The 72,089-nt window shown below is 41.8% G+C and overlaps 2 protein-coding genes across 2 annotated transcripts; one reads left to right on the top strand and one right to left on the bottom strand.

Moving 5' to 3' along the window:
- Positions 1-46,735: 46,735 nt before the first annotated feature.
- Positions 46,736-48,103, top strand: LOC127330352 (uncharacterized). The gene has a single exon (XM_051356598.1). It carries the CDS (start codon positions 46,787-46,789, stop codon positions 47,948-47,950), a length of 1,164 nt encoding a protein of 387 aa, XP_051212558.1. The 5' UTR covers positions 46,736-46,786; the 3' UTR covers positions 47,951-48,103.
- Positions 48,104-53,450: 5,347 nt separating this feature from the next.
- On the bottom strand, positions 53,451-54,707 carry LOC127330351 (uncharacterized). The gene has a single exon (XM_051356597.2). It carries the CDS (start codon positions 54,611-54,613, stop codon positions 53,492-53,494), a length of 1,122 nt encoding a protein of 373 aa, XP_051212557.1. The 5' UTR covers positions 54,614-54,707; the 3' UTR covers positions 53,451-53,491.
- Between the last annotated feature and the right edge of the window lie 17,382 nt (positions 54,708-72,089).

Here is a 72,089-nt window from a genome sequence, read left to right as displayed (position 1 = left end):
TTATTATAAGGATATGGCCAATAGTTATTACTAGAATTGTTCCGATAAGCATTGTTGTTGAAATTATTATTTTTAATGAAGTTTACATCAACATGTTCTTCTTGTGCAACCAATGAAGCTAACGGAACATTATTAGGATCAATATTAGTCCTATCATTCACAAGCATAGACATAATAGCATCAATCTTATCACTCAAGGAAGAGGTTTCTTCGACAGAATTTACCTTCTTACCTTGTGGAGCTCTTTCCGTGTGCCATTCAGAGTAGTTGATCATCATATTATCAAGAAGCTTTGTTGCTTCACCAAGAGTGATGGACATAAAGGTACCTCCAGCAGATGAATCCAATAAATTCCACGAAGAAAAATTTAGTCCTGCATAAAAGGTTTGGATGATCATCCAAGTAGTCAGTCCATGTGTTGGGCAATTTTTAACCAAAGATTTCATTCTTTCCCATGCTTGTGCAACATGTTCAGTATCTAATTGTTTAAAATTCATTATGCTACTCCTCAAAGATATAATTTTAGCAGGGGGATAATATCTACCAATAAAAGCATCCTTGCATTTAGTCCATGAATCAATACTATTCTTAGGCAGAGATAGCAACCAATCTTTAGCTCTTCCTCTTAATGAGAAAGGGAACAATTTTAATTTTATAATGTCACCATCTACATCCTTATACTTTTGCATCTCACACAATTCAACAAAATTATTAAGATGGGCAGCAGCATCATCAGAACTAACACCAGAAAATTGCTCTCGCATAACAAGATTCAGTAAAGCAGGCTTAATTTCAAAGAATTCTGCTGTAGTAGCAGGTGGAGCAATAGGTGTGCATAAGAAATCATTATTATTTGTGGTTGTGAAGTCACACAACTTAGTATTTTCAGGGGTAGCCATTTTAGCAACAGTAAATAAAGCAAACTAGATAAAGTAAATGCAAGTAACTAATTTTTTTGTGTTTTTGATATAGCAAACAAGATAGCAAGTAAAGTAAAACTAGCAACTAATTTTTTTGTATTTTGATTTAGTGCAGCAAACAAAGTAGTAAATAAAACTAAGCAAGACAAAAACAAAGTAAAGAGATTGGGATGTGGAGACTCCCCTTGCAGCGTGTCTTGATCTCCCCGGCAACGGCGCCAGAAATTTGCTTGATGCGTGTGGTTGACACGTCCGTTGGGAACCCCAAGAGGAAGGTGTGATGCGCACAGTGGCAAGTTTCCCTCAGTAAGAAACCAAGGTTTAATCGGACCAGCAGGAGTCAAGAAGCACGTTGAAGGTTGATGGCGGAGGGATGTAGTGCGGCGCAACACCAGAGATTCCGGCGCCAACGTGGAACCTGCACAACACAACCAAAGTACTTTGCCCCAACGAAACAGTGAGGTTGTCAATCTCACCGGCTTGCTGTAACAAAGGATTAACCGTATTGTGTGGAAGATGATTGTTTGCAGAAAACAGTAGAACAAGTATTGCAGTAGATTGTATTTCAATATAGAGAATTGGACCGGGATCCACAGTTCACTAGAGGTGTCTCTCCCATAAGATAAACAGCATGTTGGGTGAACAAATTACAGTTGGGCAATTGACAAATAAAGAGGGCATGACCATGCACATATATATTATGATGAGTATAGTGAGATTTAATTGGGCATTACGACAAAGTACATAGACCGCTATCCAGCATGCATCTATGCCTAAAAAGTCCACCTTCAGGTTATCATCCGAACCCCCTCCAGTATTAAGTTGCTAACAACAGACAATTGCATTAAGTATTGCGCGTAATGTAATCAGTGACTACATCCTTGAACATAGCACCAATGTTTTATCCCTAGTGGCAACAGCACATCCATAATCTTAGAGGTTTCTGTCACTCCCCCAGATTCACGGAGACATGAACCCACTATCGAGCATAAATACTCCCTCTTGGAGTTACAAGCATCTACTTGGCCAGAGCATCTACTAGTAACGGAGAGCATGCAAGATCATAAACAACACATAGACATAACTTTGATAATCAACATAACAAGTATTCTCTATTCATCGGATCCCAACAAACGCAACATATAGAATTACAGATAGATGATCTTGATCATGTTAGGCAGCTCACAAGATCCGACAATTAAGCACAATGGGGAGAAGACAACCATCTAGCTACTGCTATGGACCCATAGTCCAGGGGTAGACTACTCACTCATCACTCCGGAGGCGACCATGGCGGCGTAGAGTCCTCCGGGAGATGAATCCCCTCTCCGGCAGGGTGCCGGAGGCGATCTCCTGAATCCCCTGAGATGGGATTGGCGGCGGCGGCATCTCTGGAAGGTTTTCCGTATCGTGGCTCTCGGTACTGGGGGTTTCGCGACGGAGGCTTTAAGTAGGCGGAAGGGCAAGTCAAGAGGCGGCACGAGGGGCCCACACCACAGGGCCGCGCGGCCAAGGGGTGGGCCGCGCCGCCCTAGGGTGTGGCCACCTCGTGGCCCCACTTCGTCTCCTCTTCGGTCTTCTGGAAGCTTCGTGGCAAAATAGGACCCTGGGCGTTGATTTCGTCCAATTCCGAGAATATTTCGTTACTAGGATTTCTGAAACCAAAAACAGCAGAAAACAGCAACTGGCACTTCGGCATCTTGTTAATAAGTTAGTTCCAGAAAATGCACGAATATGACATAAAGTGTGCATAAAACATGTAGATAACATCAATAATGTGGCATGGAACATAAGAAATTATCGATACGTTGGAGACGTATCAAACAACAATGCACAAAACTAAGATAAGGAGAGGTTGCTACAGTAGTAACAACTTCCAAGACTCAAATATAAAATAAAAGTACTGTAGTAAAAACATGGGTTGTCTCCCATAAGCGCTTTTCTTTAACGCCTTTCAGCTAGGCGCAGAAAGTGTATATCAAGTGTTATCAAGAGACGAAGCATCAACATCATAATTTGTTCTAATAATAGAATCAAAAGGTAACTTCATTCTCTTTCTAGGGAAGTGTTCCATACCTTTTTTGAGAGGAAATTGATATTTAATATTACCTTCCTTCATATCAATGATAGCACCAACAGTTCGAAGAAAAGGTCTTCCCAATATAATGGGACAAGATGCATTGCATTCAATATCCAAGACAACAAAATCAACGGGGACAAGTTTATTGTTAACGGTAATGTGAACATTATCAACTCTCCCCAAAGGTTTCTTTGTAGAATTATCAGCAAGATTAACATCCAAATAACAATTTTTCAATGGTGGCAAGTCAAGCATATTATAGATTTTCTTAGGCATAACGGAAATACTTGCACCAAGATCACATAAAGCATTACAATCAAAGTCATTGACCTTCATCTTAATGATGGGCTCCCAACCATCCTCTAGCTTCCTAGGAATAGAAGTTTCCCGTTCTAGTTTCTCTTCTCTAGCTTTTATGAGAGCATTTGTAATATGTTTTGTGAAAGCCAAATTTATAGCACTAGCATTAGGACTCTTAGCAAGTTTTTGTAAGAACTTTATAACTTCAGAGATGTGGCAATCATCAAAATCCAAACCATTATAATCTAAAGTAATGGGATCATTATCCCCAATGTTGGAAAAAATTTCAGCAGTTTTATCACAAGCAGTTTCAGCAGTTTTAGCAGTTTCAGGCAGTTTTTCGCGCTTTGCATTAGAAGTGGAAACATTGCCAACACCAATTCTTTTACCATTATTAGTAGGAGGTGCAGCAACATGTGTAGCATTAGCATTGCTAGTGATGTTAATACTCCAAACTTTAGCTATATTATCTTCTTTTTCATTTTCTTCTCTTTCCCACCTAGCACGCAATTCGGCCATCAATCTTATATTCTCATTAATTCTAACTTGGATGGCATTTGCTGTAGTAACAATCTTATTATTATGATTCTCATTAGGCATAACTTTTGATTTCAAGAGATCAACATCAGCAACAAGACTATCAACTTTAGAAGCAAGTATATCAATTTTCCCAAGCTTTTCTTCAACAGATTTGTTAAAAGCAGTTTGTGTACTAATAAATTCTTTAAGCATAGCTTCAAGTCCAGGGGGTGTGTTCCTATTATTGTTGTAAGAATTCCCATAAGAATTACCATAGCCGTTGCCATTATTATAAGGATATGGCCTATAGTTGTTACTAGAATTGTTCCGATAAGCATTGTTGTTGAAATTGTTATTTTTAATGAAGTTTACATCAACATGTTCTTATTGAGCAACCAATGAAGCTAACGGAACATTATTAGGATCAATATTTGTCCTATCATTCACAAGCATAGACATAATAGCATCAATCTTATCACTCAAGGAAGAGGTTTCTTCGACAGAATTTACCTTCTTACCTTGTGGAGCTCTTTCCGTGTGCCATTCTGAGTAATTAATCATCATATTATCAAGAAGCTTTGTTGCTTCACCAAGAGTGATGGACATAAAGGTACCTCCAGCAGCTGAATCCAATAGGTTCCGTGAAGAAAAATTCAGTCCTGCATAAAAGGTTTGGATGATCATCCAAGTAGTCAGTCCATGGGTTGGGCAATTTTTAACCAAAGATTTCATTCTTTCCCATGCTTGTGCAACATGCTCAGTATCCAATTGTTTAAAATTCATTATGCTACTCCTCAAAGATATAATTTTAGCAGGGGGATAATATCTACCAATAAAAGCATCCTTGCATTTAGTCCATGAATCAATACTATTCTTAGGCAAAGATAGCAACCAATCTTTAGCTCTTTCTCTTAGCGAGAAAGGAAACAATTTTAATTTTATAATGTCACCATCTACATCCTTATATTTTTGCATTTCACAAAGTTCGAAAAAATTATTGAGATGGGCAGCAGCATCATCAGAACTAACACCAGAAAATTGCTCTCGCATAACAAGATTTTGTAAAGCAGGTTTATTTTCAAAGAATTCCGCTGTAGTAGCAGGTGGAGCAATAGGTGTGCATAAGAAATCATTATTATTTGTGGTTGTGAAGTCACACAACTTAGTATTTTCAAGAGTACCAATTTTAGCAATAGTAAATAAAGCAAACTAGATAAAGTAAATGCAAGTAACTAATTTTTTTATGTTTTCAATATAGCAAACAAGATAGCAAATAAAGTAAAGCTAGCAACTAATTTTTTTGTATTTTGATTTAGTGCAGCAAACAAAGTAGTAAATAAAACTAAGCAAGACAAAAAACAAAGTAAAGAGATTGGGATGTGGAGACTCCCCTTGCAGCGTGTCTTGATCTCCCCGGCAACGGCGCCAGAAATTTAGCTTGACACGCGTACAGCACGCGACCGTTGGGAACCCCAAGTGGAAGGTGTGATGCGTACAACAGTAAGTTTCCCTCAGTTAGAAACCAAGGTTTATCGAACCAGTAGGAGTCAAGAAGCACGTTGAAGGTTGATGGCAGCGAGATGTAGTGTGGCGCAACACCAGGGATTCCGGCGCCAACGTGGAACCTGCACAACACAACCAAAGTACTTTGCCCCAACGAAACAGTGAGGTTGTCAATCTCACCGGCTTGTTGTAACAAAGGATTAGATGTATAGTGTGGATGATGATTGTTTGCAGAAAACAGTAGAACATGTATTGCAGTAGATTGTATTCGATGTAAAAGAATGGACCGGGGTCCACAGTTCACTAGAGGTGTCTCTCCCATAAGATAAATAGCATGTTGGGTGAACAAATTACTGTTGGGCAATTGACAAATAGAGAGGGCATGACAATGCACATACATGATATGATGAGTATTGTGAGATTTAATTGGGCATTACGACAAAGTACATAGACCGCTATCCAGCATGCATCTATGCCTAAAAAGTCCACCTTCAGGTTATCATCCGAACCCCTTCCAGTATTAAGTTGAAAACAACAGACAATTGCATTAAGTATGGTGCGTAATGTAATCAATAACTACATCCTCGGACATAGCATCAATGTTTTATCCCTAGTGGCAACAGCACATCCACAACCTTAGGGGTTTCTGTCACTCCCCCAGATTCAATAGAGGCATGAACCCACTATCGAGCATAAATACTCCCTCTTGGAGTTACAAGCATCAACTTGGCCAAAGCCTCTACTAGTAATGGAGAGCATGCAAGATCATAAACAACACATAGATAATAGATTGATAATCAACATAACATAGTATTCTCTATCCATCGGATCCCAACAAACACAACATATAGCATTACAGATAGATGATCTTGATCATGTTAGGCAGCTCACAAGACCCGACAATGAAGCATAATGAGGAGAAGACAACCATCTAGCTACTGCTATGGACCCATAGTCCAGGGGTGAACTACTCACTCATCACTCCGGAGGCGACCATGGCGGTGTAGAGTCCTCCGCGAGATGATTCCCCTCTCCGGCAGGGTGCCGGAGGCGATCTCCTGAATCCCCCGAGATGGGATTGGCGGCGGCGGCGTCTCTGGAAGGTTTTCCGTATCGTGGCTCTCGGTACTGGGGGTTTCGCGACGAAGACTATATGTAGGCGGAAGGGCAGGTCAGGGGGCCACACGGGGGCCCCACACGCTAGGGCCGCGCGGGCACCCCCTGGGCCGCGCCGCCCTAGTGTGGCGGCGCCCCGTGGTACCACTTCGTCTTCCCTTCGGTCTTCTGGAAGCTTCGTGTGAAAATAGGCCCCTGGGCGTTGATTTCGTCCAATTCCGAGAATATTTCCTTACTAGGATTTCTGAAACCAAAAACAGCAGAAAACAGCAACTGGCTCTTCGGCATCTCGTTAATAGGTTAGTGCCGGAAAATGCATAAATATGACATAAAGTATGCATAAAACATGTAGATATCATCAATAATGTGGCATGGAACATAAGAAATTATCGATACGTCGGAGACGTATCAATCCACAACCGCTTCACAATGCGTCTTCAAAGTCTTCCACAAATAGGCACCATTGCACCAACCGTAAAGCCAACCAGGAGGTCACCCTCCAAGATTAACAAGCTCACGGTCTCTCACTTCAACAAATCGCAATGGAGAGCTCAATACTATGCAAAGATGCAAACCAAGAACACCTAGAAAATTGCTCAAATCATTCTCTCTCAAATCCCACCAAAGCACCAACTTCCATGGAGGAGCTAGAGAGGAAGAACAATGGTAGATGTCAACCAATGACTCCAATATCCATATACAAACGGTTCCCCTCACTTAGAGGAAGAATTGATTGGTGGAGTTGTGGATCCAGATCTCCTCTTCTAGTCCCCTAAAAAGATGCTATAATCATAGGAGGTATGTGAGAGGAAGCAAGTGTTTGAAGATCAACAATGGTGGGAGAAAACAAGCTCAAAAACCCTAGAAAATATTGGGGAAGAAGGACCCATTTATAGGGATCCCCAAATATGACCATTTGGGTAATTTCCAATTAAACTAGACCATAAAACGACCACTCGCAATAATAAACAATGTCTCGTTCGGCCTTCCAGCCGATCCTTGATATTCCCGCATAGTCACAGAGGGAGTGGCATTGATGCGAGTGATGATGCGCCCGATGCAAACTTGAGTTGTCGCCGATGTTTCGTCGTAGACATAGCCTGATGTTGACGTTGAGGTAGCCAATGATGTAGTTGTGGTCGAGATTGTCATGGTTGATGTAGTAATCATCGTAGTTGGTGTATCCATAATCGTCGAAGGCACAAAAAGTTGCGTATTTTTTTTGGGTGGAGATGGAGCTATGGAAGAGGCACATTGCGGATGTTAGAGGGTGTATTCCGGATGCGTCTTGCAGATGTCAAAGGACACGGCCGTAGGTGAGGCCCGCAGTTTTGTCAGGACTAGAGGAAACCACTGATCCCACAACGGTCTTGCCAGAACCATGTGCGCAGTTGTAGTGCAGATGCAGTTGCTCTACATCGGACGCGGTCGACGTTGTCATCCATGTCATGTTGCCTTGCAGTAGTACTGTCGGAGGGCATGTGTCCATCCTAGTGGACTATGTAGTGGTGGAGGCGTGTTAATGGGGTGGTTTTGTTGATGAAGACCATGATGATGTAGACCTTGGCGATGACGTGACGATGATGTTCAGAGCAAAAATCACATCGACGGTGATCTGTCGCTTGAAGGCGTCCCTCCTTTCAACAATGGTGTCCACATTGTGCTTCCCGTGAGAAACTGACAAAGTCATGTTCCACACAAGCATGCATGTTGATAATGTTGACGTCGCTTATCTGTAGATGCTCGATGAAAATTTGTACTCGATCCACTGTAGATCGGTGACGGTGAGCTCTTGGTGTTGGTGCTAGGTGCGAGAGTTTCTCTCCGGTGGTCGATGTTGGCCAATTATAAAGCTTGTGACAAATATCAACGCGTTAGAAACATTGGTAAGAGAAATGAAATGACTATGAACTATGAACTATTCACTGCCTCTTGGAGCTTTTGATGTATGGGGATTTGACTATGTGGGATTTTTCGCTCCATCAACAACAAAACACACTCACATTTTGGTTGCAGTGGACTATGTTACAAAGTGGGTGGAAGTAATTCCAACAAAAAGTGCAGATCATGCTACAACAATGAAGATGCTTAAGGATATCATCTTTCCTAGGTTTGGAGTACCTAGATTTTTAATTACTAATGGTGGTTCTCACTTTATGCATGGAGTCTTTAGGAAAACTTTAGCTAAGTATTGCGCCAATCATAGGATAGCATCCCCATATCACCTTGAAACTAGTAGTCAAGTTGAATTAAGTAATAGGGAAATCAAACTCATTTTAGAAAAGACAATCAATAGAGCTAGGTCTGATTAGCCAACCAAAATCAATGATGTTTGTGGGCTTATAGAACTACTTTTAAAAATCATATGGGTATGTCTCCTTATAAATGGTTTATGGTAAAGCACGTCACCTCACCGTAGAATTAGAACATAAAGCTAGATGGATTGTTAAACAACTCAACTTTGATTTCAAAACTGCTGGAGAGAAAAGAATTCTAGACCTAAACCTATTAGATGAATGGACGGATGAAGCTTATGAAAGTGCTAGGTTATATAAACAAACGTGAAGATTTGGAATGATACAAAAATAAATAGCAAGAAATTTAAAGTACGAGATCAAGTAACAGTGTTCAATTTCCATTTCAAGTTCTATGCATGGAAGTTAGCATCAAAGTGGCAAGGTCCATTAGTTTTGCAGGAGGTGTATCGCTCTGGAGCTATTCGTCTTCGTGGAGACTACAAAGGTAAACCTCGTGTTGTTAATGGACAACATCTTAAACATTATATTGCAGACCAAAAATTCGTTGGAAAGGTAGAAGAATTAGATCTGTAGAGTCCTGAGGCCATAATCGCAATGAAATATCCCATACCGGATATCAAAAGTCAATAAAAGTTAAGTTTTAGGTGTGTAACGATCTCTAAATATCCTCTTATGTTACTAAAGTCATTTTTTGGAAATGAAAGCGTGCAACAAAAGATTTAGATGAAACAAAGTCTCGAAAGGGGGAAGAGCCTAGGTGCCCCCCCTCAACTAGGCGCGCCACCCTGACTCTTTCGCCCCTCCGAAGTCCGATTCACCTATGTTTTGACTCCAACGTTTCATCTTACCCTAAAAAGCATCAATATAATCTTGCATCGAGTCTATTCAAGAGAACATTGTTTTATGTCCCTGTCTTTCAGATCTCTCTCCACCAAAAACCTCCGTCATGTCCTCAGTAGACTCCTACCAATTCTCCTCCATGCAACATGATGATGAGCTTGAAGGTCTCAGCCCCATGTGTCAGCTCCTGTGATCTTCAGTACAACTGTCGCCAGCGACACTCCTTGTCCTTTAGTTAAGTCTCATCAAGCTACAGGCAACACCAACGGGTCAGATCCATCAATAACAAGGAACGGTCAAGATGAAGACGCAAGACATCAGTGTTTACTTTCTGAGAACACTGCTTGTAACCTTGTTTAATTATGTTGATCACGTTGTAATCCCTATTTATTGAACCTGGCTATTAATAGCCTCCCGTGTCGGGACGACAGGGCTATCAAAATATATCTAAACTAAACCCTAGTTTTCCTGTCTCTGTTTACTTGTCTTAGATGTATCTTAGCTAGCAAATCCCCTGTTCATAGCGGGGTCTCCAATCTAGGGAGTAGTTCTTGTCCAGATTCCTCCCGGGATCTGACAAATTGGTATCAGAAGCCAGTCCATCCTTGGACTCAAAAAAAAATTCTCGCTCAGATCTTACAGCTCGAGCTCGAGATTTCGGCGTCGACTCGATTGGAGAGACGAGGGGGGTTGGGATCTCCCGTGGAAGCCCTCCCTCCTCTCCCCTTTCCCGGAGGCGGGGTGTTGGTCGACGGAGGCGCTGGTGGAGGTGACGTCCTCTACGACGTGGTCGACGGCGGCGGCTTGGCGGCGGCAGCACTGTTCGGGCGCAGATCGAGCGAAGCGGCACGGTTGCTGGGGATCATCTCCCCCGGTGGTCAAGTCCCGGTGCTGCTCTCGGTTTGTGCGTCTAGGTGGGCGCTGGTGGCGGTCGATCGGCGGCGGTAGACAAGGCACCGGAGGTGTTCGACGAAATGCCAAAATCGAAGGCCTCCGAAGCTACGCAAGAACTCGAAGCGCTGAAGCTCGACATGGAGCACGTGAACACCCGCACGGAGGAAATCGGACAAAAACTTGATGGGTTCAAAGGTAAATTCTCAACCTTGAGCGAACAAATGGGCAGGCTTGAATTGTTGCTGTCACAAAGCACTGGCCGCAATGTTGTCCTGGAGGAAGAACGTCGCCGTGCGACGCAGGTGGCGGTTGCAACTGCTGCGACCGAGGCGCTGGCTGTGGCGTCAGCGAACGCTGCTGCTGCTCAAGGTGCAGGCCCATCTCAACCTGAAGCACATGATGAACCAAGAGGAACACGTGGACATTCTCAGCCACCTCACTGGCGCAGACGCCCTGACATGGATCAGCCTCGGCATGAATTGGGACACACTGAACAGCAAAACAAGAACCAACGGCAGTCAGGGTATGTGGATGTTGATCAGTACTATGAACAACACCACATGGAAGACGAACAGTATCAGTCCTACACCCAGCAGTACCCACCCTACAACCCAAACCCATACCCATACCCTGAGATCTATCCACAATGGAACCAATACCCACAACACCATGCCCACCCCACTTACCATGTCCCAGTTAACCCTGACCCCTACAATCCCCCAAACGAGGGAACAGATATCAAGAACAGGACAGAGATGCCCAGTTCTACAAATCCATAGCTAAAGCACCAAAAATGGATTTCCCAAGCTTCGATGGAAATAATCCAGAAGAATGGTTGCGCATGACAGAGAAGTACTTTGGCATGGTATATGTCCCTGAAAATGCAAAGTTTGATTATGCTCAGATGTATATCACTGGTAAGGCTGACACATGGCTCAGAAACTCTGGGGTGCTCGAGGAAAATTTGACTTGGAAACAATTCTGTGATGCGGCTGTACAAAGATTCACTACAAGCAGCTCCTATGAGGCAGTTGAAGAATTTAACTCCATCAAGCAAGGCATGACATCTGTCAACGAATACACAGACAAATTCGAAGACAAGAGATCCAACTACAAGAAGCAAAACCCGGATGCTAAGGAGGCATACTACATCAAGTGCTATATTAACGGCTTAAGGGCGGAGATTAAACACTACATGAAACCTCTGAAGCCAACAACCTTGTATGAGGCAGTGGACTTTGCTAGAGATATGGAGTTGGCCACTCAAGCTACAGCTCAAAGTCAAAATAAGCGAGTACACCCAACAGGTTCCAACTACAGGGGCAGTTACTCACCTCAGTACTCAAATAAACCAAAACCTTCCCCTGACCCCCCAGGAGCAAAGAAAGAATTAGAGAAACCAAGAACAAAGCCGGAGGCTAAGTTTAATGAGCCTGGCCAGTGCAAGTACTGTGGCCTGAAGTGGTTCTTTGGCCATCGATGTCAGCAGTATAAAACCCTCAATTTAGTGGCAACTGAGGAAACACAAGACAGTGAAGAAGAACAGTTTCATGATTCTGTCAATAATGATGAACAAACGGAAATCCCTACACCTGATGCAACGGAGCAACCACAGATGATGCAAATCTCTTTGCAAGCAGTCAAAGGACAAACCTCACAGAACACATTTACACTTAGTGTTCTGATTGGAGGAAAAAGAGTTACAGCCTTGGTGGATACGGGCAGTACACACACTTTCATAGACTTGAAGCTGTCCACAAAACTCAATTGTATTACGACTACTAACCCACTAGAAACAGTAATAGTGGCTGGTGGAGGAGAACTTCAAACGGGTGCTCATATAGCTGATATGGATTATCACATTCAAGGCCAAAAATTCACCAGTTCCTTCCGGATACTACCATTGCAAGGCTATGACATTGTGCTAGGCGGTGACTGGCTCTTAACACACAGTCCGATTACCTTTGATTATGAAGCTAGGAAGATCAAATTAAAATGGGAAGGGCAGAAAAAGATTTTCCTGAAGGATGATTCTTTGAAAAAAGGTGTCCAACTTCTGTCTATGCACAAATTGCAGAAAGCCTTGGCAAAGGGCGCTACAGGCTACTATCTGTTTCCTATGACTGCAAATACAAAGCCAACACCTGCAACCTGCGAAGACCGAGAAATTGCTCAAGTGCTCTTAGAGTTTGCTGACATATTTGAAGAACCAACTAGCCTGCCTCCAGAAAGGGATTGTGATCATTCTATTCCATTACATGACAATGCAACACCACCAAGTGTCAGACCGTATCGAGTGCCTCATAAACAGAAAGATGAGATGGAGCAGCAAATTAGGCAGCTCCTAGAATCTTCAATCATACGGCCAAGCAAAAGCCCATATGCCTCTCCGGCAATCTTGGTCAGAAAAAAGGATGGGTCATGGCGATTGTGCATTGATTTCCGCAAACTCAACGCACTCACAATCAAAAATAAGTTCCCCATTCCAGTGATTGAGGACTTACTTGATGAATTGCATGGGGAAAAGTATTTCACGAAACTGGACTTAAGATCCGGGTATCACCAGATCAGGATGAATAAGCAAGATATTCATAAGACAGCTTTCAGAACCTATTTCGGGCACTTTGAATATCTTGTCATGCCTTTCGGCTTAAGCAACGCCCCTGCAACCTTCCAAGCTTTAATGAACACTATATTTGCTGAACACATGAGGAAGATTATGTTAGTCTTTTTTGACGACATTCTTATCTACAGCAAAAGCAAACAAGAGCACATACAACATCTCAAAACTGTCTTGCAAGTCCTCCGAGAGAACAAGTTATTTGCAAAGCAAAGTAAATGTGTATTTGCCACACCTCAGGTGGAATACCTTGGGCACATCATCTCAGATAAGGGTGTTTCAACAGATCCACAAAAGATAGTTGCTGTTAAAGAATGGCCAACACCTCAAACTATCACACAGCTCATAAGCTTCCTTGGTCTGACGGGATATTACCGGCGTTTTGTTCAGAACTATGGCCAAATCTGCCGACCCCTACATGACATGCTGAAGAAGAATTCCTTCAAATGGACAGAGGTTCAGACAAAAGCCTTCAACACCTTGAAGGAGAGCTTGATTACTGCCCCACTAATGGCTTTACCGGATTTTTCTCTTCCTTTCACGTTGGAGACTGATGCTAGTGGCACAGGAGTAGGGGCTGTCCTCATGCAGCAGGGCAAACCAATCGCTTACTACAGCAGAACTCTAGGCACAAAATCTGCAGCCATGTCTACATATGACAAAGAGGCTCTAGCAATTTTGGAGGCACTGAAGAAGTGGAGGCACTACCTTCTTGGAAGTGAGTTATATATAAAAACTGACCAGAAAAGTTTGAAATTCATCACAGACCAAAAGGTTGCCGAGGGAATTCAGCACAAGCTGCTACTAAAACTATTGGAATTCAATTATTCCATTGACTACAAAAAAGGCAAAGAAAACAAGGCCGCGGATGCTTTGAGCCGAAGAGAATGCCAGCTTATGCCTACAGCAGTTATAACTCCAAGTTGGGTAGAGTCTGTGGAGACCAGTTACTTGTCAGACCCTTACTGCCAAGAACTTCTTCAGAAACTAACGCTGGATCCTAATGCACAACCTCATGTCACACTTCATGCTGGAATCCTCAGGTATAAAGGCAGATTATTCATTGGAAAGGATGAACATCTGAAACAGCAGATATTGCAATCCTTTCATGCTTCCTCTCTTGGCGGACATTCGGGCATGGTAGCCACATATCAACGATTGAAAAGAGTCTTTTATTGGACCGGGATGAAGAAAGCTACTGAAAAGTTTGTATCTGAATGTGCCATTTGCCAACGAGCTAAATCTGAACATTGTCAGTACCCGGGTCTGTTAAAGCCTCTCGACCCACCTGACATGGCTTGGCAACATATCACAATGGATTTTATTGAAGGCCTTCCAAAATCACAAGGCAAAGAAGTCATATTAGTGGTAGTGGACAGACTCACAAAGTTAGCCCATTTTATTCCGCTGTCACATCCCTATTCAGTGAACACAGTGGCACAAGCCTTCATTGACAATGTCTTCAAGCTTCATGGCCCACCAATAAGCATTCTCACTGACAGAGATCGGATTTTTACAAGTCACATGTGGCAGAAAGTATTCAAGTCAATGAATGTCCAACTAAAGCTTAGCACTGCTTATCATCCCCAAACGGATGGGCAATCCGAGAGGGTAAATCAGTGCCTTGAATCTTATTTGAGGTGTATGGTGTTTCAAGAACCAAAAAAGTGGGTAGCCTGGCTATCTCTAGCTGAATGGTGGTACAATACCACATACCATACTGCTCTCAAGATGTCTCCCTTCCAGGCATTGTACGGCTATGCTCCTCCAATGATCAGTGAGATCGCTATTCCAGGGCCTGAAGATACAGAAGCTCGTGATTTCCTCTTGGACAAGCAACGACAACTGGTGAAACTAAAAGAGAACCTCACACAGGCTCAAGCAAGAATGAAAAAGTATGCGGACAGAAAAAGAAGTGAACGGGTTCTCGAAGTGGGTGATATGGTTTATTTGAAGATGCAACCCTACCGAATGGCTGCCTTTGGAATTCGCCAATCAATCAAGCTAACAAGCAAATACTATGGCCCTTTTAAGGTGTTGGAAAAAGTAGGCAGCTTGGCCTACAGACTACAATTACCTGAAGGAGTGAAAATACACCCCGTGTTTCATGTTAGTCAGTTAAAGAAACATCTGGGCACACATGCAGTACCACAACTGGGATTACCTCTGATTTCCGAAGACGGGAAGATCAAAACAGAACCAGCAAAGGTTTTAGAAACTCGCTCACTTCCACGTTCTGGAGTTCTAGTTACACAGTGGCTGATTGAATGGGCAAATCTTGCACCAACAGACACATCATGGGAGGATGCGAACTTCATCAAGAAGGTATTCCCTACATTCTACTCCAACACACTGAAGGGCTGGTTTCCTGATAAAAATACTTGAGGACAAGTATTGTGTCGAGGAGGGAGATTTGTCAGCTCCTGTGATCTTCAAGACAATCGCCGCGCCGACACTCCTTGTCCTTCAGTTAAGTCTCAGCAAGCCCCCGGCAACACCAACGGGTCAGATCCATCAATAACAAGGAACGTTCAAGATGAAGACGCAAGACATCAGTGTTTACTTTCTGAGAACACTGCTTGTAACCTTGTTTAATTATGTTGATCACGTTGTAATCCCTATTTACTGAACCTGGCTATTAATAGCCTCCCGTGTCGGGACGACAGGGCTATCGAAATATATCTAAACTAAACCCTAGTTTTCCTGTCTCTGTTTACTTGTCTTAGATGTATCTTAGCTAGCAAATCCCCTGTTCATAGCGGGGTCTCCAATCTAGGGAGTAGTTCTTGTCCAGATTCCTCCCGGGATCTGACACCATGTCCATGTGGAGGAGGAGCAAGAAGAGGAAGTATTACTCCGACGAGGAAGAGGAAGATGATAAGGACAACCAGGAAGAAGAAGGAGAAGATGAGGAGGATGACGATGAAGGAGAAGAAGATCACAAGCATGCCACCAACGTTGAACATAGGGGGATGCTTCATCCCTCTCCTATACCCCTTGTTGTGGTGAGGGTGGTGCCACCTCCTAAGAAGATGAGGCAAACTGCTCGCATGAGCACTGGTGGAAAAGCTCCTAGACATTGCCTTGCTTCTAGAAATTATGTTACCAATCTTTGTCGCAGGGAGTGCATGAGAGTTATAGTTACAGGTCTTCCAGCAGAGTGGGATCATCATCTTCCTAAGAGGAAGGACAGAGGATCAACCCTGGAGTGTAAATATAGCAAGGAGAAGATTGAAGATAAGCTTTGGGGAGATCTTGCTAAGTCTACTAAGCAATTTCGGGAAGCCTATGACCTCATTACGAGTGTGCTCCAACATCTTTAGATCCATCATGATCCAATAGGGCAAGAAAATGAGAAGAATAAATAAGATCTACATCAACACTCAAGCTTGGGGAGTTTTATCTAGTATTTTATGTTTTTTAGCTTATCGTATTGCTTTTAGTTGTGATATTTAGGTTGTTTTTTTGCTTTTATCTATTAGATATCGATTTTCTCATGTCTTGAAAATATATTAGAGCATTATCACTTATCCACGGTCGAGTGGTTTTTGAATAAAATATAAAGTATGGTGCATCCATGATTCTCTTCTTTGGAGATTTATGAGTAACACTCATGCAGATGTGCGCCTCATATCTAGAAGTTTCAGTTACATCTTGTCTTGAATTAGATTAACTTGACTATGTTGGACAAGTATAGAAATTCTCAAACAAACAAAAAACTTGCAATAGAGGAAAGATCCATGCAAGTGATGTTTACAAATAAAGAAAAACAACACATTGAATTTGGAGTAGAGATATGCTTTTGTAGAACAAATAGTTAGGAAGAGATGATGACAAGGGGACATGAGATACTCTTGTTATATTTAGTAATCACCAAGTAAATTGAGGGTCATGGATATTTAATACATATGCTCTATGGAAAAGTGTATGAAAGATAGACACCCGAGGATTCAGTTAGCCATGGAAATTGAAATGCAAAGGTTGAGTAGAGCCTATGACATGATTTAAAGATCCATGAATAAGATTTATACTGGTTACTAAGAGGCTAGACTGTTAACTGATGCCATTTAAAAAGTGGTGAAAGTGTTTGACAAAGTCAAACTTCATGTCTATCTTGTTGTTAACTCTCTTCTTTTAATCACTTGTTCTATGAGAGTTTATCTTTATTGAAAAGGCAAGAGTAGAATAAAAGATAGCAAGGTAAAATCCATGCAGAGCATTAGCAAAGAGAAAAAGGGAAATTTGAGACTTGTTCAATTGTCCAACATGCAATGGTCAGTTTTGTTCAAAAGCAAGGGGCTGTTGCTTGAACTCCTATTTATGTAGCCCACATTTATATGGTTGTTAGTTCGTAGATAATTTAAGACAAGTGAATATGCATAAGTTGATGATGCCATGCTTGTTTTTTATTATCAACCATAAGCTCATTGCTACATGATATGATCTATTCGCTTATTTGCTCGAGGACGAGAAAAGGTCTAAGCTTGGGTGAGTTGATACACGCATTTTACATTATCAATATAGTGACTTATATGATATGTTTTGAATTATATTTTCCATGATATATCATTATTTATTCCTTTTTAGTTGATTTATGAGACTTCCCTACAAAGTCCCTTTCATTGGTATTTAATTTCTGGTAGGCAGAAAACCTCAGTTTCCATATTTTTCTCTTTTAGGGACCTTTTGGACGCCTAAAAATCAAAGGAAAAAAAATACATGATCAGTTTTTCATCAACAAAAGTACTGTGGGCCAAAGAAGCACGAGAGGGGAGCCATGAGGCCGTAAAGAGACCAGGTTGCGTGTTCATGGCCTGCAAGAACACAAGGTCATTCGTGCATATTTTCATGGAAGTATTATTTCCTGTTTTTACATCGTAACCCAACAAGGTGTGTAGGAGGATGTTTATCTGTGGTGTTTCTGTCACACCCAAAGTGTCACAAGTCTTATGTGAATTGACTACAAGAACTGAAATGGAAAATGGTGAGTGTAAATTGGTAGGATTTTGGAGTATTGATAATGCAATAAAGTAAAGTGCATAAAAGTACACAACTACTAAGAAATAAACGGTTCTCTGCAGATGAAAAGGTAGGCGCGGGGTGATTCGGTTTATGACGATAGTGAATATGCCTAGTGAAATAAACGTGATAAGTGAATATGATTCTTCTTATTTATATTTGAGAAAGGAAGCAACCCATTAGAGAAAGACTCCTCTTGGTAGATTTCATATTTCTCCATTAATCTTTCCGCGTGTTACCAAAGCCATGGTCAGTGCATCTATTAAGGTGGTTAAACCAGAGTAAATATTTAAGCTCGGTGGTTCCTTGTGATTCCTCGAGTATTGCTAGCTAGATCCTCTTTGATATCGGTTGTGTCACTCGGGGGTCGCCGATTCACTAGCAAACAAGTTCATGTTTATGAGTTCTTGAGATCATGTTATTTGGGCCCTTAAATTAGATAACAACATTAGGTGGAGATAAACATTCATACTCATACATATAATAATCTTAAACATAAGATCACAAATAGATAGAATAAAATTGGCACATCACATCACCAATCCCCTACATCTCCCACGCCAATGGGATCTACTCACACATGAGAGGAGAATACCATAATGATATCATAGTAAAGTAAATGGAGTTCATTTTGATATTACCGTAGCAAGCCACAATAGTTGAAGATTGAATCAAATACAAACCAAGATGGAATAGAGGTTTCAATCCCTAATCTTATAAGTGTGAATCTCTCTTTCTCAGTACAAGTGGGGTGTAGTGGATGAGGTGATGATATTGATGAGATTGATCTTCTGTGGAGTCGAGGATGGTCTTCTCCTTCTTCAGATCTGATCTCCTCTGTTCTGGTGCGAATGGTGGCTGATGTGTGTTCCATTTTACATCGTATTGCCTTCACAGAAAGGATTTTGTTTGATAAGACGAAAGGCGGCGCCAACCAGTACGGGTGGGTGGTACAGTCACCTCCACTCATACCAATGCCCGTTAAAGCACATGGGTCGCCAGGATGTATTTGGCCTCAAAAGGAAATGTCTTTATTTCGTTGCAATTAGCCCATAAATGTCCCCAGATCCTCCAGATATGATGGTTTCCTAAAACACATAACTTAAAAGCAAGGTTTCACCTGGATTGTGATATTAGCATTAGTTGAAACACAAAATCCAATGAAAACCCAATGAAACCAATAGATAGGTGATGGAAAATCCGTAGTAAAAAGCATCGAATTTGGAGCTATCAACATCCCCAAGCTTAGCTGTTACTCGCCCTCGAGTGCCAAAGTGATAAAATAATAATAGCGAGAAATGAACTTGAGTTGAAGAGCTCACAAGTCCGAAGCAATATTAAATTCATCTTGAAAAACCTTGCAACTTCAAATGTGATCATAAGATATTCAAATGGTTGCACCTAATGTTGCGTCATAGCCACGTGTAGTTCATCAATCAAAATAAATTCTAAGCCCATAGAAGGTGTCAATAGTTTAGCTAAGATCGCCAGTGCATCATTTTGGTGCCTGTCTTCTTATTGAGAGTAAAACTGAAATTTTAAGCATTGAATGTTTTGATCAAATTAAGGGTGCACATGTATAAGTCAAAAGAGAATTAATCTTAGATCAAATTATTGACCTCTACATCAAGAATCATGACTGTGATAGTTTCAAGAAAATCCATCTAATAGTAACAAGCTCATGACAAGACCTTGAAGTGATAAATTGGATTCCAGTGATAGTTTCCAAGCAAGGGCCATGAGTGACTCTTTGGTGAACTTGCGACCATCACGGGGATAGTGGAGTTGCTAGTGTCCCACAAGAGTGTGCACAACAACATGCTGACACACATAAAGCTATATTATGCTTTGATTCAAGTGTTGACATGCGTAAAACAATAACTCATATTGATTCACAACATTAAAGTTTGGAATGTAGATCAACCACTATTAGATTTACTTTTAATCAAATAATTCCTATCATGTGTGATATCAAATAAATTCATCGAGACATGTGGTTGAGTACTACCAAGATTAAAGCCTTAAGACAAAAACATGGAACCAAAGTCATCAAGAGATATTTGTTCATGTTATAAAAATGTTTGGAATTATATCCAATTGCGGTTGTTTTTCATACCTCATTCAATGATTTTGAAGCAAAACCAAAGTAGTGACACTAGCATGGGAATGAGATTTATATGACTACGAGCTAAGTGGGGAGTGAGACTAGAGTGCAACCAAGGAAATAATCATATGATCACGAATGGAATTACAACGAGAGTGAAGATGATAAATAATACCTCTTGCTTTCCTTATACTCGAGTCTTCCTCCCTTTCATTCCCATCACAAAGCCACTGGAAGTGAATAACTCAAAGAGATTTTAAAGAAAATATAAAGAGAGCTTCACACAAATAAAATAATGGAAGTTAACTATTTTTTGTGTGTTTTCAAATATGAATGCGAAACAAAAATTAAGCATGCAATAACAAGAAATTTTAACTAACTTTTGTGTTTTTTTGGTTGAAAATGCAAAACAAGAATTAAACATGCAAATAATAAGAAAATAAAATAAATGAAAAGAACAAACTAAAATATGAATGCAAATGTGGAGGACTTAACCTCCCCAAGCTTAGGTGTTTAGCCTAACTTGGATCATTGCCCACCACCACCACCTTGCGGCGGCGGGTAATAGGGCTAGAAGTTGGTAGAGAACTCGTTGAAGCTCTGGGTGAGAGACAACACATTGGCGTTCACGTCGTGCAACGTGCTCTCCACATCGCTGACGCGACCACCAAGGTGTCATACTTCTCCCTCGGGACATAGTCGTATCCTGGTTGGGACTGCATGTTGGGCTGCTACGGCGGCTGCTGGTATTGATGGTTTTGACCATAGTCATCCCATCCCTGGTCTCCCTACTGCTGGTCATCGTCTCCATCTTGATCATTATGATGCTTCCAGGCAGCGTCTCCTCCAGGAGCAGGCGCTCGTCCAGCCGCCACCCTCAAAGCATGGAACTCTTCCGGTGAAAGCACCCAAGTGTTCTTCCCTGGACGACCAAAAGCACCAGAGAAAGGCAACAACTCTTGGACTATTTCACCGTTAACCTCAAAATAAAATTGATATGCACGAAAATGGGGGTTCTCCCTGTAAACCCCAAGAAACTTGGCAGTAGCCATATGGTTAGTATCCAAATACTTACCGCCCGTGATCTGATTGCCCGGAGGCATCATGAGACGAAGGGCATAAGAAATTTGGGTAACTAACCCACCACAATGGATATCACCTGAGTTTCCTGACGTCTGTCGGCAGAAGTGCTGAATGAGCAGCGTGCAGCGCGCCAAGGTTCATCATGTGCTGCATGTCGGGGTAGAGCGCGCTGCAGATGACACTCATCTCGGGGTTGGCCATGGCCCCGATATCTCCCTTGCCAAAGATGGAGTTTTCCAAGAAGGTGGCGAAGTAGCGAATGGTCGGGTCTTGGAAGGTGGTGGACTTCTTCTGCATATAGTTCAAGTTCATGTGCATAGAAATACATTGCCAAGCTTCTGCTACCTCTTGGACAACATCCTCAGTAATCTCGAGCTCTCCTGTAGTGGAGAGCCCGAAGAAACCACAAAACTCCACAAAAGTAAGACAATGCGGTACACCATTTAATGAAAAACTCATAGTGGTGTCTCGCCCTAAGATGGTGAAGTCATCGTGGAAGGTCGCGAGAAACTCGAGTGTGGTACGCTTGTACGTGTCACAGTTGAGTGACGAGAAGACCTCCATGCCGGCATTCCCCACCAACATGGTGATGTCATTGCTGAGGCCTTAAGGGTGAGAAAACACTCATCGGTCCACTTCGTCGGGAGTACCATGTGGGCGGATAGCCGATTGCACTCCTTGCTGAAGTCGGTCTCGAGCACTTCCTTCTCCTTCCGTGAGTCGTGGTGGCTGCTCGAGCCACCCGCTCCACCGCTCGAGCTCTTATGGAATATACCACCGAAACTCATTGTGCTGCAAAAAAAAATCATAGCAAAAGTATAGGAATTAGATTTCTATGGTATTGTACAACGATTACATGCACAAACTTTGAATTCGAATGTGTAGAGTCAACAATTTTTTTCAGAAACTATGAACTCATATAGGTATCCAATATGAGAAATTCAACCGTTCGTTGCTGCAAACAACACATGGATCGGGTGAGAAACGTACCGATGTGAAAAATCCCCAACTCAAACGAATGAAATCAACGAAGAATTGATGATTCTAGGGGATTAGGGTTTGAGTTTTTTTTGAGAGAGAGAAAGAGAGAAAGAATGGCCGGTTGTGGAGTTTTCCCCGGCCATCCCGACGCCTTGACGAGGTCGTCCACGCGGTACGGGGCAAACCCGCCCGTACCGGTGGTCGCCACCATTGGATGCGTCGGTTCGTGCAGGATCACATACCTGGATCTGGTACGGGCGAACGGTACAGACGTGTACCCCCGTATTGATGTCCGCTAAAGTTAAAACAATCCCTCGACCGTCTTTTGAAGTTTTAGGGCTGAACTGGTACATGCAGATGGTACGGGTGGATTTACCCGTACCTCTGTCCGCTAAAGTTACAGTGATTCATCGACAATGTTTCGAAGTTTTTTGGCTGAAGTGGTATGGGCAGATGGTACGGGCGGATTTACCTATACCGATGTCCGCTAATGTTACAGTGAGTTTCGACATTAACCACGAGGGATGTTGTTTATCTGGTACGACTGGATGGTACGGTCGTACCCCGCCGTACCGACGTCCGTTAAAGCCATTGTTTCAATAATCTTCTTTCCTTTTTTCTTTCTAGTCTCTCATTTTGGTCTTTTCTATCGATAGCTTCTGCAATTCATCAAAACTCAGTAGAATTTATTAGCGAAATTCTAATGTCTAAAAAGGAACAATCAAAATACTATAAAATATTTAAATTGCGATAAAAGAAAAAGATGGGTTGACTCCCATCAAGCATTTTATTGAAGGCTCACCCGTTACTTTAAGTATATTTTCGATGAGTGGAATCCCCTTTAAGTTGTCCACTATCAAAAATATTTACCTCTTGGGTGCTCTTACCAAGTGGCACATACTTTTCCTCTTCTAACTTCTTAGGGAAGTATCGAGTAATCTGATAGTCATAAATATTGAAAACGATCTTGCCCCATTGCAACCAAAATTTGCTCCCGCAGTACTTAAAAATGGTCTCCCTAATATAATAGATAGTTTATCATCATGAGGCGTATCTAGGATTATGAAGTCAGTGGGTATGACATGTTTATCAGTTCTAAGTAAAACATCTTCTATCATCCCCATAGGCTTCTTAGTTGTCTTTTCTACCATTTGCAAATTAATGGATGTAGGAGAGTAATCTCCTAGGCCTAGTTTCTTATAAAGGTCATATGGCATAACACTAACACCTGCACCTAGGCCACAAAGAGCATTATGAATTCTAGTCTTTACTATTGCACAAGTAGTGGTAAGTGTGCCAGGATCACTTAGTTTAGTTGGGATTTTATCTCCATAGCTAGTCATTACGGCCACAGTTGTAGTTACTTTCTTTTTTCTATTAAGAATATCTCGAACAAATAGTGTATGCAAGAACTAATATAACATCTACTAACTGAAGTTCTAAACGAAGTTTACCAAGAGCATCAACAAAAGCATCATAAAGGTGTAGACTATGATCATCCTTCATTCAATCAGGATAAGGAAGATCCTTAGTAGGTACCTTTGGTGTTGGCCCCGGTTTCTTTGCCTTTGGATTCTGCTTAGCCTTCTGCTTTTCTAGTTTCATTTCCTTTGATATTATTTCTTCTTCTTCTTCCTTTTCTCGGCTTACCACCTCTTCCTCTCTGGGGTCTACCGTCTCAGCGTCAAAATCATACACCTCGTCTTGGTTTTCAGTATCTTCTTCTAGATTCTCTTTCGAGGCTTGTTTCTTTTTTCTTGGTTCTTCCAGGTCAATATCATCTTGCGGATCAACGAGGACTTTCTACTCTTGGCTCATTCTTTCTAGCTCTTTGGCTTTACGAGACGGTTCTTCTTGATACCAAACTGGACCTGTAGGTTCCTGCATTTCTGTACCTCGTCTTGTGACAACATTAGTAGAAATAGCTTTACTAAAATCATTTTGACTTAAAATCAAAGCTTGAGCTTTAGCTATTTGGTCACATTGTACTTGAAACATGTCAAGAAGTTTACTTAAGTTCTTAGTTGCGTGACTCAAATCTTCTAGCGTTTCCGCTTAAGCATTTATATCGCTATTGTGGAGCGTTAGTTGTCTAAACATCATTTCTTTAAATTCAGTCTGGTGATACCAACATTTTTTCATTTCTGTGTCAAGATCATTCTCAACTACCATAGCATGTAGTTCATTAGTCTTGCTTTCAATTGCTAGCTTAGTTGGTATACCTTTATCTTCAATTGACTTTTTAACTGTAGGCATAAGTTCAAGAGTTATAAAGAGCATAACTTTATTTGATTCAACCTCACCTAAAGGATTGTGTTGCTCATCTGTAATATCCCAGGTTTAGAGGCTACAAAATGAGAGAACACCAAAGTGTGCATTGCATTCATGCATAGAAAATCCGGGGAATTTTCGCGCTTCAAATAAAACTTACCACAGTAACTGAAGTTTCACTTGACTTGCTGGAATTGAAGTAGATCATCAAGTCAAGCGCTATAAACTTCACTGTGATCTTTGCTAAAACCTTATTTTGGGTAGAGATGATTTGATCTATGGGCTAGATCAAATAGTAGTAGAATTACAACAAACAACACCTTAAGTAACGATCAACTACAAGATCTTATAAAGGATCTCAACATGCCATTCCTTACAACAACACATGAATAATTATTCAATCCTAAATCAAAGAACACAAATAAATAAGACACTATTCTTTACTTATCTTATCCATGTCTTATACTAAATAAATGTTCCTACCATGAGTCACATGGTATATCTTTTCCACTATAATACTTGAACCAACTCAAGAACATGCATATTCATTCTTCATTAACTTTGACCCTTTCAACCTTGTTTCCTAACTCATACTATTAAACCTACAGAAAAGAGAGAACTACTCATATGCTTATATTATGCATTCAATAGAATCTAATTAAATATTTAAACCTTGTCCAAGGGAGATAATTGTTGATACTAATTAATGATACAAGAAATAAAGTCAAGTATTAAACCCTACTTGACCTAGCTAACACTTGATGGTAAGTAAGAATTTATTCCTCTAGTAATTATATAGAGGCAAGTGTGGTGATCATTAAAACTTGGTAAGGATCATAAATCCTAGAGGAACCCTACCTATTCAGAAGAGCTCAACCTAAAGAGGTATACTCAAGTATATGGACCAATACTTGATCTTGGGGAGAGAATCATGATTCACTAATGAATTATTAGAAGGCCATACTTTGATCATTACAAATTGGGTGATGATCCTAAATCCTAAGAATCTAAGTGAGTGTGTGGAGAGAAGTATTAAAGAAGAGAGAGTAGTGAGAATTAAGTGGATCATGTCTAATGCATGATCTTGCTTTATAAATTGAGATGATAAGTTAAACTTATATATGTGATCCATAGATCTCATTCTTCTCATGAAATAATAAGTAACTTATTAGTAATTAACCAAACCAATACTCATGCCTGGTGTAGTATTGATATGGTATTTAAACCCTGCCTATCCAAACACTGGAGACAAACCTAGCATTGCCTTGATACATGAATCTTAGCCAAGTGAGGAGGGATAACCCTAGTCACTAAAATATGATCAAAGCTTATACCATACCCTAAAACTAGTTGTGTATCCCATTGGTGATCATAACTAAAACCCTAGGCCATATTTGAATTCCAATCCAAGCATTACTTTGAATTATAAATAGAACCCTGCCATACCTCATGCCTACTTAATACTTCAATTTAGTGAAGCTTATGCAAAACCCTAAACCTTTCAAGTAGAATTCACCCCCACATAGAATATTGTTTCCTAACTTGTGTATCATGTATCACAAATAATGACTCAAGCCATATATACCTTTAGACTAGATTCCATTTGGTAACCAATAACCAATTCCACTTTGATTTCCAATCACCTTGTTTAGTTGCCCAAATGGAATATTGTGTCATAATTAAACCAACACTTTAACAAGTGAGTCAACCATAATTAGCTTAGGATCTACTTTAAATAATTCAAGTAGTAGTTGCTAAGCAAGAATAGAGAATATAGAGTTGAATCCAATCATCTTCTTAAAACCCTTAGAAGCAATTCTCCACATAAAATCATGATCACATTTCCATCCTCAATTTCACCACTACTTAAAATACTAGCCATAATAAAATGCATGAGAACAATCCATATTGTTAAGTACACTAGTTAAACCTAATAATATGTTCACCATGCACATGTGGTAAAGTTTCAAACCATTTAAACAGAAATGGTTCCTAAATTATAAAAGAATGGAGATCAATATCTTAACCATTTCCATTTTATTAAACCTCACAAAGTGTCACTCTAATTAAAATTCAATAGTTGTTTAAACAAAAGAATTATGCAGTGAGTATTATCAAGAAGTGATATGGATATTCAAATAGTTTTGAACCTGCAAAACAAAATAGAAATCAGATCTGAATTCAAATAGAAATATCAAATAGAAAATAAAAAACAGAAAACAGAAATTTGAAAAAAAAATGGAGGGAAAGCTCACCTGGCTTACCTGGACTCCGCAGCCCAACGCAGCAGCCCACCATCGGCCCATCCTCGCGTAGAACCAGTCCAGATACCGTTTCGGTGTCTTTAAAATTCGTGCAAAGGAGAGACGTCGTCGTCGTCTACCTCTCCGAGCTCGACACCGTGGCAGCGCCAGTAGACGCCGTTCTCGTCGACGATAGGGATGCCCGGACGCAGCAGAAGGTTCCAGAGCCTTGCCCTAATTGTTTCACATCCGAGTCTATCCAGGGGGGAGAAAAGATCTTCGCCAGACAACCTTCCAGAGACCGCCACCTCCTGCCCGTCGCCGTCATCGTGTCGAGACTCCAGAGCTTTCCTCAGTCTATAAATAGGGGGGCAAGCACCGCCGAGCACCTCTTGATCTCATCCACCTCTCCAATTCCTCTCAGATCCTCTCTACATTTCAATTTCTTCTTCACTGTTCGCCGGCGATCTCCATGGCGCCGTCGATTGAGAGCACCCCGGAGCTTGCCGTGAGGTCTGGGAGGAGCGCCGGACACCGTAGAGCATCTGGGAGGAGGGAATCGTGCTGGATCTTCCTCAAGCCAGCTAATTTCCTCGATCCCTTCCGCAGCAAATCACCGGTAATGGCGAATTCCTCGCCGTTTACATCGACAATCGTCGGAGTCGACCCCACCATCAGCACCAGGGTGAGCAGACGCATCGATAGACCTCTTATTTGCCTCATTTGGTTAGCGGTAGCCCGAGTTAGCTATCTCACCGGAGATCACCGCCGCAGTACCCCTCGCCGGAGACGCTCCGGTGATTCCCCGCGGAAACGACCACCACCAGTAGCTTCACCTTATTGTGCTCGTTCAGGTGCACTTCACCGCGCATCCAGGGAAGCCCTGAATCGGCTGCGCCACCACGTTCTGGCCGCTGGCGTTTAACCGCCGATGATGCCAACGTGGCATGTGGGGTCTCCCTGGCGTCGTTGACTGGTCGTTGCCCGCGTGGCAATTGACCCAGTCAACAGGCCCACGATCGGTGCTCAAATTTACGGCTTCGAATCGGTATGTTTAGTGTTTTAGTTAATTTCAAATTTCAGTAAATAGTTAAAACTTTGCAAAATTGTATAAAATTCAATTCAACTCAGAAAATTATGAATAATATATCAAAATGCTCACAAAAATAAACTCTATTCAAATAAAATATAAAACAAAAATGTGTGTCAAAATAAAAATCCATTTATTTTTAACCTTATTAATTATGCCATTTCAATTGTTTAAAATACAATTTGAATTCAATAATTAGTGAAGTTTCAAAATTAAATTTTAACTATTCAGTAACTAAGTAAAATGTTAGGATTAATTTTATTTACCATATTTGCATTAACTTAAGTATTAGTGATAATTCATAAACCCTAAATTGCATATTACTATTTTCTATTTTCTTTAAATAGTAATAACTCAAGAAAATATTATAAGCCAATATTATTTTGGTAAATCAAAACTTATTTACTTAAACATTCTTAAGTTAACATATTAATAACAATTATTAAACTCTGATTCTTAATTAGACCAAAATAGGAGTTAATTTAATAATTAAATCTTGGGAAGATTAATAAACTGTCAAACCATTACTAATTTTGATTCAAAGTAATTAGTTACCACACCTCTATTATCAATTACTATTTTAGGAGATGTACCATAATTTAGAAACCCTAGTTTCAATTTAATAAGACTTTGATTCCATTATTTTATGTGATCATCTCAAAATTGTTTAAATTCTAAAACCCTAAAGATTTAAGCCATGTGATCATAGTCACTTCAACTTTACTTGTAGAACCTTGATAAGTAACCAATGAATGCATGCTTATGACCCATTAGCAAAAACCAAGTCACATGAGATTATCATTTCATATTCCTATTCTTAATTCAAACCTATATGATCCACTAGCGCCACCTAGGTATAAACCCTAGCTTGTTACCACATATTAGCACCATTGATCATCAATCCTATATACCATACCATTAGGACCAACCTCAACCATCATAATTTAGTAGCACCATAATAATAAACCCTAATACCAACATTGTGTAGCAAATCACATCACAAGCTCCTAGTCCACTAAGCCCTACTTAGGAAATGATAAGCCACTTAGCTTATAAACCATTAGAGATTATTTAGTAAAGCAAATGTGAAGCCATAGTAACCCTAATAGCTAATTATAGAACTATTCTAATAACCATCCTTTGATATGATGCTTAGAATAAACCATAGCAATAAACCTACCAATACTTGCTATATAGAAACCCCAATCCAAATTAAGAACCAACTAGTTCCTATTAGTGAAACTAAAGGAATCCAATAGTAAACCCTAGAAAGCCATAGCACCTATATATAGTAGTTCATATTCTTATTTTATCCTGTTCTTCAAAAGTTATTCTTTTGAAGTACAAATGTCAATCAAACCTTAGAAACCCTAATTCTTCTTTGAAATACTAAATATTTCTTAAACAACATGTTCTTCAAAAGTTATTCTTCTGAAGTATAGTAGAAGTAATCATCAATCATGTTCTGTAGAACTTAAAATTGACAACCATTCTTTACATATTATTCCACCATTATTTCTTATGTGTATGATTGATATGATGTCTTATATCACTTGATTATGATGCTAATATAACCAAACCCTAATAAGAACCTTGTTTGAGAACCATTCTAAAAGTGCAACCAACCCTAAAGAAATCTTTACAACTCACATCTCTTAAAACATCAAGGTTAGCTTACGCTCGGGGCGATTGCATCTCATACTATGCATTATAGCATCTTTGCCAGTTCTTTAAACATTGTCCTTACCAGACGATGATGGTATTTCAGAATTTGGAGTTATCACGCATCGAAGCTTTTGCCTGCATAATCTTGCAGTCAAGAAAGGCAAGTTCATCGCTTGCTCATGTCATTTGATTATTTTTATCAAATTATATGCAAAGTACTATACTTATCACTCATGCATTGAAAAGCAAAGTATTATTTTACAATTATGAATATGACTATGTGGTGGGCAATGGAACCATGGTATGTGTTGATATGGTGGAGGTTCCATTGCAATGGGTTATATCACCCTAGGATTAATTACCAATGCCGTCCAGTGATTCTAGCGCCGTACAAACCGCGTTGACCATGAGATCTATAATGGCTCTGGGGAAGCCAGCCGTATCTTTTCCCTTCTGCACGCCAACGGATTGGTAGAGCCGGCGGGGTGTTGGAGGCACTGCCGTAGGTTGGGATAGCCTTTTAAATCCCCATCCATTAGTGATGATGGCTCTACGATCTATGAAGGATTGTCCAAAGTACACCATGAGTAAAGCCGTATTATCGGGGGAAGTCTACTGGAGGTGTGCGGGTGGACAAAAGGGTGGGTTTGCAGTCGCGGAGAAGGCGGTGTGGGCTTGGATCTTTATACCTGGCCTCACACCAAAGGAAGTGTGAACGGGGGCAAGTCCCTGCGGATGGCAAAAAGGGTGAGATCTCTTGTGGGAAAAGTAATGCACCTCTGCAGAGTGTATCAAATTGTGGCTGTCACTCCCTGTTCCGGGAAGGAGCTGCGAACGCGGGCAGAAAGGAACTCCACGAAGTTCTGTTCAACCTGTGAAGACTGACGGGCATAGTTTTCAGAATAAAATAAACCTTTTGAAGAAATGTTTAGGAAAACTTGCATTGGCCTGTGACTTTCTGGTCTATGGCTGTAGCTAGTGCATGATACACATATTTCCTAATATGAACTTGCTGAGTACGCTCGTACTCATTCTATCCCATTTGAACCCCCTTCTTAGATCAAGGCACCGAAGGAGAAACTACCGTGGAACTCGAAGCCGAAGGAGTCAACTGCAACAAGATGAAGAATCCAATCAAAGAAGTCAATGGAGTCAACTTCTGCAACAGCTAGAGTGGAAACTTAGACTAGTAATAGAAGGGAACCTTCCCCTAATCCTAGCACCTAAGTAGCTAGAATTCTATAGCAAGCCTAGTAGCTCTTCAACTTGAGTTAGCAATAAGATAGACTAAGAGTCGTTCTTCTGGAGCTTTATTTGAAGTTTTACCTCACTGTAAAGTATGAGGCTGTGTGGATCTTATGTAAACAGTTCGTGTGTACTTCTATAGACATACCTTGGACTCGCATATGTTTCTGTTGTACCACTCTGAGAGATGTAATATGAGTGGAACGGTGTTTCACTTGTGTTATGTCAACGACTTGTGTACTACACCATGCAGTGGTACGCTGGGTCATCACAGCTGGTATCAGAGCAAATGCTTTGACCCTAGGATTAAAACCCTTTAAAGGAGACCTATAGGTTTGGTAGTGTCTATAGGAAGTGTTTTAGCTAAGTTAACTATGCTAAACCAACTATTCTTTTGACTTGAGATGGGTATTCACTTGAGAATAATCCTGACACACTTGAGTCAATCTTTCTTATCTATTTTCTTAAGTAAAGTTAGTTAGATATCTTGCTTCATTCCAAATAACTAGAACACCATTGGAGCTTAAGATAATGGGTGGTAGTAGACCACAGTTGGTATACAACACATGGTAGTCCAAAGAGAGGATACAACCACAAGGAAGATATCCTATTGGAAGAAGTATACCAATACAAGTAGGGTTAAGTAAGATTCATTTAAAATGTCAAATGACTGATGTTAAGTGAGGAATATAAGTTATATAAGATAGTATATACCTATGATGAGTCAATCATGGGAGGTAAGGAAGAGTGATAGGAATTACATGAGTCTACTTTCAATAATAAACTAGGTACTCATATATGATCCACTTGAGAGTCATGATGTGATGGAGTAGACCATCATAAGTACGATAACAAAAGGATGATAAGGAGTAGGATTTAAGGAATAGTTCGAATGCTTAGGCCTTAAAATCCTGGCAACTGTGCCAAGTATGCTAGAACCATAGTCCTTAATTTAAAGAAGGCTTATTTAGAGCATATCACATAGAGAAATCCTAGAGTTATAGGTGGTATATTCTAAACAATCATGTGTTTAGAGTAGACACGTTAGAACTAATTGCATTATAGGAAGTAGTCCTCAATAGCACATATATATGGTATACTATTTTGTTAGTACTTCCAAAGAAAACTAGGTTAACTCCAACTGTCCCAGGCCATTTTGTTTCAAGTTTGTCTCATTGCAAATGTGCAACTAAGATAAATGTTGAGACAAATAGTAGAAATTCACGTATTCGTGCTAAGTATCACAACCTAAACCTATCTTATGTGGTGTTATATACTACACATCTGATCCTGATGTTTAGGGATGTCTTACCCAACTACTATATTCAGGCATATAAGGATGTGTATTATAAGCACAAAGCTGGATCTTCTTGGATTTTCTTGAATCTTCATTGATTGACTAGATCCATACATGAAGTTTGACTTTGATATGCAAATGCATGTTGCAATATCAAGCTCTTACTTGATGTTATAGGTCTAGAGGGTAAAGGTATTCGTGTGAGGAAGTGACGAATTCTGAAGATTTTGAAGTCAAGATGATGGTTCACTTGAAGAAGAAAGTAAAATTGTGGGAAGCAACCACAATACTGTAAAGGAAGGACCAATAAAACTTACTTCTATCCTTAATCAAGGAATACTTTAACATGGAAGTACCATGAAAGTGAGAAAAATAGTGAATATGGAGCAGAAGAAGTAGAGCTGTATTCATTATGGAAGAAGGGAATGCAAGTGAAGTCACCTACAATACTATTTTCATAGTGTCAACAAGTGGTTTTCTTGCAAAACAAACCCTAGAAGAAGGAAGATAGACAAGTGAAGTCGCAGCTGGTATAATAAGACCGCAGCTGATATAGGATAATCATGAAGAGAAAGTATGTGAAGTTAGGTAGATCTTGACTAAAACTATAAAAGTAGCCACAGCTGGTAGGTAGATATTACCTAAAACCATAACATAGTCACAACTGATATCCAATAAGCCACATCTGGTACTAGGTAGTCTGCAGCTGGTACCAGATAGCCCACAGCTTGAACATTTCTTTACCCTAAAAGAAAGGGGGATTCCGCAGCTAGTATTTCACAGCTGGTATCTCGTAGTGGGTAAATATTTAGTCGGAGGACTTATAATGGATATCCACAATTGTGTGGATACACCACAAAGAATTATTCATGAGACCCTAGAAAAGTACAAACTATAAGCTAGACCAAGATCAATCTTTTAACCTTGGAGTTTAATGATTAGAAGAAAGGAAGTTTGAAGATCATTAGTAAACTCCAAGGGGGAGAGGAAGGCTGAAGGAGAAGTATTAAGATATTATTTGTAGAATGATAGACGGAGAAAAAGGTCTGTACTGAAAGGAAGTCCAATCTTATTTTTATAAGGTTGATGGGAAGTACCCATATAATAGTACTCTCAGGAGGATGTTAGACCAGAAGCCGAGGTTTAGATCTCGAGGAAGTAAGGGTTAGACCTTAACTTGAGTGGGTAATTGTAATTACTCAAAATCAAGAGAACTCAAGTAAGTCCAAGATAATGAAGTTGGATGAAGTAGATGTCGGAGGACAATCGAAGTTTAAGAAGGCTAAAGACCAAAGGAGTTTGACTATACTAAAACATAAGCTTATTAGAAAGATTCCTTTCATGGAACCTAAAGAAACCAAAAGAAGAATAACTAGCATAAACTAGAAGCCATGATTGGATGGACTAAATGAGTCTAATCCATTCGTAGGAATAAACCACTAGGACCATGCCTGTTGTAAATACCTTACCAAGTACCATTACTTTCGTTATGGTAGTAAGGGAAAACAATACCCTGCTTTAAATGAATCTTTTAGAATTAAGGTTGGGGTATCGCAGCTGGTAAATCGTAATGTCATATTACACCGCAGCTGGATTACCGCAGCTGGTAGAACCAAGCTTTGAGTACCCAAATAGGAAGATGTCACCACAGCCATTAGTAAAGTCCATTAACACCATAAAATGTCTTAATCCAAGAATCTTTGGATAGTAAGCCTATAAGCTTAGAATATTGGAAGAAATCATAGAATAGAAGAAAGTATCAGTGCCAGATATCAGAAGACTCCAGGAAGGATCTGGACAAGGGATATATTCCACTATATCTAGTGTGATCACCATGGAGTTGAAGGATGGTGATCTGTTCAAGACATTTCAACATTCCGAAACATGAGAGCGTTCGAACTTCGGGACGAAGTTCAGTTTAAGGGGGAGAGGCTGTAATATCCCAGGTTTAGAGGCTACAAAATGAGAGAACACCAAAGTGTGCATTGCATTCATGCATAGAAAATCCGGGGAATTTTCGCGCTTCAAATAAAACTTACCACGATGGCGAAGTTTCACTTGACTTGCTGGAATTGAAGTAGATCATCAAGTCAAGCGCTATAAACTTCACTGTGATCTTTGCTAAAACCTTATTTTGGGTAGAGATGATTTGATCTATGGGCTAGATCAAATAGTAGTAGAATTACAACAAACAACACCTTAAGTAAGGATCAACTACAAGATCTTATAAAGGATCTCAACATGCCATTCCTTACAACAACACATGAATAATTATTCAATCCTAAATCAAAGAACACAAATAAATAAGACACTATTCTTTACTTATCTTATCCATGTCTTATACTAAATAAATGTTCCTACCATGAGTCACATGGTATATCTTTTCCACTATAATACTTGAACCAACTCAAGAACATGCATATTCATTCTTCATTAACTTTGACCCTTTCAACCTTGTTTCCTAACTCATACTATTAAACCTACAGAAAAGAGAGAACTACTCATATGCTTATATTATGCATTCAATAGAATCTAATTAAATATTTAAACCTTGTCCAAGGGAGATAATTGTTGATACTAATTAATGATACAAGAAATAAAGTCAAGTATTAAACCCTACTTGACCTAGCTAACACTTGATGGTAAGTAAGAATTTATTCCTCTAGTAATTATATAGAGGCAAGTGTGGTGATCATTACAACTTGGTAAGGATCATAAATCCTAGAGGAACCCTACCTATTCAGAAGAGCTCAACCTAAAGAGGTATACTCAAGTATATGGACCAATACTTGATCTTGGGGAGAGAATCATGATTCACTAATGAATTATTAGAAGGCCATACTTTGATCATTACAAATTGGGTGATGATCCTAAATCCTAAGAATCTAAGTGAGTGTGTGGAGAGAAGTATTAAAGAAGAGAGAGTAGTGAGAATTAAGTGGATCATGTCTAATGCATGATCTTGCTTTATAAATTGAGATGATAAGTTAAACTTATATATGTGATCCATAGATCTCATTCTTCTCATGAAATAATAAGTAACTTATTAGTAATTAACCAAACCAATACTCATGCCTGGTGTAGTATTGATATGGTATTTAAACCCTGCCTATCCAAACACTGGAGACAAACCTAGCATTGCCTTGATACATGAATCTTAGCCAAGTGAGGAGGGATAACCCTAGTCACTAAAATATGATCAAAGCTTATACCATACCCTAAAACTAGTTGTGTATCCCATTGGTGATCATAACTAAAACCCTAGGCCATATTTGAATTCCAATCCAAGCATTACTTTGAATTATAAATAGAACCCTGCCATACCTCATGCCTACTTAATACTTCAATTTAGTGAAGCTTATGCAAAACCCTAAACCTTTCAAGTAGAATTCACCCCCACATAGAATATTGTTTCCTAACTTGTGTATCATGTATCACAAATAATGACTCAAGCCATATATACCTTTAGACTAGATTCCATTTGGTAACCAATAACCAATTCCACTTTGATTTCCAATCACCTTGTTTAGTTGCCCAAATGGAATATTGTGTCATAATTAAACCAACACTTTAACAAGTGAGTCAACCATAATTAGCTTAGGATCTACTTTAAATAATTCAAGTAGTAGTTGCTAAGCAAGAATAGAGAATATAGAGTTGAATCCAATCATCTTCTTAAAACCCTTAGAAGCAATTCTCCACATAAAATCATGATCACATTTCCATCCTCAATTTCACCACTACTTAAAATACTAGCCATAATAAAATGCATGAGAACAATCCATATTGTTAAGTACACTAGTTAAACCTAATAATATGTTCACCATGCACATGTGGTAAAGTTTCAAACCATTTAAACAGAAATGGTTCCTAAATTATAAAAGAATGGAGATCAATATCTTAACCATTTCCATTTTATTAAACCTCACAAAGTGTCACTCTAATTAAAATTCAATAGTTGTTTAAACAAAAGAATTATGCAGTGAGTATTATCAAGAAGTGATATGGATATTCAAATAGTTTTGAACCTGCAAAACAAAATAGAAATCAGATCTGAATTCAAATAGAAATATCAAATAGAAAATAAAAAACAGAAAACAGAAATTTGAAAAAAAATGGAGGGAAAGCTCACCTGGCTTACCTGGACTCCGCAGCCCAACGCAGCAGCCCACCATCGGCCCATCCTCGCGCAGAACCAGTCCAGATACCGTTTCGGTGTCTTTAAAATTCGTGCAAAGGAGAGACGTCGTCGTCGTCTACCTCTCCGAGCTCGACACCGCGGCAGCGCCAGTAGACGCCGTTCTCGTCGACGATAGGGATGCCCGGACGCAGCAGAAGGTTCCAGAGCCTTGCCCTAATTGTTTCGCGTCCGAGTCTATCCAGGGGGGAGAAAAGATCTTCGCCAGACAACCTTCCAGAGACCGCCACCTCCTGCCCGTCGCCGTCGTCGTGTCGAGACTCCAGAGCTTTCCTCAGTCTATAAATAGGGGGGCAAGCACCGCCGAGCACCTCTTGATCTCATCCACCTCTCCAATTCCTCTCAGATCCTCTCTACATTTCAATTTCTTCTTCACTGTTCGCCGGCGATCTCCATGGCGCCGTCGATTGAGAGCACCCCGGAGCTTGCCGTGAGGTCTGGGAGGAGCGCCGGACACCGTAGAGCATCTGGGAGGAGGGAATCGTGCTGGATCTTCCTCAAGCCAGCTAATTTCCTCGATCCCTTCCGCAGCAAATCGCCGGTAATGGCGAATTCCTCGCCGTTTACATCGACAATCGTCGGAGTCGACCCCACCATCAGCACCAGGGTGAGCAGACGCATCGATAGACCTCTTATTTGCCTCATTTGGTTAGCGGTAGCCCGAGTTAGCTATCTCACCGGAGATCACCGCCGCAGTACCCCTCGCCGGAGACGCTCCGGTGATTCCCCGCGGAAACGACCACCACCAGTAGCTTCACCTTGTTGTGCTCGTTCAGGTGCACTTCACTGCGCATCCAGGGAAGCCCTGAATCGGCTGCACCACCACGTTCTGGCCGCCGGCGTTTAACCGCCGATGATGCCAACGTGGCATGTGGGGTCTCCCTGGCGTCGTTGACTGGTCGTTGCCCGCGTGGCAATTGACCCAGTCAACAGGCCCACCAGTCAGTGACTGTGGGTACAGCTCGAATCGGTATGTTTAGTGTTTTAGTTAATTTCAAATTTCAGTAAATAGTTAAAACTTTGCAAAATTGTATAAAATTCAATTCAACTCAGAAAATTATGAATAATATATCAAAATGCTCACAAAAATAAACTCTATTCAAATAAAATATAAAACAAAAATGTGTGTCAAAATAAAAATCCATTTATTTTTAACCTTATTAATTATGCCATTTCAATTGTTTAAAATACAATTTGAATTCAATAATTAGTGAAGTTTCAAAATTAAATTTTAACTATTCAGTAACTAAGTAAAATGTTAGGATTAATTTTATTTACCATATTTGCATTAACTTAAGTATTAGTGATAATTCATAAACCCTAAATTGCATATTACTATTTTCTATTTTCTTTAAATAGTAATAACTCAAGAAAATATTATAAGCCAATATTATTTTGGTAAATCAAAACTTATTTACTTAAACATTCTTAAGTTAACAAATTAATAACAATTATTAAACTCTGATTCTTAATTAGACCAAAATAGGAGTTAATTTAATAATTAAATCTTGGGAAGATTAATAAACTGTCAAACCATTACTAATTTTGATTCAAAGTAATTAGTTACCACACCTCTATTATCAATTACTATTTTAGGAGATGTACCATAATTTAGAAACCCTAGTTTCAATTTAATAAGACTTTGATTCCATTATTTTATGTGATCATCTCAAAATTGTTTAAATTCTAAAACCCTAAAGATTTAAGCCATGTGATCATAGTCACTTCAACTTTACTTGTAGAACCTTGATAAGTAACCAATGAATGCATGCTTATGACCCATTAGCAAAAACCAAGTCACATGAGATTATCATTTCATATTCCTATTCTTAATTCAAACCTATATGATCCACTAGCGCCACCTAGGTATAAACCCTAGCTTGTTACCACATATTAGCACCATTGATCATCAATCCTATATACCATACCATTAGGACCAACCTCAACCATCATAATTTAGTAGCACCATAATAATAAACCCTAATACCAACATTGTGTAGCAAATCACATCACAAGCTCCTAGTCCACTAAGCCCTACTTAGGAAATGATAAGCCACTTAGCTTATAAACCATTAGAGATTATTTAGTAAAGCAAATGTGAAGCCATAGTAACCCTAATAGCTAATTATAGAACTATTCTAATAACCATCCTTTGATATGATGCTTAGAATAAACCATAGCAATAAACCTACCAATACTTGCTATATAGAAACCCCAATCCAAATTAAGAACCAACTAGTTCCTATTAGTGAAACTAAAGGAATCCAATAGTAAACCCTAGAAAGCCATAGCACCTATATATAGTAGTTCATATTCTTATTTTATCCTGTTCTTCAAAAGTTATTCTTTTGAAGTACAAATGTCAATCAAACCTTAGAAACCCTAATTCTTCTTTGAAATACTAAATATTTCTTAAACAACATGTTCTTCAAAAGTTATTCTTCTGAAGTATAGTAGAAGTAATCATCAATCATGTTCTGTAGAACTTAAAATTGACAACCATTCTTTACATATTATTCCACCATTATTTCTTATGTGTATGATTGATATGATGTCTTATATCACTTGATTATGATGCTAATATAACCAAACCCTAATAAGAACCTTGTTTGAGAACCATTCTAAAAGTGCAACCAACCCTAAAGAAATCTTTACAACTCACATCTCTTAAAACATCAAGGTTAGCTTACGCTCGGGGCGATTGCATCTCATACTATGCATTATAGCATCTTTGCCAGTTCTTTAAACATTGTCCTTACCAGACGATGATGGTATTTCAGAATTTGGAGTTATCACGCATCGAAGCTTTTGCCTGCATAATCTTGCAGTCAAGAAAGGCAAGTTCATCGCTTGCTCATGTCATTTGATTATTTTTATCAAATTATATGCAAAGTACTATACTTATCACTCATGCATTGAAAAGCAAAGTATTATTTTACAATTATGAATATGACTATGTGGTGGGCAATGGAACCATGGTATGTGTTGATATGGTGGAGGTTCCATTGCAATGGGTTATATCACCCTAGGATTAATTACCAATGCCGTCCAGTGATTCTAGCGCCGTACAAACCGCGTTGACCATGAGATCTATAATGGCTCTGGGGAAGCCAGCCGTATCTTTTCCCTTCTGCACGCCAACGGATTGGTAGAGCCGGCGGGGTGTTGGAGGCACTGCCGTAGGTTGGGATAGCCTTTTAAATCCCCATCCATTAGTGATGATGGCTCTACGATCTATGAAGGATTGTCCAAAGTACACCATGAGTAAAGCCGTATTATCGGGGGAAGTCTACTGGAGGTGTGCGGGTGGACAAAAGGGTGGGTTTGCAGTCGCGGAGAAGGCGGTGTGGGCTTGGATCTTTATACCTGGCCTCACACCAAAGGAAGTGTGAACGGGGGCAAGTCCCTGCGGATGGCAAAAAGGGTGAGATCTCTTGTGGGAAAAGTAACGCACCTCTGCAGAGTGTATCAAATTGTGGCTGTCACTCCCTGTTCCGGGAAGGGAACTGTGAACGCGGCAGGAAAGGAACTCCACGAAGTTCTGTTCAACCTGTGAAGACTGACGGGCATAGTTTTCAGAATAAAATAAACCTTTTGAAGAAATGTTTAGGAAAACTTGCATTGGCCTGTGACTTTCTGGACTATGGCTGTAGCTAGTGCATGATACACATATTTCCTAATATGAACTTGCTGAGTACGCTCGTACTCATTCTATCCCATTTGAACCCCCTTCTTAGATCAAGGCACCGAAGGAGAAACTACCGTGGAACTCGAAGCCGAAGGAGTCAACTGCAACAAGATGAAGAATCCAATCAAAGAAGTCAATGGAGTCAACTTCTGCAACAGCTAGAGTGGAAACTTAGACTAGTAATAGAAGGGAACCTTTCCCTAATCCTAGCACCTAAGTAGCTAGAATTCTATAGCAAGCCTAGTAGCTCTTCAACTTGAGTTAGCAATAAGATAGACTAAGAGTCGTTCTTCTGGAGCTTTATTTGAAGTTTTACCTCACTGTAAAGTATGAGGCTGTGTGGATCTTATGTAAACAGTTCGTGTGTACTTCTATAGACATACCTTGGACTCGCATATGTTTCTGTTGTACCACTCTGAGAGATGTAATATGAGTGGAACGGTGTTTCACTTGTGTTATGTCAACGACTTGTGTACTACACCATGCAGTGGTACGCTGGGTCATCACATCATCATTATAGGCTCTATCGGCAAACAAATTTACCATCTCCTTATAGGTTAATAAATTTAGAGTTCCTCCTGCACATGCGTCAATCATCTGTTTAGATTCATCATTAAGACCACCATAAAAATATTATAAGATAACATGGTCCATGAAACCGTGGTTGGGAACCCTCATAAGTAATCCGGAGAATCTTCCCCAAGATTGAGAAAAGCACTCCAATATACTGAAATAAATTAGTAATCTCTTTTTTAACCTGCATAGTCTTATAGAAAGGATTAAATCTATTCATCTTTAATGCAATCTTTCCGGCTAGCAATAGTATTTCTTGGTAAGGCTTGCAACCATTGGAATGCCTTGTCCTTTACGGACCAACGAAATAAGTTAAGAAGTAAAAAATCTCTTGGAAAATTCTTAGGTCCAACTAACTCACATATATCATTCACTCTAGTTAAGTGAATGCTTGGATCTTCATGTTCTTCTCCTGAAAAGGCATTATCTTGCATCATAATTAGTAACTCATGACCTATCTCATATTCAATGCCCTTAACATCAGGATAAACAATAAGATTTTTTGCAACTAAAGTTGAAGGAGTCCCATATTCCCCTATGGTTTTGCTAGGCCTTGCTTCCTTAGGTGCGATGGATAAGTTTTCCATCATGGTACTTAAACTATTTACGTCTACAACACGCGAATTAACTAGATTTTTGAATAACTTCCAGACGTCTAGAGTCTGGTACTCGATCAATAAGTTTGGTAGATAAACTCTACCTGAGCGTGTGGAACCTCTGTCCTCAACAAAGATCGTCAAAACTTACAAGTGTCAAGAACAAACACCCTGCGCTTAGCTCCCCAGTAATGATGCCAGAAAATAGCTTGATGGCCTGCAAGAACAGAGGGTCTTTCGTGCATATTTTTGTGGAAGTATTATTTCCGGTTTTTATATCGTATCCCAGCATTGAGCGTAGGAGGATGTTTATCTGCGGTGTTTCTATCACACGCAAGGTGTCACAAGTCTTAGATGAATTGACTGCAAGAATTAAAATGGAAAATGGTGAGTGTAAATGGTAGGATTTTTGAGTATTGATAATCCAATATAGTAAAGTGCATAAAAGTAACAGCTAATAAGAAATAAATGGTTTTTTTTGCAGATGAAAAGATAGGCGCAGGGTGATTCGGTTCATGGCGATAGTGAATGTGCCTGGTGAAATAAATGTGATAAGTGAATATGATTCTTCTTATTTATATCTGAGAAGGAAAACAACCCATTAGAGAGAAAACCTCCTCTTGGTAGATTTCATCTTTCTCCAATAATCCTTTTGCCTGTTACCAAAGCCATGGTCAACGCATCTATTAAGGTGGTTAAACCGGAGTAAAGCTTTAAGCTCGGTGGTTCCTTGTGATTCCTAGAGTATTGCTAGGTCCTCTTTGATATCGGCCGTGTCACTCGGGGGTCACCGACTCATTAGCAAACAAGTTCCTTTTTATGAGTTCTTGAGATCATGCTATCTGGGCCCTTAAATTAGATAACAACATTAGGTGCACATAAATATTCATACTCATATATATAATAATCTTAAACATAAGTTCAAAAATACATAGAATAAAATTGGCACATCAAATCTCACCAATCCCCAACATCTCCCACGCCAATGGCATCTACTCACACATGAGAGGAGAATACCATAATGATATCATAGCAAAAGTAAATGGAGTTCATCTTGATATTACTGTAGCAAGCCATTATAGTTGAAGATCGAATCAAATGCAAACCAAGATGGAGTAGAGGTTTCAATCCATAATCTTACAAGTATGAATCTCTCTCTCAGTACAAGTGGGGTGTAGTGGATGAGGTGATGATATTGATGAGATTGATCTTTGGTGGAGTCAAGGATGGCCTTCTTCTTCTCTAGATCTGATCTCCTATGTTCTGATGCAAATGGTTGCTGTTGTGTTCTGTTTTTCATCGTATTGCCTTCACAAAAAGGGTTTTGTTTGATAAGACTATGGCGGCGCCAGCCAGTACGGGTGGGTGGTACGGTCATCTCCACCCGTACCGATGCCCGTTAAACACCTGGGTCGCCAGTATGGATTTGTCCTCAAAAGGAAATGTTTTTATTTCGTTGCAATTAGCCCATAAATGTCATCAGATCCTCTAGATATGATGGTTTCCTGAATAACATGACTTAAAAGCAAGGTTTTGCCTGGATTGCGATATTAGCGTTAGTTGAAACACAAAATCCAATGAAAACCCAATAAAACCAATAGATAGGTGATGGAAAATCCGTTGTAAAAAGCATCGAAATTTGGAGCTATCATGTGCCCCCCTCAACTGGGCGTGCCACCCAGGCCCGTTTCGGCCTCGAGCGTCGTCTCGGCTCCTCCTTTTTATAAATATCTCCGTCTCGCCATAAAACCTTCGCCATATTTTTCCCACGATTCACAGAGGCGGCGACGGAGGCGAAAGTCCTCTCCTACTCTGGGAGAGGACATATCCTGTAGCATCGGAGCCTTCAGTGTGTGTGTGTGTGTGTGTGTTGGGGGGGGATCAATGCCATCGTCATCACCACCCCTCCTTGGCATAGGGGGAGACCTCTCCATCAACATCTCCATTATCACAATCATCACCACCTTATCCATCTCCAAGATCCACCTCGCCCCCTCATAGTTTGTGATTGATTGAACCCCAGACATCTTTTAAGTTCTATTTGCATATTTATGATTGGTAATTTATCTTTATTTGGTGGAGATATTATATTTTTAGGGTGTGTTGTAATCCGTATGCCTCTGATCCATATTATGGTTGTCACTCGTGAGTAGATCCCCATGTTCCGAAGGGCATAGGATAAACTTTCTATGATTTCCATATAATATGCAATGCGTATTTGGTCAAATTTTTATCTTTTACGTGGTTCTATGATGGTTTTATGTGAATGTCGACTGCATATTAATTACTTCACCTATATAGGCTCATAGGGCTACACTTTGATGCAATGATGAGGGTGGGAAGGGATGAAATGACAAAAACCATTTTCCAAAACTTCGAGTTGTGTTAGAGGGATTTATGCTGGGAAAAAAATGAACTAACTGCTATGGAGGGACATTATGTCTTAATGATTTCTATACTTGCTCATGAAAATTCCTCTAGGACCCATCATAAGGGGTGTATTTTCTCATATCTATGGTTGCACCTAATTTAGGCTCTATCCTAAAGGAGTGAAACTTGACAAGATATTCACCATGTTGTGTAGAAATCTAAATTCTAAGTAAATCCATGCCGCCCTTGGGAACGCTTGTCACATATAAGTTCACACACACTTGAGCTAATCCTCTTGCTGCATAGAGGATTGGACTTTCTCTCATTGACAGCATTTACTTGTTGCTATTTACTTTAAGTACTTTATTTTATTGCAAACTACAAACCAAAAATACCAAAACCACACCATCCTTTTATTTTTTTATTTGTCAAACTTACTGACCAATACCTTCAGCTCCCCATGGGTTCAACAACCATTTGTTATTGAAAAGTACTACAATTAATCTCCTACACTTGGGAACCATCAATACCATGCGAGTTTTCATATGTGGTGGAAGCGATGATTGTTCTACCATCGGTTACGTCTTTATATAGGTGCAAAATTACAACGGTAACATCGATGGTTTTGGTAAGGGGAAACATAATGATCATCGTGATTGACTCAATCATGACGTGATCGGTGTGGATATTCGTTGCCTTATACACCGATTTGTGCGTTATATGATTGACACAATCGGTGCACATTTATTTGGCAAGGATACTTTCCTAACATTTATAACCTTATTGTGAGCACCTACATGTGGATAGGAAAAATAATATGGACAATTTCTAACTCACAAAAAATTCAAAACAATACTTTTGTTGGGATTATTCCATGGACTTGATCCTTGCAAGTTTGTTGCCATTAACTTTGTTAGAAGTAGATATTACGATGATGGATTTGTGTTCCAACGATGTACTATACATGGAGGAAGGGAGAGATGATTGTGTGGGAGGGGGACTAGCTTTGGGCTTACACTAGACGACAAAAATAAAAGCATGCAAGGCACGTGCATGTGTTGGACATGTTAGTTCCACCCATATTTATGAAACCGCGATAACTTACAACTACCTTAAGCAGTAAGCATTGGGTTGTGGAAGATGGCACTCATAGGGGTGTATATAGCAATGTTATACTAGATATATTAGCCCCACCCACTTCATTTATGTATGCAACCCCACAAATGTAGTTTGTTTTCATATGGCTAGGAAAACACTTTGTGAATTGTCTGGATGCTTATTTCCATGATCAGAAAAACCATAAGATAAGTAGATCTTGAGTTTTATGGCGATGTAATTTTCAAAAGATGTTCTATTGAGCGAGAAAGGAAAAGACATTAGTGTGGGATATGGGAGAATAATGATTTGAGCTTACGCTAGATGGAAAAAAGGAAAGGCCTACAAGAGTTCAGGGGGTCCCACATCCCGCTACATCCTCCCGCGCAGAACGACAAGCATCCCTAAAGAGACAGTAAAAAGTGTGGGTCCCCAGAGATCGCATCCTCTCCACAAACACATATCCTCTTCCACCATTAATGCACCGCCCCTCGCCATGCAAAGCGGTAGCTGCATCTGCCACTCCCAGCTGAAGCCATGTGGCGACCGTAGCCCCACCTCGTGACCAAGCATGGGCCAGCTAGGACGATGGCGAGATCGATCCTTCTCCCCGAGGACTGGATCGACACCGGCAAGCCCCTCCTGGGAACCAAGCCCCATCCGACCTCAGAGTCATATGTCATCGCCGAAACATGGGAAAACACATGCGTAGACCTACTTCGGCCACTGTTGCATGTGTCCATGCCGTGGTGGTTGGAAGGGGCGACATGAAGGAAGGTTGGGAAGGGAAAACACACTTCACGCTGGTTCGGGTCAATCTGGTACAATGCTGCAAAGGTACATCGACCGATGGTAGAGGCTACAAGCGGTGGTTGGTGGAGTTGTGCGGTGGTGCTGCGAAGGGAGTGCGGTGGTGCTACTGGCAATCAACGGCTGTGCTACCCGACCTTCGGGATGCTACCATTGATGTTACAACGGAGGGCAGAGCTGCTACCAGCGGCCATCTCCGATACTAATGGGGGTCGACGGCGCTGCAATTGTTGGGCAACACTTCTACCAATGGTGCTCAGGGTTGCTACCAATGTTTCTCCACTTCTTCGTGTTTCTACAAGCGGGGTTGGCGATGCTACCGTACAAAGTCTCGTTTGGAAATTTTCTTTTGGCCATCAGAAATTTGTTAGATACTCGTATTTTTACTTTGCTATATTGTTGTTCTCGGAATGTCGCAGTGTTCTTTTGCACCTTTTTTAACCCATCAAGAAAAATATCACATGTTACGATAGTATTAAATTTTCTCTACGAGGTATCCGACGAGCCAGACAAGACATTTTATTTTATTTGTGGTCGAATCATTTCTTCTACAATGCAGCAAAAGTGGGAGAGTTATTTGCTACAATGAAGCAAAAGCGAGATTGAAGTCGGGCAGACACGTATCGATAAGATGAGGCGGGATTCCGGAGAAATATACCTGGGGATGCCCACTACTCCCTAAAGTAAAAAGCAAGCCAGGCATGTCTTGCCTTCAACATGGTAAATCCAATAATCCTTACGAAACTACAAAATGTTTAATTTCTTTATAGATATAAGAATGCGGTTGCCTAGAGGATCAACATGACTATGGTATATATTATGTATGTTTTAAGATACGTGTACCTTATTTTTTAGGATTCACATGTATTTCCTTCGGTCTTTTTTATTTGACTCGAGTCAACTAAAAGAGACTGTAGGGAGTAGCTGCACTCTAAACGAGTTTAGATAGATGTAAGTCAGATAAACCTATAACACTTATTTTGGAACGAATGGAGTAAATATTAACAGTTGTCAGTCGCCTCACGTCTAGCCGGTTTTGAGATAGCTAGCAAAACAATGCTTATTTCACCTTCTTGTGAGAAAAGGGATCGATGTGCCAATATGAATTTGTTTTAACTACTGTATAAGAATTTGATATTTTTACTATAGTAAGAAACAGGGATATATTGTTAAAAAGGAAAGAAACGGGGGACTAACCTGTAGGAAATACAAAAAACGCGTAATTACAGGTGATTTCTAGGGATTGAACTGATAACCCCACAGTTTCCTTTTGTGACCAGGGCGGGCGCTAGTAAAAGCAGAATCGAGGCTGGATCCGGCCGTTCTCTCTCATCTCCCCCTCTTTTGGTCAAAACAACATTCCTACGAGATCTCCATTTCTTACCCTAGAAACCCGGTCCTGCCTGCCATGGCGGCGGCGGCGGATTGGACAAACCTCCACCAAGATCTCCTCACCCGTATCTTTGTCTTGCTCTCATGCATCACCGACCGCGTCAGGTTCTCCGCCCTGTGCAAACACTGGCGCAGCGTCGCGCTGCAGAGCCCGTCCCCGCTTCCCTGGCTCCTCATGCCCTCCACCGCCGTCACCTCCTGCTACCGGATCTTCGGCGGCTTCAGCGATCCGCGTCCATCTCTCGCCGACCACCCCCGCGGAGCACGCTTCTGCGGCTCTTTCCAGGGCGGCTGGTTCGTGGTCGCGCTGGAGCAGATCCGCGGCCACGCCCTGCTCAACCTCCGCTCGGGCGAGCGTGTCCGGCTCCCGGACCGCGTCCGCCTTCGAGATTATTTCTCCATGCAGGACGTCGACGACATACACTTCAAAGACTACACCAGGAAGTGCCCCGTCTTCATCCGCGCCGCCACCATGTCCGCCGCGCCGCCTGCCGGCCCTGGCGCTGGCGCTGGCGCCTGCGTCGTCGCCGCCTTGACCACCGGCCAGACCAATATCGCGTTCTGGCGCCCGGGGATGGACTGCTGGTCGACGACCAAGACGGAGCTTCGGGGTGACGCCCAAGACCTGACGTTCCACGACGGGTGGTTCTACACCGTCACGCCCAGGGACGAGCTATTCCGGTACAAGGTGAGCAACCGTAGAGGCGGCGCGATCAAGGTGCGAGGCCAGGAGATATCCTTCCCCGAGTCGTGGCAGGCCCCGTTGGCGTCCGGGGAGATCGTCTCCCGCTACCTCCTGCCGTCCGCCTCCGGCGAGGATCTGCTAATGGTGAAGAGGTATGTCCACCCGGCCAAAGGTACGTGGCGGTTCCAGGTCTTCACGCTGCTACAGAAAGGGAGCGGGCTGGCTTGCCGGCGCTTTTACCGGATGTGGGGGCAGGTGCTCTTCGTCGGCCGAGGATGCTCCAAGGCCTTCGACACCGGAAACCGTCAAACCGGCTGCGTCTACTTCCTCGACGACGTCTACCGTGGCCCCATGAGTGTTCTCCAGCAGGACCAGTACCGCTGCACTGACACTGGCTCCTTCTGTTGCTTTACCAAATCTTCCGACAATATCAACCGCTGCCTGCCGCAAGAGCCAGCCTCGGACTCCTCCCCATGGATCTGGTATCTCCAGTGAGCCAGGTTTGATCCAAGGCATGAATGATGGTAATTGTTCCATTTCTTTTGCTGATTCGTGAAGCATCGACTCACGCCGTGCTCTGGATCGGCGCCTATGTGTTGTTGTTGTTTGTCGTCACAGTTATTGGTCTTGTTGTAATCTTTTCCAGAACTAAAGGTTAAACATCGTGTCTGTTATTTTGAGCTTAATTTGAAGACTGTTCTGAACCCATTTCGTCTATATATGAAACTGTGAATTCTTTAGACTTATACCTCTGGATATGAGCCAGGTTTGATGTCTAAATGCGTGCTTCTATTTTTTCACTGCTTCTACTATTTCAATATATATGTGTAAGATATTCTGCCGTAAATCCTACATGCATGAGGTTCATTTGAAGTGCTGTAATGGTATATTTCTCAGAGTGCACAAATATGCTGACCGCATCGTCGTCTATCCACAACAGAAGCGTGTTTTCCATGTTTCCCAAGGCTGCGCATAAGTAAACTTCATATGCGGCTAGATATCGGATGTGTGGTGACCTTTGGGGCAAAAACAGTATGCTGAAGATCGTAGATTTTGGATGGCCATTCCGTACTTCTTGGTATGTTTCATGAGCCGTTGTTCAGTAAGTCAGTGTAGGTTTTATTTGTGCTACTCAAGGAATTGCTGCCTTTCTTCCTCTTCTCAACATAAAAATGCCTTTCTTGCCAGAGGCTACACGGACTGAGAAAATCTATAGCGCAGAGGTTATCTACTGGCAAGGTATTCACCATTTATATATTCAGACATGTATATTTGTGAAGCTCCAATAAAATATTATTCCTTCTAGATTTATGTTGTGTAAATATTATTCCTTCTAGATTTGTGTTGTGTAACATCTATGAGACACCTCTGCCATAGTACATGAAACCTAATGAATCAGCTTCGCTACCTAGCGTGACCTGTAAATATACATTCTGTTGAGGCTACCGATCATTGAGCCACTGACCTGCTGCTGCTCGAACCCAACTCCATCCAACCAATACGAATTAGCGTTACCCTTAGAAATTATGGTACAAAGGATTCTCAGATTAGCTGTGTTGTTTGTCGAATGAGCTACAACACATTGTTATTATCCCTAGTATTGCAGAGATATTTACACTTACTTCGTGCATAATGGTAGCCAAAAGTTTGAACTGATGGAAAGAAGGTGGGAAATTCACATATATTGTAACACACACTCTCATGTGTGACTCGATAGGGAGGACAGAAAGAGGGAAAGAGCAATTTTTATTAAGTTTGATTCGATAGGAAATTATTGCCACAAATGTATAACCAAGGGTAAAACGTGGAATTCACTCTTGTTTTTTTTTTACTCGAGAACTAGACCTTTCTAGTCAGGTCAATTGTGCCCCGGGCATGGCTGATAACAACTCCAGAGTTGGTCAATTTGGCGATGGCATAGACACAACATTTTTTTGCACTAGACCACCAAAGTCGTCCCCACCTAAATCAATAGCATGTTTCTCATCGGAAACATTGGTGCACACATAGTGCGGGTGTGTTAAAATTAAATTAAGCTGCAAACATTTCTTATGGAACCATGAAATGTTGGCCAACATTGCAACCCCCCACGCATGCAGTTTGTCGTGTCCCTCCAAACATGAAGATGCGTCTTTATAGGCGTAACCCTCTTCCACGTCAATGTAGATTATTATCCCTTGTTCTACAATATAGACAACATGGTGATGGTAATAGTTTACATGGAACTAATAACAACCGTGTATTTGTGCTTATCCCTTCAAATCTATAAGTTCATTGCATTCAAAATAGCTTTTGCTTGTGTCATTAATAAGAAAATTAAAATGTATAGCATGTAATCTTCCTATATCAATTCTTTTACTCAAATAATATTGCAGATCAAAATCTATGAAAATAAACAACACATTCCCATAACATGATAACAAATATAAATGTAATAAATAGGAATGTATATATAAGTAATAATACAGAATTAAATCATGTAAGAAATTGAAAATGAGATCACGTGAGATGACTTATTCCGTGATTTCTACTTCCAGTAGATCTTAAGGTGACTGTTCTTTGATAACATAGCAGGGGTATTTTCGTAGAAAATATTCTCCTGAAGTGGACCATCCCATCCAACTAGGAATGACTATGAATGATGTTATCTTATACTAGTAAAGTGCACGTGCTTTGCACGTCAATTCATATGTTATCTTAGCTTAATAATAAGGCATAATAATAATATGTTGTTTAGTTCAGACGTTGGGCATAGCACGTGGCTGATTTACAAATAAATATTTTTAAGATATTTAGAAGTAGCAACAACTATGACTATCGGCCCATTATACCCATGATATGTAAATACTACGTTTTTATAATGAAAAGGAGGTCATATGCATCGATTGATGCAGAGATCAGAGTTAATCCCTCTTATAAAAAAAGTAGCAACTAATCTGCTTGTCAATTTTGTGTCAGTACTTTTCACATTTGTCATTCAGGCTGGCAATGCACATATACATCTCCATGAACATCGATTTAAGCCTCCATTTATTGGTATAGTATCCTCGAGTCGTATCATAGTCTCATTATATTTCATTATTTTTTAATATCAGTTCAAATTTGCATAACATGTACATTTGATTTTCTATTTCTACATGTCATGATACTGTGTTATATTAAGATACCATTGTCACCGCTTCCATGTTAATTGTTTTAAAACATCGTTTTTTGGCAGCTTGGCATGTATGATATTACTTAACTTATCATATTCTCACAATAGCTAGCCTAAGTTTCTCCCAGTCTTGTCTCTAATTACAAAAAGTTACATCAAACGACAATTATTTTCAATGGAGTGACTCGAAAAGACTCGTCACCATTTATGTTGTATCTAAAAAAATTACAACCCATGATAGTAATTAATATTTTTACCATCTCACGGAATATTGCATGGCAAAAATGATGTTTTTTCCCGTCAGGAAGATGTTTCTGCATACGATAAAACAATGTCTCCATCCGCAAGAATCTACACCATAAGAAAAAATGAATTCCATCGCAATAATATTGTTCAAGAACCTGATGTTTCATTCATAGGGACATGCTAATCTATAATCACAATCGTCATGCAATAAATATGTCATATTAATGCTTGGATGCAATTTTTATTCAGTAAGTGTACTACATATATTTCAGCAGAAACATACGACTAATATCTTATCTTAGGAGTTATAGGTTAGAGAATGCATCTGTATGATACATTCTATCTATTTATACGTGGAGGGACTACTTCATACAATTCGTGACTAACCTTCCAAAAATAGTGTATATAGGTTAGGTTGTGTCACGTCGGAGGAATTGAACACGGTGATTATACTACAACTGATCAGATGGATGGGCTAACCGGTTAATGATTCCTTTAATTAATGCTAGCAGTACATGCGTCTGGACACATGCCACATGGGCCCTCCAATCAGTGACTGCCAAATGAAAGGTTCAGCTTTTCGGCTGGAGCGATGGACTTACCCGAAGATTCCAGCAACTTCACTCGGAAGTCACCACCGCGGGAACACAGCTGGGGGGCGAATCCAAGCGCTGGCAGCCGTTGGATCAAATAAGATTTGGTCTGATACACGGCAGATAGAAACTCCAACAGACAAATCAACGGCCTGGATTAATTTAGGATGTATTGGCGGGAACTGAGTGGCAAATCCAAATTCAAAAACTCGTGTACTATATAGTGGTATAGAAAATTAGGGCACCACACAAACAACACGCAAATGTAACCAGGTTTAGTAACAAACTCTAACGTAACAGTAGGAGTATCATAAGTTTTATTATTTCTTTTATGCGACTCGTACTATTAAACGGATAACCAAGTGAGGTTTTGATCAAGGTACACTCATCGGTGCATGAGTAAGAAACAAATTGAAAATGAGATCGCGTGCGATGACTTATTCCGTGATTTCTACTTCTAGTAGATCTTAAGGCGACTGTTCTTTGATGACATAGCAGGGGTATTTTCACAGAAAATATTTTCCTGAAGTGGACCATCCTATCCAACTAGGAATGACTACGAATGATGTTATCTTATAAATTAGAGCACCACACAAACAACACGCAGATGTAACCAGGTTTAGTAACAAACTCTAATGTAACAGTAGGAGTATGATAGTTTTATTATTTCTTTTATGCGACTCGTACCATTAAACGGATAACCAAGTGAGATTTTGATCAAGGTACACTCATCGGTGCACGAGTAAGAAACAAATGAATTACCACATGGAATGACCTATGCAAAGTGTAAGTATATGACCGTAGATGCACCAACTATGTGCTCTGTTGTAAAAGGTATGGACCTTTGTTCAAGAAGCACCAGTCTCCATATACCCTTACTGAAGTAAGCTTAGAGGCCCGCACTACAGTACGTTCAGTACTAGTGTCCGGTGATTACTGGCTCACTGCTATATATGGTAGCCTTGGCAAAATGTATTTTTGCCGTTGACGCTAGGTAGCGGTAGTAGCGGAGCTTGACAAAGAAATCAGGGCGGGCTAAAAATATTTTTTAGAGAGAAAATAATAGGGAAAAGTGGGATTAGAAAAGTTTAGGGCTGAATAATAACATAGATGGGCGGGCCATGGCACAGGTTTGCTTCCACTAAGCTCCGCCACTGGGTAGCGGAGCTGATCCACAGAAGATTCGTAGGGTTTCGTGTGCTGTGGCAGAGGTCTCATAGTAGATGCTGAACAACACAAATCTAGAAGGACCAATGTTTCGTAGCAGTTTCATGAATCTAAATGTCTATATATAGAAAAAACCAGCCAGTAGATACCTCTCATGTAGATTTGCAAGAAGGGAGACATTTTTTAGAAGAGCAAGAGAGGCAGTAGCTTTTTTTTCTTCAGTAGCATAAATAAAAAAACTACAGTACGTGACTTATTGAGCAACCGCACACGCTTGAAACATACCCAGAAGTGAAGAATGGCCATCCAAGCATACAGTCTTGATCAGCGCAAACTGTTTCTTTCCTAAGGTTTTCCGTGTACTGTATGCCTCACCACACATCAAATATTCAGGTGCATATCAAATATACTTATGGGCAGCCATGGGAAACATAGAAAAAGTACATGTCTGCTGTCGACAGAGAGATGCAGCCAGCAATTGCGTGCACTCTGAAAATACCATTCCAGCACTTTAAAAGAATCTCAAGCAGTAGAATTTACGGTAGAACACCTTAATTAGGCACAAAATTGAAATAGAGTAGTAGAAGCATGTAGGCATGTAGGAGTCTAAATAATTAACAATTTCACAAATAAAAGGTGTTCATAATGAGTCTTCAAAATAAGTTCAGAATAACAAACACGGTGTAGAAGTCTTAATTCTGGATAACATTACAGCACCAGGAATAACAATAAAAACTCTGACGGACAACAACAACAACACTAGAGACCGACCCAGAGGCCAGAGCACAGCGTGCGTACGTCGATCTTTCACAAATCAGCAAACGAAATGGAACAATTATACCATTATTATTCATGTCTGGAATCGAACCTGGAGGCTCACTGGAGATACCAGATCCATGGCGAGGAGTCGGAGGTTGGCCCTTGCGGCAGGCAGCGGCTGATATGGCGGTCGGAAGATTTGGGAAGGGGGCAGAAGGAGCCGGTGTCAGTGGAGTGGTAGTGGTCCTGCTGGAGAACACTCATGGGACCACCATAGTAGACGTCGTCGAGGAAGTAGATATAGCCCGGTTGGTTGTTTCCGGTGTCGAAGGCCTTGGAGCATCCTCGCCCGACGAACAGCACATGCCCCCACATCCGGTAAAAGCGCCGGCAAGCCAGCCCGCTCCTTTTCTGTATCAGCGTGAAGATCTGGAACCGCCACGTACCTATCTTCGGGTGGACATACCTCTTCACCAGCAGCAGATCCGCGCCGGAGGCAGACGGCAGGAGGTAGCGGGAGACGATCTCCCCGGGCACCGATGGGGCCTCCGGCGACTCCAACAGATTCAGCTCTTGGCCTTGCACCTTGATCGCGCCGTCCTCGTCAAGGTCATTCTCCACCTTGTACCTGAATAACTCCCCGCTGGGGTTGACGGCGCAGAACCGCCCGTCGTGGAACGTCAGGTCCTCGGCTTTACCCGAAAGCCGCGTCGCCGTCGTCGACCAGCAGTCCATCCCCGGGCGCCAGAACGCGATATTGGTGGCGCCGGTCGTCAGGGCGGCCACCACGCAGGCGCCGCCAGGCGGCGCGGCGGACATGGTGGCCACGCGGAGGAAGACTGGGCACTTCTTGGTGAAGCCTTGTTCTCGAAGTAGGACGCGGTCCGGGAGCTGGATGCGCTCGCCCGACCGGAGGTTGAGCAGGGCGTGGCCGCGAATATGCTCCAGCGCGACCACGAACCAGCCACCTGGGAAGGAGCCGCAGAAGCGTGCTCCGCGGGGGTAGTCGGCGAGGGATGGACGCGGATCGCTGAAGCCGCCCAAGATCCGGTAGCAGGAGGTGACGGCGGTGGAGGGCATGAGGAGCCAGGGAAGCGGGGACGGGCTCTGCAGCGCGACGCTGCGCCAGTGTTTGCACATGGCGGAGAACCTCACGCGGTCGGTGATGCATGAGAGCAAGACAAAGATGCGGGCGAGGAGGTCCTGGTGGAGGTTTGTCCAATCCGCCGCCGCCGCCATGGCAGGCAGGAGCAGGAGCAGGACCGGGTTTCTAGGGTTGGGTAAGGAATGCTGTTTTGGGGAAAACAGGGGGAGACGAGAGAGATCGGCCGGATCCAGCATCGATCCGCCTTTTAGTACCGCCTGCCCTAATCTGACTTTTAGGATACTATGGAGTTATCAGTTTGACCCCTGGAAATCCCCTCCAATTGCGGGAGTTTCTACTTCCTACAAACTAGTCCCTGTTTCCTTTTTTTTTTGACATATATCCCAGATCCACACAAAGTATATATAAATCTATCCAAATCCGTGTCGTTTGTATCCGAACTTACGAGGTATTTTATGGAGAAAAGTAAATAAATCCTATACTATTACTCTCACTTACGCTATTGGCCCATATGTCATATCTATCTACTACCACCGTTCTTCAAAAAATGCTGCTCTCTGTTGCGGTTCGTGTGCATCCCCTATGAAGGGAATAAGCGTGACCGCGGTTCGTGTGCATCCCCTATGAAGGGAATAAGCGTGACCGTCCTTGTAACCATTCCAGGCATGCCAGGGAGGCTAAGCTTCCCGAGCTCGCCTCTTCCACGCGGCCAGTCACCGACCGCACTGCCGTGTTCTAGGAACCATCGCCGACACACGTATCCTCCAAAATCCAACACGGGCTCGAAACTTCCGCCATCTGGACCACACACATCGTCGCTCATCTAGTGCTGGCGCGAGATCGAGGCCGTCGGCCCCGTTACGCCTAGTGCCATAGGCGTCGTCGCCTCTAAGCCCGATAGCTTGCCACGTGGCCACTAGGATGGCATGGGCCAATTGCTCGCTGGCGAGCACACTGGGAGTAGCGAGGCGTTCCCGATCGATTTTCATGTTAGGGAGAAGATCAGGGCATTGGGAGGAGCGGTTGGGGAACATGTGGCAGCTAGGTACCGACCAAGGTCCCACCAGTGGAGGCGCTAAGGAGGTGGGGCGAGCTAGAATCTAGAGGGAGACTCATATGAGGGAGTAGGTAGAAAGGGGAAGAAGGTCGGCTCTTACTAGTAGCGTCCGCATGACACTGCGAGCATCCAATCCCAACATGGATTGTTTCATTCCCCGTGCACCAAACACCTCTTAGGGTTCAATCTAGACCGAGATTCGTAAGTTTAGGGTACAAACGATAGGGATTTGAAGTTTTGGGTTCATTTTGCCAAACCTTTACGAGTTCGGGGTTTAAAATAGACTTCTTGCTAGTTACAATGTGGTAATCTAATTGTTTCATTTTGTTCAAACTGACAATTACGCATTCACACGTCTTATAAATCAACTACTGCATTTAACGTTTATATCAGTTTGAATCCATGTGGAAACTGATATAAAATTGACAATGCACTACGTATCTCAATTTCTGAGTGTTTGCCGGGTATCCTAAGCTTATCTTGAAAATAACAGTTGCACCCTAAACTTACTCATGCCCAACAACCATAGCTAAACACTGCAGATATTATTTTGTCATCTTTCTGGAAATAGTTCTCAATTGATCATTCACTGAACTTTGCATACTAAAACTGCACAATTTCTTCTTTAAGGAGGAGAAAACATGTCAGTTGTATTTGAAAAGAGTGAAAAACATTGATGGTTACAATGTTATTAGAGTGGATTGCAAAGCTCTAATGCTAACATAAATAACATGGTCGTTCATTATATATTTTTTCCCATACTTATATTTTTTGGGTTTTATTTCACAACAAAAGGTTTGAAAAATTAAAACAAAAATAAAAAAGTAACAAAATAATAAGAACTCCAGCAACCTTACGAACATGGAAAAATACTTCTCCTGCAAGGATGCTAGAAAAAGGGTTGATTACTTTCTATTTGGTTCCGGATGAAGTAATAACTTTAATTTTTTCCCTGGATACATAGGAATTATCGAATCCATCATGTGATGATGCTTGGCAAGAGGATTTATACAAGTATTTGTTATAACATTTTTTTTGTTTCATGAACCAACACAAGCGAAATACAGTGATTATCAATAATGAAGAAGCAGGCTAGGGCAAAAGTTTACTTGCAGTTGCGTACATAGACGTGGGTACATAAGATGAACATTAGGCATCAATTAATGTTACATATATACTTTTTAAAATTATAAGTGGGTGATGTTTCTGTATACCACCACGACAATACTGCCGAAATTTCATGGATTGGATTGTCCAACCTTGCCCCTATTCTTTCTCATCGGTTTTCCTGGATTATTTAGCTAAGACTAGAGCAACATATTTACATTTAGTGACATCATCGTTGATCCCTAGGGAATCGGTTTCAGTTACCAAACTAGCCTTACTATCACTGATGTTGGGTCTAGCCTTCCACTCTCCTCTGCTAGCTAGTTGGCTTTCCTTGTACCGATCTTCTGTGCCTCAAGTATGAGGGAGTCCTGAGATCGAGGTAGACAAAGGGGAAATGTAATTGCACACGCATTGAGTAATAGTAAAACTGCACTGGCTATGGCCATCCATAGCGAATTTTCTTACTAAATCTATGGGAGGCTGGCCCAGTGCGGTTCCTCTATCTTTTGTATATCTTCAGCCCCGCGAGTGTCAACTCTTCCCTTTCCTAGCGCGGCAACACTGCCTAGACCACTCCTCCCATGTAAGCAAGCGGTAGCCCGCGATGATCGAATAGTCCAACACCCGGTCGACATGGACACCATCATCTTCTTCAGCACACAAATATTCTTCCATGGCATCATCTTCTTCAACACCTCCGACATCTACTGCCCCAGAACAAGAGCCCAAACGGCGACGGTGGCGCAGATGCATCAACATATGAAAGGTATGATTCATCTGTAGCAATTAACCGAGTGGCAGGATTTGTTGTTATGAATTTGTCATAGTGCCGACCTGCTAGGTGAGGAAGCAATGCTAACCAACGAGCAAATGGCGGAGAAGAGGCGTGAAGGAGAAATATGCTACAATTGCAAGAGAAGAAGGCAAGACTCTCTGCAACTTCTTGGAGGTGATTTTTTTAAAAGTTTCATGCACACGTATCTCTTGGATTTTCTAGCTCCTATTTGTTGTAGTGAAATGGATCTCTTGTTCATTCAAGAATTTAAGATGATGATTGCATCATCGTATCCCCGTGGATGAAGGGGCTCACAACCCTGACCGGTATAATGTCAATCATACAAATCTTGCTTACAGATTGGTATAAAATCTTTTCACCTTAATCAAAGAAATCTTTTCGCTAATATAGTATAGCACCGTGACATGGATGACATGGATGTAGCAGCAGGTGGTTAATTCTTCCAAAGAGTGCGCGCCTGTTTGATGGATTGAAGAAGTACACAACAAAGAGTGCAGACTAGTGTCGTTTGTACAATGGGCTCATAAGGGGCCAGGCTAAGGGAAAACAACAGGGTGTTATTTAGGTGCCGGCTTCAAAATTCCTCCGAGAATCCCTTGAGGTCGATCCATCGCATGAGACTAAGTTCCATTACTTTTCCTCAAAGAATGTGAGGAAGAGATGTGGATTTGATCATGTTTCCGGAATAGTTGTTGACCAAGTTACTAACCCTTCATACTCTACTTGGCATACCCTAAATTAAACCTCATACACATGGTTTCGTAACATGAAATCGAGCATATAGTATGTCTTTATTTTGAGTAATAATTCAGCTGAGCTAATGGCACATTGTATCTATTTTCAGAATTTGTCTATATAATGATTATCTTTATCATTATATTTTGTAGGATGTTGGATCTATTCTCTTATGTTCCAATTGCTTCCTTTCATGGCTGTGATTTGAAAAAACCTGCCAGTCGTGTGGTTGTTGATGGCTTGTTATAATTGTATGCCTCTTTGCGAACAAGCCAACAAAACAGGGAAAACCATCACCGTAGAAGGGTCTGAATCCAGAGAATAGGAGCATTAACTTTTGGGCTTTGTGGGAACTGTTCAAGATGTCCAAGGAAAGAATCTGGTCGATCATACCTATTTCTGTCTGAACATCTTCGAAGTATATAATGATAAAAACTTCAGGACCTTCTTGATGACAAATGATAAATGCTGAAGTGGCTTTTCTCTTCTTGTGTTATTCATTTGTGGTTCGTAAATACTCCTGTTTGGCACATGACAAAAAATACTGAGTTTTCCTCAGTAGTCAGTACATGTCATTTACTATATAGTGGCACACTTATAATTACTAGTAAAGTGCACGTGCTTTGCACGTCAATTCATATGTTATCTTAGCTTAATAATAAGGCATAATAATAATATGTTGTTTAGTTCAGACGTTGGGCATAGCACGTGGCTGATTTACAAATAAATATTTTTAAGATATTTAGAAGTAGCAACAACTATGACTATCGGCCCATTATACCCATGATATGTAAATACTACGTTTTTATAATGAAAAGGAGGTCATATGCATCGATTGATGCAGAGATCAGAGTTAATCCCTCTTATAAAAAAAGTAGCAACTAATCTGCTTGTCAATTTTGTGTCAGTACTTTTCACATTTGTCATTCAGGCTGGCAATGCACATATACATCTCCATGAACATCGATTTAAGCCTCCATTTATTGGTATAGTATCCTCGAGTCGTATCATAGTCTCATTATATTTCATTATTTTTTAATATCAGTTCAAATTTGCATAACATGTACATTTGATTTTCTATTTCTACATGTCATGATACTGTGTTATATTAAGATACCATTGTCACCGCTTCCATGTTAATTGTTTTAAAACATCGTTTTTTGGCAGCTTGGCATGTATGATATTACTTAACTTATCATATTCTCACAATAGCTAGCCTAAGTTTCTCCCAGTCTTGTCTCTAATTACAAAAAGTTACATCAAACGACAATTATTTTCAATGGAGTGACTCGAAAAGACTCGTCACCATTTATGTTGTATCTAAAAAAATTACAACCCATGATAGTAATTAATATTTTTACCATCTCACGGAATATTGCATGGCAAAAATGATGTTTTTTCCCGTCAGGAAGATGTTTCTGCATACGATAAAACAATGTCTCCATCCGCAAGAATCTACACCATAAGAAAAAATGAATTCCATCGCAATAATATTGTTCAAGAACCTGATGTTTCATTCATAGGGACATGCTAATCTATAATCACAATCGTCATGCAATAAATATGTCATATTAATGCTTGGATGCAATTTTTATTCAGTAAGTGTACTACATATATTTCAGCAGAAACATACGACTAATATCTTATCTTAGGAGTTATAGGTTAGAGAATGCATCTGTATGATACATTCTATCTATTTATACGTGGAGGGACTACTTCATACAATTCGTGACTAACCTTCCAAAAATAGTGTATATAGGTTAGGTTGTGTCACGTCGGAGGAATTGAACACGGTGATTATACTACAACTGATCAGATGGATGGGCTAACCGGTTAATGATTCCTTTAATTAATGCTAGCAGTACATGCGTCTGGACACATGCCACATGGGCCCTCCAATCAGTGACTGCCAAATGAAAGGTTCAGCTTTTCGGCTGGAGCGATGGACTTACCCGAAGATTCCAGCAACTTCACTCGGAAGTCACCACCGCGGGAACACAGCTGGGGGGCGAATCCAAGCGCTGGCAGCCGTTGGATCAAATAAGATTTGGTCTGATACACGGCAGATAGAAACTCCAACAGACAAATCAACGGCCTGGATTAATTTAGGATGTATTGGCGGGAACTGAGTGGCAAATCCAAATTCAAAAACTCGTGTACTATATAGTGGTATAGATATGTGCCCAGTTTTCTGTTCGAAGTTTCTATCCTCACTTGTTGTATTGTTTTTGTAGGTTTCCCAAGTAATTGTTGACGAAAGGTACAATGGTAAGTAGTTTTAATAATCAATAATTAGTTGAAAGCATTCATAAGTAAGCCGTTTGACTAATCACAATTTGGTTGAATGCACTCATCTGTAAGTAACTTTGTGTATTTCATTTGTTTGTACGTCTTGAAAGATTGAGATTCTGTGAGTAGCTCTGGTTGATGGAACAGATTTCACTCATCTACAAATGCTGCTCCATCGAGAACACATTGGGTGAGAGCCACTCTGAATATGAACAGACAAAGTTTTATTTGCTCTGATATTGCAGGAAAGTTGCAGCAGGAGCAACAAAATCTGGCTACTTGCAACACAAGAACTATTAGCTCCAAATAGGCAAAAGTTCTGATAAATTCATATAAACTGCAGTATTTGGATTTTAGAAGGGATATGATTAGTTGGATGTAATAGGAAAAAGACGTTCAGTTCAGTTCTCATTTTTTTTACTTCTAAAAAGTGTGCCGGCTACTACAAGTCTACAAGTCACCGACTAGCTGCTGTCACTGTCACTATCAAGATGGTTAGCTCTTATTGGAATACTAATATATGACTTTGGACTCTATATTTTGGGGGCATAAATATTGATGTTTTGTTACTAATGTTATGCTCTTATGTTAAGGTTTATAACTTTTTTTTATTAAATATCCTCCAGCTTTCCTCATCTATGTTGTTCAGACAGGAAAGTGTGCATTCTGAATGATGTTACTAATGATTGGTGTTAGAGTAGCAACTTAATACTTTCTTCCTTTTGCAATGCCAAGAATTGAAGCAAGCACAACAATACCAGTACTTTTACATATGCCATTGTTCTCATGTTGTACTGATTATGTTGGAACGATGACGCTTCACTCTTCACGGTTGATCATATGAGACTAAATGGACTGCCTCAAGTAGTTTCGAAATTTTCATCCCAGGATTGTATTTCCTCATGTATACTTACAATGCCTCATTATGATTAGTGTGGTGTAGCTTTGAACAATTACGTTGGGGTTCATTCATGTGAAGACAATAATTTGTATATGCATCATACAAAAGCATTTATGTGAGAAGTTTGTTTTCTGGAGTGGCATTTGAAACTATGAATAACTAGGTTAAAAAATGTACTTTATGAATGATATAACAAAATAGCGTGGGTTTAAAAATACGCTATTAGCATGCTATAGCGTGCTATTAACACGAATAGCGCGCTATAGCGCCGAAATAGCGTAGCGTAGGCTCTCCAGATATGCTATAGCGTGCTATTAGCGTTGGAATCGCGCGCTATTTTTTTTCCATGATCTAATCTAATGGAAATGGTTGTGGTGATGCTGGTTATGGTGGCAACTCGGCGTGGCTTTAAGATTGGTTCTTGATGGCATCTTTGTGGTTGCTTCCTCTCTTGTCATTTTATAGAGATGGTGTAATACGGTATCGGGGGTCTTCTAGGGCAAAATGGCTATCAGACCCTTCACAAAATTTGTTAGTGCTGACGTCACGGAGTTGTTGTTTTGCGGTATGAACGCCGGTGCGAGCACTTGTGCTTTTACCATGCATTGGATTGAGCGTTCTCTTTTGATTGGAATGTCTTCTCCCATTAGTATTTTCCCATGTATGCCCGAATTTACTTCTAAATACGTCCATATTTTAAGTAGTATAATAAACAAGAAGGTTTGCACATTAGTGCGTTTATTTACGATTACTGGGCAAGTTGAAGGGGTAATCGAACAAAATCTATGAATATCTGGTGTAAAGGATAAAAATGAGTGTAATTTTCACTCATGTGTCCTGGGGCTATGCAATGATCTACTCTCGTCATACTCAGCTTTTCGTTCTCTTCTCATCACCAGGCTCAACTCCCTCATCCAGCCTTGCTCGGAACCTAACATACCCTCCTCTCATGTTATGCAGCTGGCTCTTCCCATGAACACTCTCCAAAGCCTTGTGCTTAATGACTGCTTTCCTCTATACTGTTGGCCTCTTGACATACACCAGGAGAGGTTAGTGATAGAGGAAGATGTCATTAAACCTAGGGTCCGGGAGTCTTGTTCGACCCACATAGTAGGAAGAAAGAGTTCTGGAAAGTTCAGCTCGATCGTTTTACCTTTGTAATTGGCCCAAATGAGTTCCTTTTGTGTTTCTAACCATTCTTCATGCAACCTATGTTCTGTTACAAGGAACCCAATCATGCAATCAAGCGCGCGCGTGTGTGCATGCGTGTGTGTGTCTTGTGAAGTTTGTACCGTGCGTGTATTGTGAAGTTTGTACTCACATGTATTCTAACATTCTAATGTGCTTTGTCGTGTGTATCAAAGTGTAAAATAAGTTGTGTATAAAATTTCATGAACGTTATGTTCAATTCTCACTCATGCATGTGCAAGCTTGAGATCTTTTGGGCAAGGCTAGTACAACTTTAACCTCCGTCTGTTTTTTTTTTTTACTTTAGGTTATGAGTGAGCTAAAAAAACGATGAGCATATAAGGCCTCATAGCCTGGAAAATATGAATACCTTTAACTTGGATTAAAAAATAAATAAATTTCAATGCTTCAAATTTTATATAAAAAAGATTATATCCAGCCGACTTCCACCCCCTTCATCAGGCACATGGCTAACTGATTAGTGGAGAATCCTACCATTAAGCGATACTGAACAATTTGCTAAGTTGGCAACTGATAGGTTGGAGATGTCCATGATGGTGGAGCTCAAGTACTTCCTCGGTTTTGAGATCAAGCAACTACAACATGGAACCTTCATCAACCAAGAAAAATACATTCAAGATATGCACAAAAGATTTTTCGGTCCACAATATGTTTTTGTATCACAAATACGATGTCGGTTTCGTGTGGTTTCCTCCGGTGTCCCTCGTAGCGCCCGTTCTTGCGAAAAGTCACCCTGGCGGGTCCGAATTTGAGTACAATTCACTCAAAAATATCAAAAAATGGAGAACCTTCATGAGGCGTCATTTTAGGTGACCTAATTGAGCGGAAAATTGCAAATTTGGAATACGCTAGTTATTCTGGTAAACCCTTCACAAAGGAGCTACCACCGAGGTTCTAGGGATTTTAGGGAAGATGAGCAAGGTCATGACCTGAAGCATGTCATAGTTTTCCAGAGCAAGCCCATGTTGCTCACAGGCGTGGGGCTTTGGACGGGAAGCAATGTTGGCCTTATGAGTTTTCCATTTCTAAACACTAAAAACTCATTTTCATTTTCCCGACACTGAATCAGTTTTCTTTTGTGTGAAGCAACTATAAGAAGTGCAATATGAAATGGTACGAAACCTATGCAAAAAACAGAAGACCACTTTGGTACTACGGTTCACATAACTTCTGCACGCGCTAGCTTTGTAGGAATTTATGGTATTTTATATGGTGTCATGCTTATTTCGCAAGAAACAAGCCAGATTTGAACTGAGCTTAACTCTCTGTTTGCTCCAGATATTTTTTGTTTGTTGCAAAACTCATATTTAGGTTCACAACGTGTTGTTTTACCACATATACGATGTCGGTTTCGTGCGGTACCACATGGGTGGGAGGGAAAAATAAGCATGAAAACCTAATGTGTTTGCCTAGTGTCAAGGTTTGACACTAGGCAAAGCTACTCTTTGCCGGGTGTTGATATGAGGACACTACTCAAAGGCATGTCTTTGCCAAGTGACTCTTAGTTGGCACTCGGCAAAGGGTGATGCCGTCAAGGTTGCCATCAAATGGAGGGACAGTGGCCACGTGTAGCATGTCTTTACGAAGTTTGACATTGACTAAATCTAGAACATGAGGTAATTATGAACTACCGAGGGAGTACCAAAAACTGTTGCTCATCTGACAATAATATGCGTATGGTAATTTCTTAGGGTGAAAGCTACTTATTTTTTAGAAGTATAAAGCAACTTCAGTTTTATAGTTGGTTAAGACACACTTTCATATTTTCTTTGACCATGAATTTACTTTAAATATATAAAAATTATTGGTATAAATTAGCATCAATAGAAAGTGTTTTCCAATACGAATTCAACGATGCTAATTAAACGTAATATAATTAAGATTTTGTTGCTTGATTTTCTAGGTTAAAGTTCATCTTAGAATGCATGTGCGCGTATTATTCATCGAAACAAAGGCAGTGTAGAGTTATAACTTATAACACCAGGCACAATACTTGAGACTCATACTAACTATATACGGTAGTCTAGTTATAGTACTTGCTGGCTCTCGGGTCTCGACTCACTAGCCTCGAGAGAATACCCAGAGAGGCAGTATCTTTTCTTCACTAGCATAAATGAGAAACAAACTCCTAGAACATTTTTTTTTTAAAAAAATTCACCTTGGGGGGGGGGGGGTTTCAGCAATTTTTTTGTAACGGTAGAGCCATAGGGAGAGACCAGCGATTACATTGGAGAGGGTAGGGTGGGTGTTGGAGCGATTGTTACAGAAAATTAGCGTGTTCCTGCTCTCCCAAAGCTTCCAGAGAAAGGTGAGTGCCACTTTCAGCCAGATCATTGCTCGTAGTTGATCATGGATTGGCGTTGTCCATATGATCGGTGAAGTCATTGATCTGAGGGTTTAGTCCTGCCTATTGCCATACTGATCTGGCTCCCGGACAATCAAAGAAGAGATGCTTCCAATCTTCATTGGCTGCGGGGCAGTATGTGCAGAGTGGTGTGTCAAGGATACTCTTGTGATGTAGGTTATGTCTTGTGTTTAGTCAGTCGAGGTGGAGGGGCCAACCAAAGATCTTTACTTTCCCAGGAGCTCGCGATCCCCAGATGGGCCTGGTGCTATCCTCCGGTTCATCTTGGTGCAGAATTCTGTAGGCGACTTTAGTTGAGAAAGGAGCGCCATCAAGCATGACTCTCCTGTCCTCATTCAAGTTGAGTCGCAGGTCCTAGATTATCTGCACAAGAGAATCAAGCTCAGCAGAAGCTGCACTGGTTAGTCTATTCCATAGGCCACTTTGGATCCCTACTCGCACAATATCTCCGACAAAGGCAGTAGGGTTTATGTGGTGGGAGAATAAAGCTGAGTGTGTGTAGGCAAGAGGTTCCGGGAGGAGCCAGGGATCAAGCCAGAAGAAGGTGCTCATACCATTGTTGACAATACATTTGGTGATAGCTCTAAGTAGGTCAAGGATTTTAAAGACTGTTTTGCCTAGGAAGGAGCTGTTGTGGCCTTGGCTAATGGGGAAAGGGGACAGGTTTGTAATCCAAGTTTTCCAAGGAGTTTCAGTTTGGTGCAGAGCTTTGTAGCAGAATTTCAGTAACATGCAGACATTTTGTGCTTGCAGGTTTTTAACACCTAGTCCACCCTTTTCTTTGGGAGTGCATGCTCGATTCCATGCCACAAGGCACTGGGCTCCGGTGCAAACGTCGTCACCTGTCCCCAGAAGAAAGCTTTCCTTTTCCTATCGATTTATTGGAGGATCAGAAGTGGTATGAGTAGAGATGACATGAAATAAGTGGGGAGGCTGTCCATGATTCCTGAGAGCAGTATGAGTCTTCCACCTTTAGAGAGTAGAGAAGCGCGCCATCCCGCTAGGTAAATGTCGATACGATCGATGAGTGGTTGAAATGCTGCAGCTGGCAGTTTGGTTGGGGATAGTGGAAGTCCTAGGTAGGTTTGAGGGAAGGATTGAGTATCGGTTCCTAGGATCGTTGCGATTTCAGTTGCGACCGAATCCAAGACATTCATCGGTATATAAGTTGTTTTGGAGAAGTTAATCTGCAGCCCTGTGGCTGAAGCAAAGTCATCTAGGATTAATTTCAGCTTGTGAGCAGCCTGTGTTGTTGCCTGGATGAGCAGGAGAGTGTCGTCAGCGTATTGCAACGTTGTTGGTGGTAGATCGCATCTGATTGGGTATTTAGGTCACCGCCGATGAACGCTTTGATGATCAGTTGTTGTAGGATGTCAGAAAAAATGATGTAGAGGTAGGGGGAGATATGGTCGCCCTGTCTGAGTCCGTTTCTACACTGAATCCATGGACCTGGGACTCTGTTTAACAGGATGGCCGTTTTCCCTGTTTGTAGTAGTATACTATGATTCCATTGGCAAAAAAGGTTTGGGAAGCCTCTTGTTAGCAGAATTTTAATTAGAGCTTCCCAGGAAACTGAGTTAAATACTTTCCTAAAGTCTAATTTGATTACCATCGTGGGTGCCTTCCTTTTATGGCAGCAGTTGAGAAGATCTGCTGTGTAGGTGAAGTTTTCTGAGATGGAGCGCCCTCTGACAAAGCCTGTTTGATCACCATGAATGAGTTGCGGGGTTGCTGGAACCTGTTAGCTAGTACTTTGGTGATGGCTTTGATTGGGCAGTTCTGGAGAGATATTGGTCTGTAGTCATTTGGAGCTGTGGCTCTTTGTAATTTTGGGATAAGGATGAGATGAGCCCTGTTGATTGCGGATGTGTCTGAGGTTTGATTGAAGAATTGGGTGAACAGAAGTAGGATCTTAGTATTTTTTGCAGAAACCTGGTCCAAATCCATCTGGGCCAGGGCTTGCATTGTTGTTCATTTGAAAGAAAACTTGAGTGATTTCATCTTGTGAGAACGGTTGAATCAGTAAAGGCCAGGTACATGCGTAGGGTAGAGTTTCTGAATTTGGAAGTTCCAGTTTGGTTGGAAGGCGTGGCTAAGCAGTTGCTTATAGTAATTTGTAAGAATTTCCAGTTTGTTTTCATAGGAAGTGAAGACGGATCCGTTGGACACAATTGAGGCAATTTTATTGTTTCTATACTTGTCGGTGACGATGGCGTGGAAATATTTTGAATTTTCGTCTCCATCAATGGCAAACCTGATTTTGCTTCTTTGTGTCCAAAAGGCAATTCTTTCCTTAATTAAGCGTTGAAGGAATTTAATGATTAAGCGTCTAAGGTTTAATTCAAGGGTGGAGAGAGGCCTTAGTTCTTCCACATGGTCGAGAAAGGAGATAATAGTTTTAGCATTGGCCTCTTGAAGTTTTTGCGAGGGAAGAGATCGTCTCCAGAGCCGTAGATGTTGCCTTGATCATTTTAGCGCGTAAACGAGAGAGTTGACAGCGTTCGAATGATCTTGGGCCGAGTTCCATGAATTCTGGATTAGTGGGCCGCATGATGGGATGTAGGTCCAAGAATTTTCAAATCGAAAATTGGCGGGACGGGGAATGTGTGTGGAGATTGACACTATGATCCGCACGTGATCGGAGAGGTATCTCGTTAGTGATGATACGGAGGAGTTCGGGAAGAGTTGATTCCAATCAGCGTTGACAAAAACTCTGTCTACGCTCTGGAGGGTCGGTTCGTAACGGTTACTAGACCATGTGTAGAGCCTATCAGTAAGAGGGAGCTCGATGAGTGCAAGATTGTTGATTGTGTCATTAAAGGCGTCAGCCTCGTCTTGTCTAAAGGAAGAATTGTTTTTATCGGAAGCAAAACACATTAGATTAAAGTCTCCAATGACCATCTAGGGCGTGCCATCTATCGGGCTAGTTGTGAGAGTTCGTCGAGGAAGGAAAGTTTAACAGAATGGTCCGTAGGTGCATAAATATTAGTGACGATTAGCTTTTGATTGTTCGCAGTGGATTGGATGTTGGAGGATAGCGCGAATTGGTGTTGACTGTTGAGTGTGATTCTGTAAGGAGAAATGGTTGGAGGGTGGAGTAGAGAGGATTCCTCCTGCAGAGCCGTTAGGTGGCTTGTAGCAGAAATTTTGTAAGTGTCGTGGTAGGAAAGTTTTAGCTTTAGTTGTGGTTATTTCTGCTAGTTTTAGCGCCGCCGCCACCGCCTCCCCCTCCTCCGATCTCCCTCCTCCCTGCCGCCGCCGGCGCGCGCGTGCGGGCAAAGCTCGTGAAGCTCTCGGCGGCGGCAGGTTTCCCTCTCGCGTCGCGCGCGCGGAGGTGACGTTGGATCTGCGGCGGGGTCATCGGCCGGCGGCGGGGCTGGTCGGCGGCCTCCGTGGTGGGATCCAGGGTGGGATCCGGGGCGGCGGTTTCTGCGGCGCGTCGCGCCGGCTGCCTTGGCAAGGGCTGCGGTGGCCGGGTGAGGCTTCGGCGATGCGGCCGGCGGCGGGGGTGACTCCGAAGGCTGTGGATCCGGCTTCTTCGTTGACGTGGTCGCGCTTGGTGGTGGTCGGTGAGTCCTCCGCCCCCGGCGGACGACTCGGCGACGGGTCTGTGGTCGGTGGCGGCCTCCTCTCCGCCGATGAGGTCGACCGGCAGGCGGCGGCGAGGGGGCCTGCTGCTCTGCCTTTTTGAGGTGGCAGTCCTAGGGTTTCTCTCGCGCCAAGTGAAGATCGTTCGGATGCTTCTTCTCATCGAGCTTGCTGGATTGTCGTGTTCCGGAAGACCCTGTCGGCGAAATTCATTGTGCGATCAATGCCTGAAGATTGCTGGATTGGGTGTTATCGGTCGAGCGCACCCATGTTTTTTATCTGACCGTTTGGTTTCAGAGGGAGCGCTTCGAAGCTCTGCTGGCTGTTAATATCATGGAGCTTGTTTTCTTTCCATGGTGCTGGCGGAGAAGGTCATGAAAGTCAAGATTGGTGGAAGAGCAATGGTGGTCGGATCTTGGTGGTGAGATGGAATTGGCTTGGTGTTCTGGGCTTCACAACAGCGGTATGGAAGTGGGGGCGACAACACATGTGAAGTTCAGAGTCCTACCTTTCAGGGTGAAAACCCAAGGTCTAGCCTTAACTGGTTGTGTCTGGCAAAGATCTTGTTGGAGGCATTGTTTTGAGAGCGGGGGCTATCTTCAGGGTGAAAACCTAAGATCTTGGATCGGGCGACGACGGTGTTAGAGCACTGTTCCCTTCTTGAAGGCGTCATTTTTGGAGAGTCTGTATTTCAGGTGTTGTCTTGGCGGTGGATGTATTGCTGTTGTTAGGCCCGAGATACTGTAGCGGGACTTTTGTTTCTTAGTTTTCTTTTCTTTTTTTGGCTGTGTGCATCCGTAGTGCCATTAGGGTGGTGCGTTGTTGCAGAGGCTGGGTGTAATTGGTATCTTTTGATATTAATATATTCCCTTTATCGAAAAAATTTCTGCTAGTTTTGTTTCTTGAAAGAGTAGCATTGCTGGGTTGATTGTTGAGTTAATTTCAGCTAACACGTCATCACACTTGTCTTTCTGTCCTAGCCCTCTAATGTTCCAAGAGCAGAAAAGGTAGCTTAGGTTCCATATCGGAAAAAAAAGGTAGCTTAGGTTAATCATAATCCACCTTTTATTACACCGACAGAAGGAATGGTAGAGGCACGGTGGTGTACATGGAAGGGAAGATAGAGCTTAAGTCGCGCTAATCGTGTGTCAGCGGTAGTACTGGTAGCGTAGGAGATAGGTAGGTGATAGGCGCAAAGGATGCTTAGGGCTACGACGTGGCGTTGCGCTTCTTGCCTCGCCGACGTGCCCAAGTCAGGTGGGTGACTCATGGATCCCCGGGAAGCACCATAGGGGCTGTGAGGTCAGCCAGCTCGTGAGCTGACGCTCCGCACTCCATGGCGACATTCGTCATAGCCTGGACGTCAGAGGCTAGGGTGAGCGCCCGTGGCGTCGAGCGCCGCGCTAAGAGAAAAAGGAGGAGGCCGCCGAGAGGTTGAAGTGGCCGGGCAGCCTTCCTGTTGACCGCTTGCTTATGCATGGACACGAAGTTGGCATACTGTTTGGCAGCCAGTCTCTGACTGCGGCGTACTTTCGCCACCGCGTCGTTCGCACGGCGAGCGCGTGCACGGCGTCGCTGCACCTCCCGTGCATGGAGCGGATCCGGGTGTGAACAAACGCATCTGGAGAGGGAGTATGTCTTTTTGGTGAGCCTGATTCTGTTATAGTTGTGATGGTTAGAGCATGTCTAACAGACCCCTTAAAAGAACTAAACCCGTAAAATAACCTCCGAAATACGGGGTAGGGCTCTACCCGGCCGTCTAGCAGATCCCGTAAATCAGCCCCCCTATCGAATTTTCCCAGTTTTGGCTACGGGGCGGCTCTTCGCCCCCTACTTGTGCGGGGTGAGAAGGGGAATAGAGGGCCAAACCAGTATTCTCCCCTCCACTACGCGAAGGGTTTCAGGGAAACCCAACCGCCGCCGCCCGATCTCCTCCACCCCGCCCTTCCCGGCAACAACGCGGCCGGATCTTGCTGTCATGGATCCCCCGCAAGGCCCGCCGACCGCTGGCGGTGCACCACCTTCAGCCGCGGTTGTTGATGTCCCCATCGGAATTCCGCCAAACGCCGGCGACGTGTCGGCCATGATCTCCGCCACCATCCCGTCGAAGAGGAAGAGGTTCCCGAAGTAGTTCTTCGAAGCCCCTGCGGCGGCCGCAGCTCCGCTGGCTGCCGGGGCAGGATGAAGATGAAGGAAGCCGGGCCGAGGAGTGCCCCACAGTCCAAGGTGAAGACAAAGGCAGTCAGCCGCATCAGCCTCGCGCCTCCACCGCCATCCAAGGCCACGCCCCCTCCTCCCTCCGTTCTGTCCGCGATGACGCCCGCGCCGCCGCCACCCTCCATGGACGTAGACAAGGTGTTCGATGTTGAGTCCACAACATCGTACATGGACATGTTCAACGATTCCACGGTGGAGTTGGACGCCTGCATCGATGTGTTCAATGGGGAGGACAATGTCGAAGGGATTGATGATGAGGAGGAGGAGGAGGGTGAGGGTGACGAAGCGGACGATGACGAGGAGGTGGTTGAGGTTGATCCTGCTGCCGCTTCTTCCGCGATGCTGAAGCCACGCACCTCGAACTACACCGAGATTGAAGACACGACCTTGGTCCGTGCTTGGAGTAGGGTGGGGATGGATGTGACATAGGCATCCCAAATGGGCCTGCCGAAGATAGTACCCGGGGTTTACTGAAGGCCCACTACCCGAAGAATAAGAAGATTCGGGAGCCCAAGATATATTAAGGAAAGTTAAGAGTTGTAGTAGGAAGTGTTATTTGTAATCTGGCGGGATGAGTTAGAAACCGTCCCGAACTCTGTAACTTGTATAGCACGAATCCCTCGGCTCCACCTCCTATATAAAGGGGGAGTCGAGGGACGAAGAGATAATCGAATCATTGTATACAAACCCTAGTCTTCACAATCGTCGAGTACTTTTCGGCTGAAACCTTCGAGATCTACTTACCCTCTACTTCCAACTAAACCCTAGCCTACAATCCATAGGCATTGACAAGTTGATACCTTGTCAATTGGCGCCGACCGTGGGGACTAGAGGCGTAAGGATCTGATCTCGATGGCACGTTCAAGATCTTCGACATCGTCAACCGCAAGCAACACAATGGATCGAGGTAAACAGATCGCTGCTGGTCTTGTCGATTTTGTAACTCACCCACCCTCCCGTTTGGATGCATATGCGTATCTGGCGGAGCCCATGGAGATGACGTTCGGAAGGTTTCACTTTCGCGTCGAGAAGGAGGGATCGTATCGTGTCGAAATTCCGAATTCATCGGGATCGTCGGCGGTCGATTCCGATTTTTCAAGCTATGCATCATCAACCGAGTCAGGAGAAGAAGAAACTTCGGCGACACGCTACGTCAGCACTAGAGCAAGAGAGAAACTCGCCAAGATCTTCAACGACATGTCGTTTGAGTCATCTGCGGACTCATATATAAGCGATGGCTCAAGTGATGTCGACAGTTATGACTTCATCGACAAATCTATCACAGTGGGCAAGGTCTTCATCAATCTCAACGATGATGTCACCAAACCTAACATAGATCTGAG

This window comes from Lolium perenne, chromosome 2 (genome assembly GCF_019359855.2).
Source record: "Lolium perenne isolate Kyuss_39 chromosome 2, Kyuss_2.0, whole genome shotgun sequence".
Lineage (NCBI taxonomy): Eukaryota > Viridiplantae > Streptophyta > Magnoliopsida > Poales > Poaceae > Lolium > Lolium perenne.
The sequence above is the reverse complement of the archived record's forward strand: the minus strand, read 5'-3'. Positions and strand labels throughout refer to the sequence as shown.

Coding starts and splice junctions, on each gene's coding strand:
- LOC127330352 (XM_051356598.1), top strand. CDS start 46,787: ATGGCGGCGGCGGCGGATTGGACAAACCTCCACCAAGATCTCCTCACC.
- LOC127330351 (XM_051356597.2), bottom strand. CDS start 54,613: ATGGCGGCGGCGGCGGATTGGACAAACCTCCACCAGGACCTCCTCGCC.